Source organism: Conger conger, chromosome 7 (genome assembly GCF_963514075.1).
Source record: "Conger conger chromosome 7, fConCon1.1, whole genome shotgun sequence".
NCBI lineage: Eukaryota > Metazoa > Chordata > Actinopteri > Anguilliformes > Congridae > Conger > Conger conger.
The window spans coordinates 29,233,617-29,302,832 of NC_083766.1; the positions used below are offsets into that span (position 1 = coordinate 29,233,617).

The window sequence follows — 69,216 nt, forward strand, 5'->3', positions numbered from 1 at the left end:
TCAACAGTGCTGTGCAGAAAGGCATCACTGAATGCACATGGCAAACCATGAAACAGGTGGGCTAAAGCAGCAGACCACCACACTGGGTTCCACTCTTATCAGTTAACAGGAAGGAACAGGAAGATGAGGTTACAGAGGCACGAGCACCAAAACTAGATATTTGAAGATTGAAAAACCATTACCTGGTCCGACCAATCACAATTTCTGCTGCAACATGCAAAAGGTAGGGTCTGTTTTGGTGTAAACATTCATCCATGTATCCAGCCTGCCTTGTGTCAACACTGCGGTAGGTGTAATGGTGTGGAAAATGTTGTAAAAGGTTAAGTTCATTAATTGTCTCAATTGTCATTTTATTTTTGTAACTTATACCACAATGTATGCAATTCAAAAGATAAAAAACAATTGAGTTTTCGGCCATTGTTTTCCATAATCCAGCAACGTATAATTTACGGATACGGTAGCCATAGTCAAAAAACTGACATAAAAATGAAGAGAAACAAAACAAAACAAAAACTGTATATAGCTGACGTGGTCCATTATGACAATACTTCAGATATTATTTTTAAAAAGAAATGTAATTCTCTCCTTATCTTTCGCAGTGAACACAGCTTATCAGTTACATCAAGGGAAAAAAACAACAAAAAATAACTATTTGGCGACCTCCAACATTAGAGGCTTTTCCACTTTCAGAACTGGAACCAGATGGAAGTTATGGTTCTGACTGCTTTTTCCAGTCACTCCTGTCAGGTCAAGCAAGAGCCATGCAAGTAGAACCGTGCAGCTGCAGGTCCAGATAACAGCACCAGGGCTGTGGGCGGAGTTTATTCCCACCCCAGGAACAGCCAATCAGGTGGAGGTGGGAGGAGTCAACTAGTATTGAATATTGTACATTTTAATTGTTGGATTAACCTGCTCAAGTATACTGCATGCTCATTGCTTGCTAGTATCTAAAAACAGCTGTTCATTCTAAAGTTTTATATTTTGCATTATAGATGTCATTATGACAGTCTACTTCACACTTCAGGCATTTAAACTGCCCCAGCCTCAGCCAAACCTAACAGCAAGAATGTGTTTTTTCCACTTCTAGCAGAAAACGAATAGCCATGTTGCTGCTATTCAGTTTAGGAACAATTACCAAAGTGTTCATGTTTTTGGCCGATTAGTAGTTTATGTATCCAAGCCACAGTTGTCATTATACAGACTGTTTAAAGCGCTATATTTGACAAACCAATTTCGGCATGAGGTGAATTAAAGTATATCATGTTATGTCTCTGCTTTTGACAAAAGAAAACAGCTTAAACAGTGGCAGTAGGATATAGCCAGAGGGCAGTTTATGCAATGTGGCAAAAAGGCAATTTCAAGGTTTCTACACCTAGAATGTATATTTTCTACTTCCCCAGTTGACTGTCAGTTTGTCATCTTGTTTTAGAATGTCAAAATGTATAATTCTCTCTGCAGGTTGGGCCTGGGGAAGGAAAAAGAACAGCTAAGACTGGTCACATGAAGAGATGCAAACGGATACCCTGCCAATTCTTTTTTGGTTTGTGGTTTTAGTGCTTGCCTCTAGCTCCAGTTCCTTCAGTGGAAAATTGGCTAGTGATAGTTCAGAGTTCATCATAGAACAAATGTGTCCTGTTTTGTACTTTTTCCCCTAAAGACAATGGGTAAGAGTACAGTTGGCCTCAATCAACCACAAGTTAAAAAATAAGGATTGAAAAGAATGGAGTTGGGGGAAGGGGGCAGGAAGGTATATGTATATATACGCTTTACAAAAAATAAAAAAAAAAAAATAAAAAATTGGGGAAGTGAAAGTGGTTGGATGGGTCTCCTCTCGCCCCCTTGCTTGGGTGTCCCAGTCTCACACAGACAGCTTGCAGTGACACAGTTCTTTGTACATGAGTCTCCTCAGCTTCGGCATGTCCTGCTGGCCAAAGCTGAATGGCTGTCCCAGGGCTAAACACTTGCAGTACTGGAACAAACATGGGAGCACAGTGAGATGAGAATTAGAAGAATGAGAAGAAAAAGCTTTATTTATGGAGCACTCTTCATACAAAATAACACTTCAGGTTAGTTGGAAAGAAGACCTGGTACGAAGGAGGGAGCAAGAAGAAAGCAAATGTTTGGGAGGTGAAATAAGAGTAAGCAGAAGCGGATAACTCAAAGGAGAAAAACTGAAAGAGGCAGCAAAGAAGAAATTGGAGGGAGGGTCAGAAAGTTTAGCAGTCCCTCCCATAGGGCTACAGCTCTCTTTGTACCAAGTCAATAACAGTTGGCAAACTGCACACAATAGCTCAGGAACTTGAGACTTGAAATGAGAACTAAACGCTGAAACAAATCTTCAATGTAGCTAGCTACACCAACATTCATCTTTCCTGCCGAAAACTTCCAATTCCCATGGCTGTTTTTACACCTCAGTCCTCTGAGTTTAAAGCAGTTAAAATTTCTGTTCAGGGTACTCTCTAATGCCAAAATGCAATGAACAGACATCCATACAAGTTCCTGCAAACTGCAATGCAATTTACAGCAGAAAACACTAGTTGGGACAGTGGGTATATCCAGTAACGAGGATAAGATTTCTAATAATTGGTTTCTTGTGAAATAAATATATATAATTGGTTTCAACATGAATAAATATATAAAGTGCGGCCCATAGCGTAGTGGTTAAGGTTAAGGTTTGATCCCCGGTGTAGGTCCTTAACCCTACATTGCTCCAGGGGAGGATTGTCTTTCTGACAATAGACTACCTTTTTTTTGATAACCATTGTGAAATCTGGTGAAACGTGGATGGACAAACTTGTTGTGCCTGACATTTTGGGTACAGGGTGGCACCGTTAGGAAGGCCTGAGACCCACCTGGAGAACGAAGGCCCCGCAGTCGCTGTCGTTGTTCTGCCTGGCCACATTCTGGAAGCACAGAAAACAAACATCAACGTGTAACTCAAGGACCATCTGAGTGGCACCCCAACACTGAGCCCACACGCACCATTTTGAAGAAGCCATTCCACCCAGTTAGAAAGTCCTTCTGTTCTTTTTTGACAGCCTCTGCCTGCAGGTACTTTGCAATATGCTGGAAAAAAAAGAAAGAACAGGACAGAGAGTCAGAACTGGAAGAGATGCAGTGGCATCCAAATGCAGTGGAAATTAAACTGAAAAAAAAAAAGGGGGGGGGTGGAAAAAGGTTACAAGAACAATACAAAGAAGGACTGATGGAGAGGCAGCAAACAATATATAATGAGCATGGCCCAGACACACCTATCCCTGGCCCAGACGAAGGATAAAAAAATTTATATAATGTAGTCATAAGCTAATGTAGTCATGAGATCACCTAACGTGGCAGAAAATGGAGGAATAGACAACCAAGAGACAACCAAGAGAACAATGCCAACGGTGCATACTTTCTAGCTGCTACCTGGTAATTCCCAGAGATGACAGAGCAGCCAGAAACCATCCACCAATCACCATATGCACTGCTGTCTCCTCCTGATTGGTGGAGCTCCTCTCTGGCGTACAGCAGTAAGGTTATGCCGTGACTGTCATAGTCCTCTATTACCCTGCTCCTCTCTCCTAGGAGGAGGAGGAGGAGGAGGAGGCCCTCACCTTGGGGCAACGACGGTTTAGAGTGCGCTGGGAGTCAAAGTAAGTAATGGAGCGACGTGGGACATCCACACACACCAGTGACCAGTGGACCTCCAGGTGAATGGGTATCAACAGGAGCTCTTTCTGAAAGATGTCCACCTAGAACAGGGAGAAACGGGACGGAGAGAGCGACAGGCAGACGGAGAGAACGTGATTGCCAAAGAGAGGGCGCATGAGAGCACATGAGAGGAGTGGAGAGTGAGAGGAAGCCATGGTGTGTAAATGAAAGCATGAGAGAAAGCAAGAGTTACAATGAGAGCAAGAGCGAGAGAGAGCAGTTGAGAGAAAGAGGTTTGTGAGATGTAGATTGAAGCACTCCAAACACTTTAATTCATTTAATGTCCAACCGGATGTGGAGACACAAAAAGGTCACATACAAAAAAAACAACAGTAAAAAAACATAATAAAAAAAGAAAAGAAAAAAAGGAACCCTTACATTTTTTGTCCATCGCTTGACACCATCATAACCTTTTGTCCTCAATTTGTCATAAAAAAAGCTATTAAAAAAATGAACCTGAGAAAAGGGAGATAAACACACATTAATACGTACAAGACAGAGGGTAATGAGACCAAGAATAACAGCACTATACTATAGGCATGTGATGGATAAACTAGCATTTGGTGTCCAATGTGGTCACCCAGACTGACACACACTACGTAGCAAATCTGGAGGACTGGGGTCATTTCCCACCAGGTTTATTTGTTTTTTATTTGTTTTATTGGGACACCACGGGATCAAACCATTCACTGTGGATACAAGCATCAGAGCATTTATCTGGTCATCCCACAGTGCCAACTAGCATTCCTACATATGCACTATGTAAAGGTTTTTAGCGGATTAATAAACTAAAGCTGTTAACTTACTTTTCTCAAAACACTCGGGACATGTTTTTGTCACTTAATTTCAGTCACAATTTAAATAACTGAATAAACAATATAGTCAAATGCCAATTACTTAAGCCATTAAAAGTCTGCTGACAGCTATCATCCACAGCCTCTCTCGATTTAAATGTAAATGCTTAATCAATTAATTTCATGACTTTATCAACCAATACATGCATGTGCATGACTGAAGGAGTTCACTCACCTTCTCAGGCACAGAATCCATCACTAAATCTCCATACATATTCATGACCTGAGGGGATTTGTCAGATCATGTCAGTTACAGCACACATCAATTAACCAGACAATTCAGTCCATTACAAGGGCATATGGACTAACCACTCATGAAATTAAAAGCTTTTCATCTAAAATTTAAATGATCAAACTAAAACAGACCCACACAAGCAACTGACAAGCATTTCACTCATTATTGTCACTTGAAAAGAACAAAGCCACTGCTGTAGGTATTTTGCGTTTTGAATGAATTGATTTTGTGTTTTGAATGAGAGTTTTTCAGTGAGCAATAGTGTCATTCAATGTTTTGAATGATAAACATTGACAACAGGAGTAGTGCAGTTTCGTCTATTGTTTTGGGGTATATCGTTTAACAGAGGCTGCATTGCAAGTTAACTGCTCGTGGTGTATGGACCATTTGTATATAGCCAAGACAATGAAGACAATCTGCAGTAGGCAAGACCCAGTCAGACAAAGAAAAGGGAGTCTATCTGCAGGAGCCAGGACTGTTAAATCACTCAAATGGATACACTTATGTTCTCTCAAATTGTAATTTGATCTGGGTAAGAGTGGTAGCTAGATTTAGGCAATAAAAGGTAGAAGGATTGATTGTATGGATGTACCTGGTCATTGAGCCAGTTTTGTCCATACAATGTGCTGAGGTCGTCCATGGTCAGGACATGACGCTTGTAGTTTACACGGAACCCTCGCACCATGGCAGTTCCAGACAGCCGCTGGTGGGACTGAATTTGCTGTTGCACCGCCATCTTCCTTTGGGGAGAGTAGAAGAAAGCAATGCTTAAGATATCTGATCTTTCAATCAAGTCAATTTTCCCTTGATAATACTTTTTCAGATTTTTATTTATTCTTTTTTTGCCATACTTTTGACACCATGGTCAAGTCATCACACAAACTTACAGATGGACCAATGCAATATAGTGGATACACTTCTGATGCACTCACATAAACCACAGACTACTCAACACTACAAACCAAGTGCTGAGCCCAGTTAAAATGGCCTAATGAGAAATCTAAAACTCTAAGGCTGCACCAGCCACTCTAAAACCCTTTTAACAAATAATGTGAGCACTAAGCACAGGAAAGCTGAATCATTCATTAAACACTTGCATTCACCAAAAATGGCCAAAATGAACCAATCCTTTTGCAAAGATTGTCTCAAAATATTTAGACAAGAAGTATAAATATACCAGGTAGCAGCTATAAATACTCTGAAATACTGCAGAAATGGTGTGGCCCACGGAATATTGTACCGATGAGAATATATTATGTACCATGTTGCCAAGTGAAACTTTTAACAAGCTGGCCCATTCTTAGCATTTGTAAGGTGGTGAAGGTGGTGCACGTGGCAGGGTGAGTCAGGCAAACCTGTTGGGCTGAGAGAAGCTCTCGCTGAAGATGTCCTCCAACTTCTCCACCACCTCATCTGAGTGGATGGGGATCAAACTGCCATACTGCTGCAGGAACTCCTCCAGAATACCTGGCACAGAGTACAGAGACTCATGGTACCACTAACCACCAATCCAGGGCTGTAGATGCACATGCCCATATTTACACTATGCAACAATGTATAACTTAACTCTGGCTCAACTCCCATACTTCATTTGAACTTTCCCCCCAAAAGTTTCTAATAACAAAGACACTTTTTCAAGGCACTGTGACCTACAAAATTAAGTGGGGGAAAAAAGGCTAGATACAGTAAACAATATAGATAATGAGCTATACCGTATGTTCAAAAAAGGAAAAATTCTATTATTTTATACCAAGACTACTGTTTAAACTATGATATTTTCCCCCCAAAAAAGATTGATGACAGTCCTGTTTTTGACACACCCTGCCAAGGATACACAGAATCCTCAGCTCTAAATTTTTATGCAATCGAGGGTGTTTATGAACAGACTGTGGGATTCTTTGATCTTCGTTCCATATAGATTCTTGAATGATAATTTTTGTCTGTATTTTGGCTATCCTTTCCAGATCAAAGCACAAATTTCCAGGTTAAAGTCCGAGTTCATGATGGCAATTGTGGCAAAATGGGTAATTGTTTGGTCAGTTATCTAATTCATGGAGTATGTTTTGGATTACTGACTGTAAGATCAATTAGCAACAAAGTTTAAGTCCATGATTTCATTGACCTTATCAAGAGCCTCAGGACCAGCAGATCCATACTTTTTAAAGGCGTAAACAAAACATTATTTCTCAAGACAAAATCAACAGTAAGGGTCATACGATTTAAAGTGTATTAGTCTTACTTTGTCAAGCTTCCAGTGCACATACAGACTCACACTTACACAGAAAGACAGAGGTTGACACATATACGGTACACAAGAGCAACACATCCTCAAACATTTCCAACATTAAGTGTCAGTGACAACATGACAAACACATTCAAATCTGTGCCTGCTACCATGTTCAAGCACACAAATGTGTGTACACACAGGAACAAGTCAAATCCCCTGGCACAGTCCTAATTACCTTGGATGCAAGTAATGTGTTCATCAGCAAGTGCGTTCTGGGGAGGAGCTTTGTCCCGGGAAGGAAGCAGACCGTTGTTCGGAGATTCGGGGGATGAGCTCTGGCCTCCCATTCCTGCCAGGCTGACCACGCGGCCAATCTGAATCTCGCCAGGAAAACCATTCAACCTGCGTCCTAAGGGGAAACAGGAAACACAGGGGGTGCACTCATGACCTTTATCAAAGACATAAGGCATTTCAGTAATTCAACGGTCAGCTCCCCTTACACTTAACATAAGATAACACAGAAATTGTGAAAATGTACACGAATGGTAGTTTTCAAATACAGCATTTGAAAATCCAGATACTGCACACAGCATATTCCAAACTAAAAGGCACACATGAACACAAATAAATTGAGACTTTAAGTACATAAACACATCTACCCATTTCATTCTATAACAACTTCAGATATCTGCCAGGAGCTGTCCATTCAGCATTCAGTAACAATTCAGTCAGCCATGATCAACTGACCCAAATGGAACCAAAACCAGGATGTTTTGGCTGACCAAGATCAGGACTGAGAAACATTCTACAGAGCATTAGTATACTCTGCCAACAGAACAGACTGTTTAAAATTTTATAAATCATTGACACAAAAACATAAATTGGACCTGCAAAAGTAATATAGCAGAGTGGCCTACCTGCTAATAGAAATTTTACCAATAAAACTCAGTAAGAGTTTGTTATTATAAAAAAACGTGTAGCATTATGCCCGTTTATGAGTAATGGCACATTGAGCTCTAATGTGGTGTATTATATTACAGCCACTAAATCAAAAATTTTGTTTGACAAACATAAATCAGTTGGCCATTACAATTTGGAGAAAATTGAATACATTATAATAACACATCTGTCCAGGATCAGGGAAATCAATAATCCAAAAAAATTTATAATGGGCACAGTGGGGATACACCAGAGCAGAGGCCAACCCCACTATAACCCATCTACCTATGACGTGATACAACGGATTAGGAAAGAGGATTCCCTCCCATGAACATGAGACACTCACCCATGAATCCTGACTCCCCAAAGAGCCCTGCAGTCTCCCCATTCTGCAGCGGTCCCCGGGCGGGCCGGGTCTTGTTCTGCCAGCGCCTGTACAGCCCAAAAAGCCGACGTCGCCTCTGCACCCACCCAAGCCCGCTGGCAGTGGTGGTGGAACACTGGGCCCACTGACGCCAGGACCTCCAGTGCTGGGCCAGGCGGGAACGCATGCCACTGTAGCGGCCCAGCCTCCGCCGGCGCAGCTGCAGCCTCCGCCCCCGGAGCCCGTTCAGCCGCATGTGGGCGGGGCTGCCGCCAGAGTCCAAGGCATTGTGTTCGGGGTGCATCTGCAGCTGCTGCTGATGCAGTTCCCGTGGCAACGGCAGTAATGCCCAGTCCCCATCTCCTTCCTCCCAGCTGACTTCATCGTCATACTCGTCCTCTTCACCTTCATCATTGTCATCCTCCTCCTCCTCCTCCTCCTCTTCCTCCTCCCCCTGCTGCTCTTGTCCCTCTTCCTCTCCCCCCTCCTCATCAACATCATCATCACAGTCCTCCTCATCCTCCTCCGGTTCTTCTTCCCCCTCCTCCTGGTCTATATACTCTGCATCCCAAACCCTCTCCTTCTCTCGCTGACCTAGTTTGAGGTGTATGGGGCTGGGGACATGGTGGGTGGTAGCCGGGTCCATAAGATGGGTCCCTCCCATCCCCCCACCGCCACTGCCCTCCTGACCCCCAGGAAGAGTCAGCTCATTGGCCCAGAGGTTCTGTGTCAGACTGCCTCCACTGTCTCTCATTGTCCACGGACACCCCACAACCTGCGCCAGCTCGCCGCCTACCTGTGCCAGGGAACACAGTGAAAAGATTTAAAAACAGGGTTACATTTGTGGATCAGCACCTCCCGTTCTTGAGCATTGGTCATCTAATCCACTGCATCACATGCATTAGTCTTCGTGCTGGGGCACTACGATCAAAGTATTTAAAATACCTGATTTACCATTTAGATTAATTAAACACTACTGGAATCCAAGAGGGCTAAAAACATTAGCAGGAAGTACTAATTTCCACACGAAGCAGTATGTGGACTAATGGTTTACACAATGGACTATTTTCATATAGTAGCTACCTTCAGGAAATAGCTACCTCTTTTGTATCAATTGTTTCACACATTACATTAAAATAATTACCTACTATGTTAGCTAGCGAACGTGTTAACGGGCTTGCGATAATGCAACTGAATGCAAACAGTCGTACCTTCAAGTCATTTCCCCTACATCTAGCTACCAGGCACAGCACGTTAGCTACAGTATCAACAGCTAGCTTGCTAGAAACATTTAACGTTACCGGTTATCAATGAAATATTGAACCAACACAAAATGGACCACTATCAAATTGGCAGAGCAATGTGGCAACGTGCAACTAGCTAGCTAGCTAACGATAGCTACAAGGGCTTGATAAATAACAGTTCAATTCCGCTTGTGTTATTGTTGGATTGGAACAAATTAGACGGCGTGGCTAGCTATAGCTAACACGTAACTAGCCAATAAATGTGTGCTTTTGTATTTCAACTGAACTGGCTAGGTAGAACACTGTTTTCTGCGAAACATTCGGTTCATATTCCACCGTGTCGTCGTAGCTAGGCTAGTTAGCTAGCTAACGTCGGCTAGCTTGTATTGATCAGCGCTTTCATTCCAGCTAATGAATGTTAGCTAGCCAGCGACCGTACGTTACTAGTTAGCATTAGCTAGTTGCTACGGGTAAGCCAACTAGCTAGCTCTACTATGATAATAGCGTGCTCAATCAAATGTAATCACACTGGACCAAGCGTTCATTTAAAAAGCTAGCAAGTAAGATAGAGCATAATCTCAATAGCTAGCTATAGCTCCAGAAAACTAACTGCATATTACCGAAGCTAGTCTGTCATATAATGAAAACACCGCTCGGCCTCCTCGACTCAACTGTTGGTGATATTAAATAGCCACCAAGCTGTAGCTACGTTTGTCGCAGGGCTTCAACTCACCGTTGAACCGTAGCTTTCTTGCAAATGTAAGTTCTTCAAACTATACGTTTCGGTGTATTAAAAACGATTTCTAAAAACAAAACACTGCTTTAAATTCTGCCTCATTCAATGAAAGCCGGCGCGTCTTTAAAACGAAATCAACCGCTTCCGCCGCGTCTCACTGCCGTCATCAGTAAATAGATTTGGGTTTGAGCATATAGTAACAATTAAAACATACTAACTAACAAATAGAATCGTTTAGTGAAGTATAATAAACAAAATATTTGTTCTGTTCAAATTGGATCATATATAAATGCAAACATATTGATAATGAATCTTAGTTAGTATTAGTCTCATAGAGTGTTTTTTCATCTACGCCTATTGACTTCCTTCCCTTGAACTAGTAACGTTGTTGATGCTGCTGAAGCAAACCCCTCCACAAAAGCTGGACTTGCATCATGGTGCAATGTAACACGACAAACCAGTTGCAATTACTGTATAAACCTTGCAGCAGGTAACCTCTCACGGACTCAGCCAACAGGGTTTTAATAATAATAACAAAAACAAAAAATAAGTTGTCATGCTGTTATTGTAATATAAATGCAATTATTAGAATGGTTTGTTTTAAATAAGTAGCAATACAGAATGAAACCTGGTCAGTGTACTGCACCTATTCATAACTACAAATTGCTAACAAACAACAAAAGGTCAAGTTAACAAGGCAAGTTAAACACTGTGGCATTACGGGCCCTAACACTTTTATGATGCACAACGCCTTAACACCCCCCCCTAATATAAAAAGGATGGGCCTTGTACCCATGAGAACCTGGCACATCCAATACACACACACACACACACACACACACACACACACACACACACACAAACGATTTACAAATTGAAAAAAGATAGTCGTCTCACAAGAAAAAATTGAAAAGGAGAAATTATTTGCTGTCTTAAAAGTTAAGTGCAAAAGCCAGTGATAGTAAGATTGCAATGCAATATAATATATATTATGTAAAGAAGAAATCAAAAGTGTAATAACATGTTAAATGTAGTACTTGGTTTTTTAATTTATTGAATAAAATTGCATTTTGGATGGTTGTATAGTAAACATACAGTACTGTGCAAAGGTTTTGGGCAGGTGTGAAAAAGTGCTGTAAAGTAAGAATGCTTTCAAAAATAGAAATGTTAATAGTTCATTTTTATCAATCAATTTTTATCAACAAGATGCAAAGTGAGTGAACAGAAGAAATCTAAATCAAAGGCAAAGGGTTTTGTGTTTTGAAGGCAAAGGGTGGTCACACCAAATATTGATTTGATTTAGATTTTTCTTCTGTTCATTCACTTCTTCTGTTCATGCATTTTGTTAATTGATAAAAAAAATTAACAATTAACATTTCTATTTTTGAAAGCATTCTTATTTTACAGCATTTTTTCACACCTGCCTAAACCTTTTGCACAGTACTGTATAAAAATGGCAATATGCACTGTGAGCACTTTATTAGATATTTATTAAACTTATATTGTAGACTTAATAAGTATTCTGCTGCTGTAGCCTATCCAGTTAGAGGTTTTACACATTGTGTGTTCAGAGATGTTCTTCTGCATACCACTGTAGTAATGTGTGGTAATTTGCATTACTGTCACCTTCCTGTCAGCTTCGACCAGTCTGGCCCTTCCCTCTGACCTCTCTGGTTAATAGCACATTTCTGCCTGCAGAACTGCTGCTCACTGGATGTTTTTTGTTTTTCACACCATTCTCTGCAAACTCTAGAGACTGCGTGAAAATCCAAGGAGATCAGCAGTTCAGTAGTAAAACCTCAGTAGTAGTAGTAGTACAGGTCTACCTAATAAAGTGATCACTGACTGTATAGCATATACAACAAATAATAATATTCCATGAACATGAAGGAGATGCAACAGTGATTGGAAAATGCTTTATTCAAGTTGTTAAAAAAAATGTTGTTTCATCAAATAAAAGTTAAGTAAACTGCGTAAGCTTTAATGAAAGGTACAATAGGTACGATTTTTGTGTTTCTTTATTTTGCAATAATTTTGCGTTTATTAAAATTTGACCCCAAACAAATTATACTATATATTTCAGTAATTAAATATCAATTCATGTTTCTAGTGAAATTGAATGAGTCTTTTCTTGGACAATCATTAAATGAAATTGCAGTTATACATTATACAAAAAGATTATATTGACATGTTTGATTGTCATAATTAACCAATTGCTCTTGGCCATGGTGACACACATGGTGCTAAACTGAAATGATGGCATATGTGCTTACTGAGAGAAACAGAAAATAGATTGGGAAGGAGGGGAAATATTAATGCAATTAAAATGAAATAGTAGATTTTTAGGTTTCTGTATATATACAGAGAGGGAAACCATTTAGTTACCACTTGTGTAAATCTTTCACACATCCATCTTTCTCTCTGTCATGAAAAGACAGAGAACCGCTGATGGCCATCTCCAACCCTCTCAAAGAACATGAAATCCTGGAGGAAAAAGAAAAAACAATGACTATTGAATAGAAACAATTGAAAGTAGACTGGTGAGGAGAAATGCAGAAGTAGACAGTCAGGGTGACGCAAACCACATTGTGACTGTGACATTGTGGTCTAGAGTTCCTGTTATAGTATTGTTAAAGTGAATTAGCAATGTGCACAGAAAAATAACCAGCATACCACATTCAACTGTATGCAATTTAATTATTGGTCAATTCTTGATTGATCAATTAACGATTAGTGCCATTTTGTTATAATGTCTGGTTTATTTGCCAGTGTATTGTTTAAAATATATGATTTCACTGATCCATCAATACAATCAATTCTTTCTTTTTTAAAACAAAATGTCTCCCCTCTGCCGATTTTAAATGTTCAGTTCTATCCATAGGCATATCACTGTTCCTCAGAGTTAATTTCAAACTATTGGGGCAAAAGCATTTAGCTGAAATCAATTCTAAGCCATACCAGGGGTGCAGCTTTGCTCTTTTATATCAGATCTTAAGACTTAAGTGTTCATTCCACTTAGTTAGCTGATTCTAAAGTGTAATTTTATTTTAAAATGCACTGGGATATATGCATGAATTGTGCTATATATAAGCTTCTTGTATCTCTGTCATATCCTGTCTGGACAAGAATGCACTCTCTCCTGAGGTTGTTGCTTTCAACTCTTTCTTTCCACTATTTCAACATTGGGACAAGGACAATCAGGTCATCTGGCAAAGGGGCTGCAACAGGCATGGCAGTTGTGCCAGCTTATGGCTAATTTATGCTTTGGTGGCAAAGTGTATTGTAACAAAGTTCTGCCGGTAGAATTTCTTCCAACAATGTTTTGTATTTATAGTTCAGAGACAGTCCACTTTGTTATAAGACCCAGCTTCTCTTCACATCCATCCATTTTGCTAGCTAGTTATGGAAACACAACATCTTCATTCATAAAACCAAGTAGACAAGTAGCAAACTAGTATCCTTGTCATGGCAACCTTTTGTCATTTGTTTCTGTCTACCAATTACTGCTGCGTGACACTTCTGGCAGGCATCTGCAACCTTACAAAATTCGGCAGGTACAGGCCACCCATTGCTGATGCACATAAGCGGCAGTTTGAGGTCAAAAGTGTTGAATTTGCATCACTCTTTGTCTGCGGACGTGACAAAAACGTATGTTAACCAGGAACACAAGCCTACTCACAATGAGGAAGCAAGCGCCCATGAGCACAGCCTTCATCTTGACGTCCAGGTCCACTGGAAACTGAATTCCGAAGTTGTCTGTGTCGGTGAAGACCTCCTTCACAAGCCCGCTCCACTGCTTGCTGATTCGTCCAATCGAGTGCCCGTCCTTTCCTGTCAGCTGACCAGGGATAATAAAATGGGGATAACACGGGTGTGACATCTACTTAACAATAACAAAACTGAGCAGGCTCCACCAATCAATAACATTGAGAGGAGCTTCACCAATCACCAACACAACAACAAGTGTGTTCCTCCCTTATTAGCTATCTTCTCTCTCTCTTTTCCCTGTCTTTCAGACTCACCTTAAAGGAGACGTCACCGCAGCAATTGCAGGCAAAGCATGGTCCCTCCAGCTTTAACAGTGTTTCTCTGGATGCTCCCTGTATGGAGAATTTAGGCAGGCAAGCGTGCCAGTCCTGAACCACGTAACCTATTGTGGTTCCTGCCGGTGCTTGAACTTCCATCTGAGATAAGCACAGACACCAATTGTGGGATCAGATTGAGACATATTACACCATAGTAAGATGTTAGTTATATGTGCAGTATGCAGCTGTAGTGCATGGCTATAAAAAAAGTCACATCAATTAAATAATTCATTTAAGTAAAGGGTAACTTTAAATGACTCTTTACTGAATTTGCTGAAAATTGAATGGCATGCTTCTTAACCAAAGTCTTTGGGTATAAGTTAAGTCATTTTTCTCACATTGGATTGCACAGGCAATTTCATATAAATAATTTTTTTCTGCGTGCAGTAGTCTCAGGAACCCAGTCAAATTTGGAAAAGGCCAAGACACTTGACCCCTACTCTCTAGGAACAGAGCTTTAGCTTTGACACTCAGGTGGGCAGTTAACAGAAGTGTGACGTATTTGACACACACCTGCTTTTGCTATTCAATCACTTAAGGTGACTCATACTTAATACATGAATAACCTTAGACCTGACTTCAACATTTGCCTCAGTTGTGATGGACATGGTCCCTGTTAAATGAAATGATAATGAAAAGTACATCCTGAAAATATAGCAGGTTTATTAACTGCACCACTTCCACAACAGCATAGACATATTATAGCAGAGCTATGTTAGCCTAGCATTCAAGGCTACCATGGAGGGTGTGTGTGTGGGGGTGGGGGGTGGGAGTTACCTCTTGCAAGCAGCAGGGGAAACAGCAGTTGGCGCAGCGGAAGGGACGCACCAGGTGGATGACCTCCCTGTCGCTGTTGTCTTTGATGGTCAGGTTGAAGCGGCGCAGGGAGCCACAGCAGTTGCGTGTACAGCAGTCGTTGTGCTCTTTGGCCATGTAGATCCGCTGCCCCATATTGTTCTTAATCTCATACTGGTTGTTGGTCTCGAAGCCAGTGAAGGCTGGAAGGGAATGGGAAGAGGTGGGGACACATGGGACGAGACAGGGGCACAGATGGTGGACCGCGCAGGAAAGGAAGACAGAAGATGGAGAAAAAGGAAAGAAGCAAAGAAAAAGTAGAAAAAAGAAGGATATGGGGAGAGCAGAGGCAGGACAGATGGTGGAAAATGGGGAACCTTATTCTTTCACCACCTTGAGATTTTTATTTAAAAAAAAGATTTTATCCTGTGTTTATCATGTGAGTCCCACTGTCTTTTTCAAGGGAACCTGGCAAAAGATTGATTATGGAAGTGATAAATAAACTGTTATTTTATACTTACCTTCCAAAAGCTCAATTTTCTGGTGTATCAAGATCTGATCAATCTGCAGGCCATTGGGGAAAATAGATTACTGATACATATACTTCTCACCATAATTTAAAGACAAGTTGAAATCCAAATTAAATTTTTTCTCAATTTAGTCAATCCTTCATAATTATATGAACACATCTTAAAGTACTGTATATATTCCATAAAATTTATTCAGTTGTAATACTTGTATATTTTCACACCAAAGTCTCACACCGGTGGGGGACAGAAGAACCAGAAGCAGACACGGGGGTGTTGAAAAAATGGCTGGTTTAATGAGCAGGTGGACAAGGGGCAGACAGAGCGTAGTCCAAACAGGCAAGAGTTCAAAACCAAGTAGGCAGTCCAGAAGCGGGGCAGAGGTACAGAGCTACAGAGTCCACAAAACAAGAGAAGAGTCCAGGGAAGCAGGCAGGGGTCATACATGGGAATCCAAAAACAAAACAACAAAACAAGACAGAATGCCTCAAGGGCAAGGGCTCGGGAACAAGGACTCGGGAACAAGGGGGCCAGACCTGGGGGGAAGGAATAAAGGGCTTGGGACTAAATAAAACAGGACAAGACAAAATAGCAAGGTGCAACTGAAAATGACAGGTATAAATACACAGGAGAATGAGACAAACAGGCGGGGAATGGGAGCGAATGGGAGCGAGGGAGGTCTAACAAATAAACATCAGGTGAGACACATGAAAGGGTAATCGCACAATAACGAGGGGGAAACTAAAAAACGGACTGGATTCACAAAGACACACATGTAATACAAATGGCTCCGGACTAGGGAGTTGGCCATTGCACAGAATCAGGAGATGTAGAGATACGGAGAGATAGGTGCGAATACTTGACTGAAACTAAGCAAGTAATCAGTGATAGAATAGGGAGGCGGAGTTACAGAACAGAATTGAAACTGGAGACCGTTCGTAAGTTAGTTACGTAATTTAAATTCCAAATACCCAAAACTAGTGAGTTTGTTAGTTTGACGAACATATTAGTGTGTTAGTATAATTAGTACTGTACAAATTCTATGTTAGTTGGGATTAGTATATTAGTGCTATCTACAATCATGAAATGGAGAGAAAGCAGGAAGTAAGGAATGCAAGATTGGAAGGAAGGTGGAACCCCGGAACTACCGTAAACACCTGAATAGTGGAGCACACAGACAGGGGAGTGACTTGGGCTCAGACATCACAGGGGAAGACAAGTGCAAAGACTAAAGAATATAAACAGAACACCAGACATGAATATGAAAAATAATAAATTACAAGGATAATTATAATAAACAATGATAAACTAACATACAGATAACAGGAACATAACACAAAGCTTTTTTCCAACCACTTCCAGGAAAACCATTTTAATTGAGATTTTATGTCATTGTGTACCAGTGAGCGTGTATGTCAATCAAATGACTATCAATTTCAACATGGTCCTTTATCCAAGTGTCTGTGTTCAGCTAATGAGAAGATATCCAAAATTAAAAATTAAAATATAAGCACAAACCACTCTAACAGTCTAACACTTAAACGTTCTGGCTCTTGCCATCAGATTTGAGCTATTACGGACTGAAAGCACTCCTACATATATGGCGCTTTTTCACTGCATGAATGAAAAATGTTACCATTAGTGAGAGTGGTTCATAGATTATACGTTCTTGGTGCATACACAGTTGACAGTAGCAGGATTTTTTAAAATGGGAAATCAATGTGCGAAGAAATGGCAGGAAAGGTGTATTATAGAGTTTTACAGGTAAATTATAATATACAGTATGTGAAAGGAAAATGTATTCATGAGCATGTGTGTCAAAGACAGACTGAGTGAAAGAGAGATTAAGGGGTGAGGGGAGGTAAAGAGAAAGGAGGGATGAAAGCAGAGGGGAGTGAGAGAGAGAGGATGGAGACAGGGCTGATGGAGGGAGGGAATGAGAGAACAAGAGAGAAAATGGTGTGTCACTGTCATTGACCCACCTGTGCAAGATATTCTAAGCCAGGTGGAACCCCCATTAAATGCTGCTGTGGGGCTTCCTGCATCATCTGAGTGGGAAGAGATTAGAAATAGTCAATATAAAAACAGCTACATTTGTAATACTGTCATAAGGTCACTGCTCATTGTCTTTCTAATATTGAAAGTTATTGAAATCCACAGCAATACATTGTTTATTGTATCATAGGCATTAGATTAGAGATGGGCGGCCTGTAGCATAGCGGTTACGGTAAGTGACTGGGACCCGCAAGGATCGGTGGTTTGATCCCCTGTATAGCCATAATAAGATCCACACCGCCGCTTGGCCCTTGAGCACATAATAGAGCATAAAATAGATATATATTATATCATATAATGATGTATGTTTTACTCACACCTTGTATTATGATTCAAGATTGATTGATGCTTTTGGAGGTTATGGAGACAACCTTAAGTCCACCCACAAAAAAGCCTTCAGACAATCAGGGTTAAGTACCAGAAATCATCTAGGCCAGTGATGAAAGTGATAAATCTTAAATTGTATTTTCTCTGAACAGCCGTATATTTATTAAAATAAACTAAAACAAATAATACATTCCAAAAGTAAACTATTAATCTCTGACCTAGTTAAAAAACAACTGGAGGAAATATACAGTGGTGTGAAAAAGTGTTTGCCCCCTTCCTGATTTCTTATTTTTTTGCATGTTTGTCACAGTTAAATGTTTCAGATCATCAAACAAATTTAAATATTAGTCAAAGGCAACACAAGTAAACACAAAATGCAGTTTTTAAATGAAGGTTTTTATTATTAAGGGAGAAAAAAAATCCAAACCTACATGGCCCTGTGTGAAAAAATGATTGCCCCCCCCTGTTAAAACATAGCTTAACTGTGGTTTATCAAACCTGAGTTCAATTTCTCTAGCCACACCCAGGCCCAGATTACTGCCACACCTGTTCTTAAATAGGACCTGCCTGACAAATTGAAGTAGACCAAATGATCCTCAAAAGCTAGACATCATGCCAAGATCTAAAGAAATTCAGGAACAGATGAGAAAGAAAGTAATTGAGATCTATCAGTCATGGAACAGTGGTGAACCTTCCCAGGAGTGGCCGGCCGACCAAAATTACCCCAAGAGCGCAGCGACGACTCATCCAAGAGGTCACAAAAGACCCCACAACAACATCCAAAGAACTGCAGGCCTCACTTGCCTCACTTAAGGCCTCACCTCACTTAAGGTCAGTGTTCATGACTCCACCATAAGAAAGAGACTGGGCAAAAATGGCCTGCATGGCAGAGTTCCAAGACAAAAACCACCGCTGAGCAAAAAGAACATTAAGGCTCGTCTCAATTTTGCCAGAAAACATCTTGATGATCCCCACGACTTTTGGGAAAATACTCTGTGGTCTGACGAGACAAAAGTTTAACTTTTTGGGAGGTGTGTGTCCCATTACATCTGGCGTAAAAGTAACACTGCATTTCAGAAAAAGAACATCATACCAACAGTAAAATATAGTGGTAGTGTGATGGTCTGGGGCTGTTTTGCTGCTTCAGGACCTGGAAGACTTGCAGTGATAAATGGAACCATGAATTCTGCTGTCTACCAAAAAATCCTGAATGAGAATGTCCGGCCATCTGTTTGTGACCTCAAGCTGAAACGAACTTGGGTTCTGCAGCAGGACAATGATCCAAAACACACCAGCAAGTCCACCTCTGAATGGTTGAAGAAAAACAAAATGGACACTTTGGAGTGGCCTAGTCAAAGTCCTCACCTGAATCCTATTTAGATGCTGTGGCATGACCTTAAAAAGGCAGTTCATGATCAAACCCTCCAATGTGGCTGAATTACAACAATTCTGCAAAGATGAATGGGCAAAAATTCCTCCACAGCGCTGTGAGAGACTCATTGCAAGTTATCGCAAATGCTTGATTGCAGTTGTTGCTGCTAAGGGTGGCCCAACCAGTTATTAGGTTTAGGGGGCAATCACTTTTTCACACAGGGCCATGTAGGTTTGGATTTTTTTTCTCCCTTAATAATAAAAACCTTCATTTAAAAACTGCATTTTGTGTTTACTTGAGTCGTCTTTGACTAATATTTAAATTAGTTTGATCTGAAACATTTAAGTGTGACAAACATGCAAAAAATAAGAAATCAGGAAGGGGGCAAACACTTTTTCACACCACTGTACATACACCAGTTTGAACAAAAATCCTGGTTTGGTAGGCCTATACACCTCTATTTTGACTTCATGTTTTGGTAAACAGCAGGAAAAAAAAACTGAAATGTCAAACTGCTTTTCATTTATTATGGAATTGTAATCAGTGGCTAACTGGCCATAATTTACAGAAGCCAGGTCTTTCCACTGATTGCGAGTAGGTAAGCAGCGGCAACATGCAGGTGACAAGGGCTATTTTCATTGCACAATGGCGCAAGTGAAGCAACAGTGCCACAATACCACTGTTACGTTCTTTAGAGAGAACCATGTAGCAGCCATTACGCTTTCCACTGTAGCACAGCACATGTTGGTATTGTACATGTCAATATAATCTCTGCTATGATAAAATAGTTGTATTGTAAGGGGCATAATATTTGTTCAACTGCCATGTAATGATATTCACAAACGTTTGTGGAAGACTTTTTTATTTAATTTATTTTTTTAAAGCTACTCATGTCAATAGTTGTTATTGGTCATTTCTCCCCAAGCCACAAAGATACAGTAAAGTGGGTAAGAGATGGACAAGAAGAGAAAATGTGTGCAATAGTGAGGGGAACGAGAGGCAGAGCTTAGAACAACATATTTTATGGCTGTTCTTACATGACTTCAAAGATTGCCGGCTCAATCCACTGGACTTTGACTTACCCTATCTTTATTATGCCTTTATTATGACTTAAAAGAGGAAATGTGGTGGAAAACTGTATCACCATATTGGATTAAAGCCACACAATTGTAGCATAGGCTATTTATCTAATATGAATACAAATGTTTTTATGAATAAATACTTATTTATGTCAGATAGCTCCTTCGGTTTTTAGGACGAATATCAAATTGCATGTATACAGCTTCTAAGAATTAGTAGGCCTACCTCTTAAATAATAGGATATTATAGCCTACAAATTGTAATAGAGTTCTATTGTGTAGACGGGGACGTTGTGTTATAAATATAACGTTTGTAGCCTAATGGTAAATAATTACACGTTTATGCATCCAACTAATCGGCAGACCCGACATTAGCCGACATTACATTAAATTATAGACAATTAATGCCATATTTAGAGAAATCGAAATAAAATATAATCCAATTTATGGTGTCAAAAACAGATTAGGCTACGTGTGCCGAAAGTCAGGAGGAAAACCTAATGCAGCTTTACGAAACAAAACAAACTAAAACAACTTACCTTTTCAATCTTCAATTTACGTGCCTTGTGTCCTGAAATGCAGTGACCTGTGAATAGCCACCCTATTTCCACCGGAGAAAACGGCACGACTGAACTTTGAATACAGACTGGAAAGTATTCGGCTTTAGCCTATTCTTCACCCTATCTGGCGGCTTCTCGTTGGTCCTTCTACGTAGTGTTGGAATTTGACCTCGCAATTTAATCTCAGACCCGAGATGTTAACTACACGTTGATGCAAACCACCAACGAACATGCGACAAATCTTCGGCATGACCGTCTCGTTTCCTGTGAGATCAGGTTAAATGGCTTAAGTAGGGCTAAAGCCGAATTAAAAGTTATTTGTCGCATTCTATTTTTGTGTGTTATCTTTCTCAGTGTTGACATAGCCTACATGAACAAAACGCTTGAATTGAGAAATAACTGAAAAAAATAAGAACAAGAAAATTATGGTAATATTGAACATTATCCGATTTATTATCTGTGAAACGCAAACTCAATGGGCCTTTTACAGTATATATATATGGGCCTTTTACAGTATATATATAAATATATATATATATATATATAGGCCTTTTACAGTATATATATAAATATATATATATGGGCCTTTTACAGTATATATATAAATATATATATATGGGCCTTTTACAGTATATATATATATATATATATATATATATATATATATATATATATACTGTAAAAGGCCCATTGAGTTTGCGTTTCACAGATAATAAATCGGATAATGTTCAATATTACCATAATTTTTTTTCTTATTTTTGTTCAGTTATTTCTCAATTCAAGCGTTTTGTTCATGTAGGCTATGCTTAATTTTCTTGAATTAAATCAAAGATTTTGTCCACCATTACAGTATGCTATGCTGGCTAGCTATTTAAGACCCCTTTTCGGCAGTGGCATGACAGCGGGGCCGTTCTCTTTCTCTATACTGGTGGGGAAACAACTGCAGAAGAACAAGTATCAATACACTTCCTACTACTCAATTGTCATTTTATTAGTTCAATGTGGTAAAGCATAACATGTCCACCTTGTCAGGCTAAAATATTTGTGAAGTTAATTAAAATTATTAAGTTGAAAAGATGTTTGTCTAAGACAGGGGTGTCCAATCTTATCCAGAAAGGGCCGGTGTGTGTGCAGGTTGTTGTTTTAGCACAGGACTAAGACAGCTGACTCTACTCATTAAGGTCTTGATTAAAGACCACGATTAGTTCATTAGTATAATCAGGTGTGTTACTGCTGGGTTAAAAACAAAAACCTGCACCCACGCCGGCCCTTTTAGTATAAGATTGGACACCTCTGGTCTAAGAGGACAAAATCCACTTGATATATTCCCCTCTACGGTCCTGTCATTGTCACGTGTATGTGATTGACATGGTGAACATACATCTGACCAGATGAACACGTGGATCATAAGCATGCGTGTGTGAGATAAAATGCCATGTCGATAATAGTACTTTCAGGGGACGGGACCCCATCTGGAGCTAAAACAGCACAGCTTTACAGAGCAGGCCATGATGCACACATGGAAAGAAGAGAGTACCTCAAGGAGGGGAGAACTGGAGGGAGGCAGAGTCAGAGCATTGCTGCCGACACGCCTCCCACTGCTCCTTGACAGGCAGCCTGAGCCAGGGCCATTAGGGTTAGAAACTTGGTTCAGCCATTTAGACCAAATTGTGACCAAACTTATTAACTAATTTGCTCAAAAACTTCAAAAGTAAGGAGTCTTTTGAAGGAAATACGGATACAACACCAAAACAGTGAGCAGAGCAATGCAGAGAAGAAGAGTAGGCAGGATTCTTCCTGTGAGAGTCCGGAAACTAATACCGACTGCCAGTGCAGACTGTGACCAACGGACTGTCCTGTCACCCAGGGACAGAGGGGCCTGGCCAGCTGTTAGCCTACTCTGGCACCCCATCAAAAATATAAATCTCTACCTGTAGCCCAACCGTGCCAGCAGCAGGAGCAGGAGTTTTCGATCACATGCAGTAGACTTTAGAATAAAAGAAGAACCTACAGTATGTGTAGCAATGTTAATCTGTGCAAACGACAAATTAACAGAAGATACAGCAGCAATGAAACATATTTACATAGTATATTTACTATCAGAGAAAAATAAGCGGAAAGGTGTGTGTGTATATGTACGTCTTAAAATGTTGGATCACCAAGAGCCAGAACAGCTTCAGTGCTGGTAACAGCTGGACCATAGCATAGGTTTAATGTCTTCATGCTCATCAGACACACAGACACAGACACAGACACAGACACAGACACAGACACAGACACAGACACAGACACAGACACAGACACAGACACAGACACAGACACACACACAGACACACACACAGACACACACACACACACAAATTGTTCCATTGAGCTGGCAGCATTTTGGAATATTTTTTTTCATTGAAAACATAGTGATTGTATATTAGCTTATTTCTGTTAAATCATATTTTTGACAAAGGGTACTAATACATTGGAAGCCACTGTATACATTGTTAGCATATATGGTTTGCCAAATACTAAAATGAAAAATAAAACCCAACACACAAAAACTAAGTATCGTCAGCACACAAAGATAAATGTACAAACATTTTACAATTCTTCTGGGGGAAAATTATTTTGGAAAGGGGGGTATAATTATAGTGTTGTACTTAAAGTGATTTGAGAGAAGTAAAAAAAATGAAAATAAAGGTAAAAAAATAAATAAATTACAACCAACGTGGACAGAAATAAGCTTACAGCCTAGTTTCCTCTTTCTTCATACTTCCCACCCGACAGCAGACTTGCATCCTGCCAATAACTAATTCTAAAAAAATATTTTCACATATGATTCTTAACCGCATCTTATACGTTTCTATTGTTAAGTGACGCAACTTAAGAAAAGGCTCCCCTTACAGAATGCTGAAGACTGCGAGAGGAAAATTGGGGTCATAATTTTTTCTTAAAATAAGAAAACGTTTAAAATATCATCTTACACATCCTTGTTTTGAGACAATGTAATAAGAAATTGTAGTGCAAAGTTGGCCAAACTGCAGCCATTAGTACTTGTACTTGTATTAAAGTCAAGTTATGCAACACCAGTTAAGACTTGTAGTTGCTCTGGCATTCTATAAACCTATAACATAACATGAAATTACTGGAAGGCAAGGAATGGTCACAAAAATATTAATCATACCGAGAGCCAAATATATATTCTAATTTCTGAAGTTAATTTGAATTCCGTTCTTAAAATGACTTAGTTATTAGAAGCTGTTCTAATACTGTCAACTTGAATAGAGCCTTGGCATGTGCAGAAATACATAAAATTTGAGGGGTATTTCAGACCAGCAACCAATTTCCTTCAACACATCTCAACAGCAGCAATTCAAACAATCCCCCCCAAAAAGAAAAAAACCCCACAACCATTCAAATGAGCCACTCTGTGCCTTCACTTAACACACATTTAAGTTATGCTTCCGTTGTTTCAGCTTGAGATGACCTTGGGGTTAGTAGCCAGATAATAGGAATGGAAGTGGCAGAACTGGACAGCCCCTTTTTACAGTCAGATTCTTCAGAATGGTGGCAACATTTGTGTGCAATGACAGGGTTCTCACACCATGGAAATGAGAGATTCTGCTGGTTCACACAAACGGCAATATAACCCAGTACTATATGTTACAGGTTTAATTGAAGCTCGATTTCCACTTTAAGTGCCATAAGTTAGTGACAGGGCCCTAACAATGCATCATTATGCACACACAGAAAAAGGCACAAAAACAATCTCATAGAAACATCAGTGGTAGTCTGTTGGAGCTGCTCAGTACAACGCAGGCTAAACTGTTTAACCCTGTGTTGAAGGTACAAAAGGTCATGGTCCTACTGCTTAGCTTTTTTCCCCCAGTTTAGAGATGACACTGCCCATAATGCTAATTCCTATCTATAAAGACTGTCAATTCCGGACTAAATACAAATAAAGCTGCAAAATATGGCATGCCAGTTGGTCATGGGTGTATTTATGGACCGTTTTACTTATATAATCATGGTGAACCAAATGGAGAAGACCCTTTGAATAGTGAGCCAATCAGAGAGCAGGAATGGGTTAAATTTGAGGATGACTTGAGCTTCCATGTGAAGTAATCACTGCAGTGGAAAAGTTAAAGATGGCACTTTCACCATTCAATACAGAAACAAATGTAAGCAGTTATATTAAAACAAAAACAAAATAAATCAATGGAATTTAACATGCAGGGCTGACAGCATAACACATTCAAATGACAATGCAAGTCAGTTAGCCTCACATTTCAAACAAGGTTCTTTTGGAAAATAACTCATTTAAATCATACCATTAGTCCAAATAAATGGGCAAAGCACAATTTTGCCTTCCATGCAGCCATTGCAGATGTTACTGTGTTTGAAGAGGAGGGAGGTTTGAGAAAAAACATTAATAAAAACTGGGCTGCAAAATGGCTGCTTAGTTTGTTCTCCCTGTGTAAATTGATTGCATTCAGTCAAGGACTGGTTGGACCATGGTGTCTTGGTGTCAACTTGTTTAGAAATGGCAGTGGTGGCTTGTCATCCATCCAAGATGTGTAGAGGGCATTGGACAAACAGAAGCGGGAGTATACATAGTCATTGTGTATCTCCGAAGTAATCTTTGCCTGACTGAGAAAGGTTTTTCAGAAACATAGCTCTCTCAGAACACAGAGAAAGGATGTCTAGAGTGAGCAATGCAGGAAGACAGCCTTTATCCCGCACAGTTTTAGGGGTCCTTCTTCGGCCCAGACCGCCGGTCCTGGCGACAGTCCCTGCACTTGTGGCAGAAGAAGATATCAGGTACATTCGACTTCTTTATCTTGGCACAGGAGAGGTGCACCCAAATCCCACACTGATTGCATTCAATCATCGGCCGTCCCGCAAAGGGTTTCCCACAGTAACACGTGATCAAGTCCCACGAGTCATCACCTGGTGAAAGTAAAGACGAAGGTGAATGAGTAGGAAAAATTTGGGGTAAAAATACATTTTGAGGTTTTCAGTCTTAAGCTGGATGAAATTATCAGTGATACATCTTATTATTCTCTCACTCTAAGCACTAGTTCCCACAGCATAACTGCCAACACAACTTAACCCTGCCAGTCAACGGCAGGCTGCAGCAATCCAACAGGCAACACATCGATCTTGGTTCACTCCAATATCAGAGCAGAGTGAAACACTTTCAGCAAAGAAGAACAACCAAATAAGTAATTAAAGTGCCAAGGTATGAAACATAGCCAAGCCTTTGATGAACAACTATAGCAATGGACAAGGGTCTGTCTAGTCATTTTGCTTTCCCCGTTTGATTTAAGAGCCCAACATTTCCCATTATTCTGGGTTATGTTAATTCCCACCTTTGGCAATTGCCCATTTCCCTAAATGCAAACTATACCCCTGGCATTGGATTGACCGTTGTGAAAATGGCCTCTTACAATTTCTTGCACCCAACATGGAGCATTGCATATCAACGTATCCTTGGAGTCCCCAGCATAAAGGCCACTCACCAGACTCTACCATAATGTCCTCATCCGCAATCCAGGTCTCAGCCTCACTGGAGCTCATCTCTGCCTCTCTGGTGGATTCCTCCCTCAGTGCCTCCACAAGCCGCACGTTCCGCACACCCTCCTCTTCCTCCTCCTTCAGTCCCTCTCCCAGAACACGCTCCCCCGTTTGGGTGGGGCCCGTCTCAGAGTACGCCTGGAGCTTGTCCGAGTGTTTCAGTTTCTTCACAGATTTTGCCCCCTTGGGAATTTTGCTGTGCTTCATTGTTGCCCTTTTCTCACCGGCATGACGCCCCTCGTGCACACCTCCTCCCGTGCCCAGCGAGAGCTTTTTTAGCTTCCTCTCCTTCTTGCGCTCTGCCTTGGTCCTCGTCTGACCCTCGAACAGTGAGTCTTTCAGACGCATCTTCTCCAGGAGGAAGCCGTTGGAGTGCAGGCGGCTGAGACCTTTCCCCTTGTTAGCACGGGCCTTTTGGACAAACGTCCGGATGGTTCGGAGGTTGGAGCTGCCGCCCTCCTCCCAATTGCCCCCCATGGAGCTGGCGCCCCCATCCCCTGAAGCACCAGAGCCAAGTGGAGAACTGGAGGAAGATGGCGACCACTGGCTTTCCTACAAAAAACAGAAAAGTTTACATTTAAAAAGCAATTCTTAGCCATTTGGAATATTAGTGATGACTCATTTGAACAAATTAGAAGGTTTTTGAACAATGATTGGCTTAAATCAATGAATCTGATACATTTTCAGACCACCGCATTACTAATAACGGCTGGTTACAGGTCTGCCAAAGCATTTGTATTGGATTCAAGACAGGGCCTAAATGCAAAGAAAATAATAGTTATGGTTTTTCCACGTAAAAGCACACCTTATTCTTCTTTAGAAAATATGAGCTTCTTATACAAATGAGCTACCAATCTAAAAGAGAAAGAGGTTCCCACACCCCTTACCTCTTCAGGAGAAGGAATGTAGCCAGCATAGGCTAGGACAAAGCTGCAGAACTTGTTGAAGTCTTCCACCGTCCTCTTCCTCTTTTCCAGAGGCTGAAAGACAGCCAACATCAACAGTAAGCATCTAATGCACGTCTACATGGTACACTTTAAGTTGTGTACATTTGGTACATTTACAAGTTGGAACATTACCAGGATTCGGTTAGGAGAAACATGACAATCCATTATCATTTTTAAAAAGTATTGAAACAAAAATATTATTAATTTACAATACATATTCACGACCAAGAAAAGGTTTATACATTCTATACACTGCCATTAACTTCGAATAATAACGTCGCTACATTGGTGCATTATTGTTTGCGGGACCATTCACTGCAACTGCGGTTTCGTGTGGGACTGAATAAAGCGCTACACTACTACTGCTTCCTGGGCAAGCGATCTGAATATGAACAAGCACTTATTTCACTCTCTGTGTTTATGCTAGTTATACAGTGTAATTCGAAGCGGTGCAAACGTATGATGTGACGATGATACAGTGAGTGCAAAACAGCGAAAACCGTGTGTAATTTATAATGTTACACAACAGGATGGAGTGACATTTTCTATTGGAGCTAACCACCCAAAATAGTGTTTATTTTTAGACCCGGCAAATCGTTGATACAAAATTGCTTCGCAATAATTTGCGATGCGTTTCCTTGTTGAAGAGAAGCTAGGCTCGATCAGATGGATAACTTTGCATTCACTAGCAAACATGCATTACAAGCACAGAACTGTCTATCAGAATATTTAGAGCTAAATAAGTGCACTTACCAAAGGCTCCGTTTTGCATTTCCGTATTGGATCTGTTTATAAACGAGAAAATGATGCAGTTATTAGCAGCTGTGTTAACTGAGCCAACGAGAACGATTTAATGCAATAGCGCACGCAGGCAAACCCCCAAGTCGGAACATTACTATTGCCACTGCGGTGTCACTTTGCTAGCCGCATTTTGCTGCAACCAAACCAACCAAGCTCTAAATCTATGTTTAGCTCGTGAGTAACGTTAACTATAGTGTGGTTAGACCATCTATTATTTTAACAGCGCTTGTTTTGTTATCCTTTAACGAAATATCCACAATCGTCTGATTATCGAGTAACGCTAGCTAATTACTAGCTAGCTAGTTAGCTAAAGGTAACGTTAGATAATTTAGCGCCAGCACCAAATAACTCGGGAGTACATTGCACCCATAGGATTGCAACCAGCGCAACCAAGCCAAGTTAGTCATCCGAGTCAAACGGTTACTGAAAAGGCATGCATGTGCTAACGTTAAATGTTGTCTGGCGTAGAGCTAGCTACATAATAAAACATAGCAAGAGCTAACGTTAGCAGCTAGCTAGACTAGTTAAGATAGGATTAGACCAAGTTATAAATAGCTAGACTAACTTTAAACGAAGCTATATTAAGCATATTATTCAAACTGTACCTTAGTCCTCCCTCCTGATTTCCCCGCCCCCCTTTCTGATATCCCTATCCCTCTTGTCTAACCCCCAAAAACAAAATAATAATAATTGCACTTATGATGACTATATGTTTAGAATAACACTTCATGTGTATTTTACTAGTTATGGATGTGATGCTTTAACTTGTGGAAGAACCTATGCACTTGTAAATCGCTTTGTATTAAAAGTGTCTGCCAAATGACAAAAATGTAAAAAATGTAAATGTAAGCAGTCGTTTTGTTGGCCTGGTAACATGACGTTAAACAGCGAAATTATATGATGTACAGCTGGCAAACTAACGTTACTTCAAACGATATAAATTGACCGACACACATTAGTGTAGGAGACGTTGACCCCAAGCTAGTCTAACTAAAAGTTAACGTTCCAGCACAATTTACAGAAATCTGTTCGCCAACTAACTAACTAGTTAGCTAGCTACACCTGTGTGTCTCGCTAGCAACATGGCTAATAATATTGAACCTCTATAAGCAACAATCTATATGGCTAATAGTTAGCTTGTGTTAGGTAGCTAACTTAATCGATAACGTCAACTCGCCAGTGCTAACATACGAACTAGACTAAGCAAACCCCCAGTTCGTTTTTTGACCTTGTAAAGTTACTATAAGATTAACTGTTCGACGTTTAGCTAGTTGACATTAGCTAGTTAGCTACACGGCTGAAGGGACAATGTAACAAGCAATCTAATGTTACTAAAAAGGAATGTTCAGCGTTTGGCTCGCTAAGGACAATTAGCCAGCTAACTTAGCAAAAGTCAATCTGTCAAACAGTACGAGCTAACGTCAGCCAACTAGCCCAACTATAACATACCTAGCTAGCTAACGTTACCCGTCTTAGTTATATGTAGCTAACATTAGCTAGTAGTCGGTAATTTAGCCAAAGAGATAGTGGTGGCAAACGTTTTGCTAAATGACTAACAAATTAATAAGGATATCATTTTCCAAATTTTACCTTGATGCTCGTCCATAATTTCAAGCATTATCGCCCAAGAGGCGGCGTTAGTGGTGCGTTTTCCCCGGCTCTCCGGAGCTGCAGCCCCGGTCGGGGGAAGAGACAGCAACGGCGACGTGTAACTAGGATCACCGTTATGCTTTGAGTTCTCCGCTTTCTAGCTAAGTTAGAGTAACGTTACCTAACGAATCTTCAGCTTGGGCAGTGTCTGTTAATCCAAAAATTGAGAACATACGTCTGCTGACTTGCTAAGTAACGTTGGCAAGTGTCTTCATCCAATATTTTAGCAGACTAGCTCCTAGCTCGTCAGCAACGTATCCTCGAACCCCTCTGCAGATCAAAACAATCTATGAGGGCACTTATCGATCAACCGGTAGCCAGTCACTTCTGTGATGTAGCAGTGACAAAAGCGAAAAAAAGCATGTATTTTAAGTGCGATTCCCTTCTTTCACAGGAGATAACATTAGCTAGCTAGCGAACTAGCGAAAGTTCTGCGCGTGTCTGTCAGCGTCACAATCTTCCATCTGCTTCAAGGGTGGCCCCTTGTGGTGGGTTCGCTGAAGTGCCAACTTACATCTCTGTTAAACGGCATAGTTCTGGAGTGTTGTTGAATGTGGCCATACGCTTTCACGGCTACAGTGCAGTCCGAAAGTATTTGGACAGTGGTACAATTTCTGTACTTTTAGCTCAGTACTCCAGCACATTTGATGTGAAATGAAACCATAATAATGGGGTTAAAGCGTACACTGTAAGCTTTACTTTGAGGGTATTTACATCCGTATTGGGTGATCAGTGTAGGAATTACATCCCTTTCTGTACATAACCCCCCCCCCCCATCCCTATGTTCGGGTCACACTGGCAAGCTGTGAATGGAACTGCCTCAGCCTATCGTCAGACAACGATTACTCATATAATTTCCCACCATACACTCCAATCCGACCTCTTGGCTTTCTGTCCCCATGGCACCTGGCAGCTGCTTATTGAGGCTCTTCTCTTCATCTGTCAGTTTTTGAACCTTCCCCAATCATTCAGGAAGGCAGATTTTTGCCTTATCCAAAATCTAAATTTATTTTGCACAATTGAAGCATGCACCTTCAAGGAGGCACATATTTAAGGGTAATCATATCTCAAGTTCTTGTGTTTTCTTACCAAAAACAGCTTAAAATAGAATGAGGGATCTTTTTGTTTCATTACATCCATGACAAGGAAAGTTAATATTCCACAGAGTTGTATTCTTGGGCCTTTATTGCTCACACATTATATGCTGCCACTTGGAAATATCATTCATAGTAATGGCATGTCTTTCCATAGCTGTGCTGATGATAGAAAACTGTGTGCAAGTCATATTCTTACTAAATGCTTGCCTGGTCTAAAAATGGATGGCACAAAATGTCTCCAAATTAAATTATGAAACCACATGTTCAAAACATTTATCATTCAGTATCTTAAGAATATAGCAGAGGATTTTAAAAATGATTATTGCTGCCAGATTCCAAGAAAATCACCCATGCTTTTATTTTAACTTGACTGGACTACTTGTGTTGAAGCCATTTCTATGGAAGTCATAATATTTTGAGTTTATTTGCTAAGACCTGAGAAAACCTGTGTTACATATGGAGTTCGAAATTGGAATGTAAACAGTTGACCAGTGATATCTAGAATAATGTAATTTGATTGGCTGTTAGAGTTAGTATAAAATAATCGAAACCCAACAGCCAGTCCAACAGCCAGAAGCCGCTGGACCTTGGAGCAACAGTCTTTTGACCTACGCAAAACTACGCAAAACTACGCAGAACTACACAGTTGGTGTATAAGAAAAGTAAAGATCCTAAGTTTTTATACTGTATGATTTGTAATTCATAAGTAAACAGACAAACGAAGAACTTCGGATTCAAGACTTTTATTTTCTGACGTTTTGTGTCGAGTAAAAAAGAACTTTGAGGTCCTAAGCTAGTGAGTCAGCTTGCTGCACTCACAACTTGTATCTTATGGTTTAAAAAAATAAGAAATAAACAAAATTGCGATTCTGTAGGTGTACTGGAATAAATATAAATACTGCATCCAGTTCCATACATGAATAGAACTATAAACAAACACGAGACAAATGTTTCCCAGTTTAACTTGATAAATTCATTTTAATTGTGTGCGCATGAGTACAATACAGCCACCTACTAACAACCCTGATGTTTTCATATGGTATTGGGTTGTAGAAATTCAAAGAGGTAGTCAGCTGAAACTTCTGAGACCATGTACAGAGAAATTTAAAAAAAGCAAGACCTTTTTCCAGAACTGTGCAGACTCTTTTCAGCACTACTTGGCAAAATGTAACCTGCCCATCTTGTTTTTGCTGCATAACGTCTGTAGATGTGTTTGTAAAGTCTTCCACAGGGAATAGTCATTGCCATATCCACACCTGCTTCCTGAAAAGTGTTTCTGATCTGTCGGACAGGTGTTTGGGGCTTTTTCTTCATTATGGTGAGAATTTGTCGGTCATCATCTGTCAAGTTCCTCCTTGGTCTACCAGCCCCTCATCAATGACAGCTCACCAGTGCTCTCTTTCTTCTGAATGATGTTCCAAACAAATTATTTTGGTAAGGCTATTGTGTGGTCCATGTTTCTGATCATATTTCCTGTCTCAGCCTCATAATGGCTGCCTTGACACAACTCTGGTCCTCGTGTTGACAAACACCAGTAACAGGCTCCGTAGGCAATCAAAAGCCTAGAAACTGAAAGCTTTCTTATACCTACACTAAGACAGTGATTGGATACACCTGTCTAATCAACATAATTAGGAGCATGTTTTTCCCTTCAGTGCTGATTTTGATCTGTTGAAAAAAATGTTACCTCTTTTCATGCAGTTGCTTGCAATCACAATTAAGCAGTGTGAACATAATACTTATATTCGTCATGGCATACATGGCTATTTCTGACATAATGTGTTTTAAAACGGTAAATAATTCCACTAAACATCAAAATAGAAAATAGAAAATAACAAGATTGGGATTGCATTTGTGGTTAGAACGAAAACCAGCATAACACAACGTTGCAGCCATAATCCCTGAACAAGCGCTGTGATTTCTCTACACGGAAGTGACGTCAACGCGGCGATGGCGGCTTGCAGTTCGGTTCCGGATTCGCTATGAGATGAGAAGCGGTGTTGATGGCGACTACTTGTATTTTTGTGTCCATTTTTGTGAAGAACAGAGATATAATAGCAGTTTAAATACAGGAGCCAGAAGGAAGTTGTTGTAGTTTATTGACAGCTACTTGGTTAAAACCCAGGTAGTTTGCATGCTAGCCAACTTGCTAGATAGCAACCTTAGTGGCTAGCTAGCTACTTTGTAGCTTACTCTTTTCTTCTTTTATTTTTGTTATTAAAATTATTATTATTTCCCGTAGTTGAACGCGGTTTCTGAGTGGCCATAACATAAGCCACTCTCGAATTTGCTTTGTCCCCTGCTCGGACGTATTCGACACGTCAGTTAATACTTTTAGCTAGCTAGCTACCCCTTGAGGTTCTGGAGGGGGTGAGGGGTCCCGGCTTTTTGGTCGGTGTCGCTGGCCTGACTGTTGAGAGAGCTGTGCCCCCTCTTCGCGCCCGGTTCCTGTGTCGTTTTCTGCGTTGCTGACGACATGCTGAAGACCCGACAGTGTTTATTTGGGATTCGTACTTTTCTCGGAGTGACGTCCAGAATATGGGGCTTCATTTTGTACATTCTCAGGAAGCACCTACGAACGGTGAGCAAATAAGTTCATTGCTAACTAAGTGCGTATTTCTTCACTTGTATATCTATAATTGGTTAATCAGATTACATTAGATGGCTAATACAAGCACAGTTGCCTAGAGCCTCGTCTATTTTCTTGGCTTGCTAAATGCAACGTTAGTTTCTCTATTTGAAACTGCCACCGAAACTAATGCTAGCTAACCTTAGCCACATGCCAGGTTGTTGTAGATGTCTGCACGTCTATGCAACGTGTCATAGACAGCTACATGGAGGCAAAATGAGCAAATCATGTTAAAAGTAAACCTTGACACGAATGACGTTTGATAGCTAGTTGTTGGTACCACATAAGCGAACCTTGCTGATCGAGACCACTGTTTTAACAATCCCAGTACACGGGATGTTGCAGCTAGCTCAGTTCGGCTTTTTTTTTGAGGGCTAACGATAATTTAGTTGGCTAGATTGCGAGCTAATAACAACTTCCACAATATAGCTAACCATTGACAAATTTGCTCAAATGTTTCTAACTCGCTAGGTACTCGAAACGTTGTTGACGAGACTACAAAAGTCTGGCTAGCATATTAGCACCAACAAAACTTGCTAGCCTTGCTATTTAATGGAAGTCTTACCTACTGTTGTCAGGTGCCACGATTGTTTGTTCATGCTTTATTATGATGAGCAAACAACATCACGTGGTCTTGATTTAGCATTGTTATTCAATGTTCCACTAGATTTTTTTTAAAATGTCCAGTCACGGCTAGCCTCTCCATATCTTCTGTGAGAGTTGTACAACGGCGTTTTGAAGCATATTATGAGATATGTCGGTAATGTTTATGGAGGACCGTTTGTTCAGATACCATGACACATGTGCGTTGTTAAAGAGATGCGGAGTTTCCCAATCAGCCTACGCTACAGGACAGTGCAGGACAGTGCAAACCTGTCCTGTTTTGTAGATCTAAAACAAAATAGGCAAATGCATTGTTTCAATATGTGGAAAAAAGTATCTACTATTCTGATGCTTTAGTGCATACGGGGGATGTAGTAGTTTATATCACAGGGTGGGAGGGCACTGAACTGGAAGTTGTGGATTAAAACAATGGGTGAAACATGGCAGCTGTAGCCTTGAACATGGCTCCTGTATTTATCACAAAATTACGTAAGATTAATATTGGTTAGCCTTGAAAGTCACAACAGATATGGGTGTCTTTCAAACACAATCTAGTTAAACCCAAGCAGTCATTTTAAGAACAAATGTGCCAAAAAACTCAGTCACTCACTCTGTCATTCGCTCAGGGATGCCGTTTCATAGGTTGTTTCCACCCATGTGACACTTCTCACAAGCGTCTGTTACGTGAGGACAGCACCATATACTGGTGAGGAAAATGAAGACCTTATCGGAAAAAATACTAGCCTGGAAATTTGAACTTGCTGCAACAGCGACCAACAGAAATGTCAAGTGAAAACAACATGCTAAAAAGAATTGTATTGCTTCTGGCAGGCAAATCATTAGTATGCTCTATGCATAAACATCAGCATGTCTCATTGTTCATCCGAGATTACCAAATTGAAGGGATTTAGAGATCTCTTAAAGAACTGAGTAACGTTAGCTCTACGGACAGAGGAATGACCTGAAATAAATGTATTGTTAGCTTATCTTAACCATCTTCCTATCAAAAATGCTTGGTTGCGTTAGATGGCTAGCTGGCTATCACTCGATATCACTCGATATTCTTGCCGTTTGCACACCTGACTTGGGTGGCTAGTTGCATAGCTACATTGCTGAAGTCAGATGTTATTTAGCTAGCCACCCCTACGTTACATCAGCTGTATATGTCCGAGTGAATATATAAAGCTAGCTCATTAATCATCTAAAGAGATAGACATAGATAAATGCTCTTCTGCTAACCACTGTTGTAATGCCTGGTTATCTGTGTTACTGTCATCTTCCTGTCAGCTTTGACCAGTCTGCCCATTCTCCTCTGACCTCTCTCATTAACAGCGTGTTTTTGCCAGCAGAACTGCTATTCACTGGATGTTTTTTTGTTTTTCGCACCATTCTCTTTAAACACTAACAACTGTTATGTGTGAAAATCCAAGAAGATTAGCAGTTTCTGGGATACTCAAACCACCCTGTCTGGCACCAACAATCATTCCACGGTCAAAGTTACTTGGATCACATTTCTTCCCAATTCTGACATTTGGGCTGAAAAGCAGCTGAGCCTCTTGACCACATCTGCATGCTTTTATGCATTTAGTTGCTGCCACAAGAAACCAAAATCACCCAGCCAATCTCCCAGGGTCCTTCAGCCACCCACCCTTCAGTCCTGGGCCTTTGACATTCCTGAACAGCTGGGTCTCCAAAAATAGCCGTGAAGAAGGTGAATGGTCGGAGTGAGAGCCAGAAGTGTGCTCACTCTGGTGGTGTCCATTAATTATGGTACAGTGTGGTGAGGTTGTTGGAGAGGGATGAGCTTGGAAAGAGGATTGCATGAGTCATCATTATATGCTCCAAATGAGAGGGGCGTTAATTTTACAAGGGCACACATTAGGGGAAAACATGCCTACCAGAAAATTACTTGGTTGTATTCTTTATGCATTAGTCCCTCCTCACAGGGTTCATATGTCTGATCAGCTTCTTGTACATGTGACATGTCAATGAATTGAACTTGAATGAAAAAATATGTATTGTATAAATATCTTTGAACCAAATTCCCCCCTTTTTTGCTGCAGATAATCCAGTACCAAACAGTGCGTTATGACACGCTACCTCTCTCGCCAATCTCCAGAAACAGACTCGGTGAGCACCTCTTCCTGTAAACCCATCTTTTTTTGTCCAGGTCAGCAGAGCAGGCTGATCACAGAGCTTCTGCTATTCAGACAGTGGCGGAAAAACCAAACAGAGGGCCTGAAGTAGGTGACAGTAAAGGTCCAGACCTGCTTCCCAGGCTCTGTGTGTCTGTGTGTGAATGTGTATGTATATGTGTGTGTCTGTCTGTGAATGTGTACTGTATGTGTTGGTATGTATGCATGTGTGTGTGTGTCTGTCTGTGAATGTGTATGTGTATATATGTGTGTGTGTGCGCGAGTGCTGGAATGAATTAATGAATGAATTGGAGAGTGAGTGGTTAAGTGAAGTAACTGGGCTCTGATTCTTGCTCTGCAAGGTACGGTGAAGAGGAAAATTCTGGTTCTGGATCTGGATGAGACCCTGATCCACTCTCACCACGACGGGGTCCTGAGGCCCACGGTACGGCCCGGGACACCTCCTGACTTCATTCTGAAGGTGAACCGCGCTGGCCACTGGCCTCTGAGTAGACGCATGCACACATCTGAAGCCCCTTCTCTCACACCGACTCTCATTCACATGCAGACACGCATTACATTCATGCACTGACACACACATTTCAAAGCTGTTTGTTTACGCCATCTCTCTTTGACATGCACACACACACACACACACACTCTATCACATATGACATTGCATACAGACCAGACCAGTCTCTGTCCTATGCACAGGACTTTGGTACAAACTTATCTGCAAGGTAAACACACCTTACACACCTTGCCTAAAATAGATCAGAGTGTACAGTATCTTGTGCTGCTCATGTTCACATTCTTTCACACAGCTAATTCACCCTAGGTGAACACGATCACTGGCAGGTATTGTGATCGTTCAGTAATTCATAAGTAATCAATATGCTCTTTCTTTCTTTCTTTCTTTCTTAGGTGGTAATAGATAAACACCCAGTCAGGTTTTTTGTACATAAAAGGCCTCATGTTGACTTTTTCCTAGAAGTGGTAAGTGAGCCCCTCTGCTGTCTCTGACACAGCTTTCTCAGTGAGATTATTATGTTAATCTATTATGTTAATCTATTTGTGTACCATGCAACTAGTTTTGTGTGTGTGAGAGCGAGACTTGAGAAAAAGAAGAAAGGGACGATGGATGTGTGCTCATCACTGTTTATCTGTTTATTGTTTTTCTTTGCATGTCACTGAAGTTTTTGGATTATGGTTTCCCCACAAGAATAAAGTTTCCTATGAATTAATGCAGTTACTGCCCCAATCAAGACTTTGCATTGACATGTGACATTTGTTATTTAATCATGATGGTTGCAAGTTTATATTGGGTAGACATGCAAAGCCCAAGTTGTGATTGTGAATGGATCCATCTAACCACCTTCTGAGATGGACGGAGACTCATTACTCAGTGTACATACTATCTAGCTGCCAGAAATTGCATACAGTGGACTCTTATGGGTAATTCCAGTCGAATCGACACACTTTTGGACTGCATTGTCACAAGTTTGAATGAGATTTGGCATGCTGATTTTGCCTTTTAAGAAACCCCTGGAACCAAAATGACACTTGTCTCAAATTGTTCATTTGCGAAATATGAGCTAACAAAGTTCGCTCTAATTTGCATGACTTTGACTTGCCCTATATCCATTACTGTAGGTTGTAGAGAAATGCCTCTTATCATGTTATTGGTAGTCTCCAGTTCTATCTCTTTCATGTATATTATGTTCACCCTAAAATGAGTTCTAGTGATTATAATCTTGAAATCTGATAAGCAAAAAAACCTAGATTTTAGAATTGATTACATTTTAATCAACAGTGAAAACAATATGGAAAACCAAATGACAACAGAAATGGCGAAACGGTAATTAAAGATGTTGAAATACAATTTAAGAGAAAGAACTAGATTTTCAGTCATCCCACCTCCCCTGGAAAGTCCAAGAGTGTCCTGGAATTTGCAAAATTGCGAAATGTCTCCTGCAAATCAGAAATGCAGGGGAATTCCCCTGGTCACATAAATGCAGAGAACCCCCACCTTCCCAGTTGCATACAGGGCTCCGGTTTAAAAAAAAATAAAGGATGTCTGTAAAGTCAAAAATGAATAATAAAAAAACACAACAAGACTAATTTGTATTTCTATGCTGTGTAATATATCTTATGTGTAAAGATGTTGTGTAGATTGCATATACTTGCACATTTCTAACTCTGGCCCTTGAGTCCACATCCAGCCATGGTTTTCTTTTCTCCTGGGTAATAAGTGTTACTGGTTGACCAGACTGTCTTCACACATGACTCCCAGGTAAGGGGTGGGTGGAAAACTAGGGATGAGTGATCCAAAACCACATGATGCTGCTTCAGATAGGTATTGATATCTTGGCAGTGATTCAAATATCCAAGACCAAATATTCTGGAGATGTTGACATTATAACCAAACTTTGGTTAAAATTTTATCCATTTTAAAATATATGTTTTTCACAAATAAGATTTCAAGATTATAATCACTCATAACCTAGTTACATTTCATTTTGGGGTGAACATATGTAAAAGATAGAGCTGGTGAAGACCTATACAGTGAAAATCATTTTTCTACAACCTAGAGTAACGGAAATGGGGAAAATCAAAGTCACGCAAATTAGTCCCAAGTTAATACCAAGTCTAGATTGGGTCATTGACTGTTAAATGTTTTAAAATTGTAAATGACTGTTTCTGTCTTAACAATGACCTCGATGCCATCCCTGCCAGGTGAGTCAGTGGTATGAGTTAGTGGTGTTCACTGCCAGCATGGAGATCTATGGCTCTGCTGTGGCCGATAAACTGGACAACAACAGGGGAATACTGAAACGTAGATACTACAGACAGGTAATAGGCTGTTCTGTTCCTTCCATGTCTCCCTCTCTCTCTCCTTCTTGCCCTCCTCTTTACCCTTATTACTCTGTCCTCTTTCTCTATCCCCTGTCAGTCTCTTTCTCTGTGTATATCCTTTTCTTCCACTGCTGGCCCTGCCCCCTGCTAAAGGTTGCAGGAAAGTTGTTAGCGGCAGGTGTGGTGCAGTTTCTGACCGCTGCTTTTACTCACTGCTGGCAGGTTAATTGGGTAAGTGTAGCCGAGGATTCAAAAGTCATCACAAACTGCTCAAACGCTTGGCCTGAAGTACACATACAACTCCCCCTTCAGAGGGTTTCTGTTCTGTTATTTCAGCATAAATCTATTATCTGGGGTAGTACAGAATTACGGGGGGAAATGTTGTTTCACTTTTACTTGGACAATGAAAAGAAAGATACGGTCCTCTCACTACGGAAATAAGACACTGAAGTCAAAGAGAAATAATTGATCAACTCATGTACAGACAATGCTCAAGTGAAATAAACATCTAAGTAGTTCTATGTAGGCTTGTTGGCAAAATGAATGGCAGATAAGTAGACTAGTTATATATAATGGTATAGCATTTGTGCAGACACACACAGTATTATCCAGTGCAAGACACCTGCATTCACTTAAATTATAAAGGGAGGACTGTGGCATCATCACTTAATATAGTGGTGCAGACACAGTTTAAGATTTTGGTTTTGACGCATGAAATGCAGGGCAAGATGAAACATACTTTCCAGATTTCCAGTTTACTACTTCCTCCCTCTTTCTCTCTCTCTCTCTCCATCCATCCCTCTCCCTTGTCCTCTTACTCGTTCCCTCTTTCCCTGCAGCACTGCACACTGGACCTGGGTAGTTATATAAAAGATCTGTCTGTAGTACACAATGACCTGTCCAGTGTAGTCATCTTGGACAACTCGCCCGGAGCCTACCGTAGCCACCCAGGTGAGTGCATTTGAATACACATCTTGTGTCAGGTGGCCCTACATGCACCTCTGGTTCGAAATGTATCATCTATGTTAGAGTGAAGGGGACCAGGCTTTAGATTGTGTGCCACCATTCTGTAATCCAGGCTCAGAGAGTTGAATGTGTAGACCTCTTGAAAATGAATGGCACGGTTCAGAAATTAGGCGAGAAGGCCAGAATGGTCCAACATAACACACCTTACAGAGATGCAGGAGGAGTAGCCAAAAAGTAATGAAAGTTTCACTTACTAGAAAACAGACCCATTTCAACCACGCAGGGTGTTCATCAGCGTATGATGTCAGACCCTGTATGGTCCTCGCCGGTCAGTTTTTTAAACTTGCATATATCAGTAGATATGCCGTTACAAGAAAGTGCCCTGAAGCTTCCAGTAAGACAAACTTTTATTAATCTTCAGCTACTCCGCCTGCAATGCCTCTTCCCATCAAGAGCACCTTGTTTTAGCTACCAGGAGTTTACCCATATTTATTTTTGAGCACTGCACCTTTTCTCTTATTGATAATACACCTTACCTTATTATAATTTAAACCTTGGAACCTTCACTTCTTAACTGCAGTTTATGTATAGTTAAGTAGTTAAGAATAACATCTGAGGTGGAATATTGACCAGTTAAAAGACGCTCAGCACCAAAGTTTCTTTACCCCTGTGATTGTGCCAAGAATGTTTGTGGACTTGCAGGTTTGTATTCTGATTATGTACTTTGGTGTGCTCCACTAAATTTCCATCTGTTCCTTTTCTCCTCACCATTTATTAAGTCATTGTATTTGCCTTACAGACAATGCAATACCTATAAAGTCATGGTTCAGTGACCCTAGTGACACAGCGCTACTTAACTTGTTGCCCATGCTTGATGCCCTAAGGTGAGTTTACAATAAAATACAAAAAAAAACTTGGACCTCATTTCCCTGTCCTAAAATTTGACACGTTTCTCAGTATCTCCATTCTTTCACACATCTCACCCTCTTCCATCTAATTGTCTCATTCTGGTCCTTTCTCACCTCTGCCTCTTCTCAGGTTCACTGCAGATGTCCGGTCCGTCCTCAGCCGAAACCTCCACCAGCATCGGCTCTGGTGATTGGCCTGTTGGACCTCCACCAGCATCAGCTCTGGTGATTGGCCTGTTGGTGCTCACTCTAGCATCGGCTCTGGTGATTGGCCCTTTGGTGCTCTCCAGCATTGGCTCTGGTGATTGGCCCATTGGTGCTCTCTCCAGCATCAGCTCTGGTGATTGGCCTGCTGGACCTCCATCAGTATCGACTCTGGTAATTGTCCTGCTGGGGCTCTCTCCAATATCGACTCTAGCGATTGGCCTGATGGGGATCTCTCCTGGCACAGCTCGTTTTTTAAAAACACCCTCCCTGCTGGCTGCTGTTCCTCCTTCCCAGCACTGTTGACAACCCCATCTCTGTTAGCAAGGAGCGAGGAGATGGGGAAGAGACAAATCAGAAGATGGGATGAGAGTGATTGGGGGAAACTGAAAATGAGTGGAGAGGCCAGCTTTAATAGCATTGGGGTTTTTTTTTTTTTTGGTTTTTTTTTAAAATATAAATGGAGTCTGCCTTATGCTTCTCTGATTCAGTGTGCAAGCTTGATATGTCCGTACATGGATTGGGAGTATGCCGACATTTGCTTTTTGTTTTCAGTTAATCTTTTCTTAACTGTCAACAGAGCAAGAAAAGACAAACCACAAGGCCCCCCTCCTTTACCCTTATTTCTCCCTCCAGAAACAAACCCTTTCTGTTCTCTCTCTTTCACTTGCTCTCTCCCTCTTAGTTCAAAGGTATTTTATTATTGCCGTTTGCTCCCTCCCTAGCTCTAAACAACACTTGCGATCTTTGTCTCATTGCGGAAGGTCTCTGACTGACCTCTCTCAGTCCTCAGCTAGGTTGTTGTGTCAGTATCAGTTGTACTTTGATTCAATACTAAGAGTCATAGAGTAGCTGGACACAGCAAGGTAAATCGGAAGTAGAGTTGGGGGTGAGGAGATGAATACCTGTCAGGTTTTGGAATAGCTCTTATTTGGGGAGGTGGTGAGTTGAATTAATTTGAGTAATGATCTCATTTCATGACTTAATTAGGAAAAACTATTTTGCCCCACTAGGTAGCAGGATGGGTAAAAATGTAGTCATTTTTGTTGTTGAAGAATCGTGGACCTCTTTTCTGGCCGTCCTCAAGCCTCCGTAACCAAGGAAATACAGTTTTGAAAACAAGCAAACTTGTCGCCCACAACTGGGATGCTCAATTTTCAGTTCAATTTAGAAAGAAAAAACTTGCACTTCATTACTTTGAACTCAGCTTTTGTTTTGTTTGTCATGATTTTAAATTGACTGACCCCCCCATCCCTCTCCCACCCCTCCCTCATTTTGCTTCCCATCCAAACCCCCCCCCCCCCTTTGCCCCAACACACAACCTCAGATGCCTATTGAACAATCTGTCAAGGTTCCAGATGGCTTCCTCTCTGGGTCAGTCGCCAGGTCTGTGCGTGTTGTTACCAATAAAGCACTTGTCACGATCACTTTCTCAGGCTGCTTTCTCCATTGCTGTTCACGCACTTCTTCTTTTGGAAGTGGAAGGGGATGCAGAGGAGGACACATTTTGTACATTGTGTATTTCCGGACAGAATATGCCTATGAATGACTGGTGAACGGTCTGCCCTCTGCTATACACTTGCCTCCTTCTCTGCAGAGTACTAACCCCAATCGCTGGTAGACACTGGCACAGTGATTCGAGTAAACGGCACTAATGTAATTGGAGATATAGCAAGGCAGATCAAACTGAGATCTCCCTGCACACCAAGCCACATTCCTAAAAAGTATGTTGGCACATTCAGCTCAAAGCACATGCTTCAAGCCTCAGGGAGTGATGTCACTTGTGACCGCTGTCACACAACTGTGAAACGCAACTGCTTTCCACTACACCTGGAGCCACCACAGTTCATTGATCCCACAAATAGGAAGCAGTCAAACTGCAGTGCAATGTCTTCTACCTGGAGCAGCAGAAGGCAATGCATTTTGCTTGTACAATACATGCAACTACCTCAACCCTAGGCTGAATTGCTTATCAATTAAGTAATTTTCAGGTTTCATTTTAACACAATTCTGAAGACATCAGTTATTTCATTTTTACATTATAGAGCTACCTCGAAAGAAGTAGAAAATAAATTCATTTCAATATAGTTTAATCTGACTTAAATAATGGAGTGTGAATACTGTCGTGTGTTTGTGTGCGCGCTCTTCATTGCTTCATTGAGGTTCTTGTATTCTACAGATTCATTCAGTACAAAGTTTGAAGTTGGGAAAGACCTGTTGTGTACAAGCCTGGTTGGTGGCACATGTTGCTCAGATGAAGCATTGTTTTCGTATTATTGCATATTATTTTGTGGAAAAACAAAATAGCATCTTGCTCAAGAACATTGTATCTCAGGACATGTTTTAACTCGTTAATTATTGACCATGGCAAATACTGGAACTGTAGCCTTTCAGTTCATTGATTTGACCAATAACAAACGTTTAATAGGTTCATGGTGACTGGTGGTATTAGGATATTGGCTATTACAATGTAAATGACACTTAAACGGTGTATTAAAAGCGTATTAAAATAATAGGCCTAAAAGTTATGCAAATAGCACCTCAGTCCCGGCCCACATCACGTGATGAAGTCCGCTCTAGTTAGAATTTCCGCATGGGATCACGAGGCCAACTGCCCCATCACCACTTTCTTTATATTATGTCCTTGCGCTTCTTCAGCTCCGCTTCAACCACAGAACTGTCTCTTCACTTTCCGTGAAATAGATAAGGACGAAGTTAGGAGAGGACTATTTTTGATATTGTTCAACGTAATAATTGCCAATTAGACCTATTCATACAGCAGGAAGGAAATCTTCCAAAAGGGCTTTATGCTTATGTTTAGAATCGCATAAAGGATTGTGATGTAGTAATGTGCACTCTACATCCTTCCATCAACTACTAAATTTGGCAGGCTCATTTAGTTTACTCATAAAGCTAAAGGTTTCGACAACGGTTGAGCAGATACTGAATTTCCACAACTTTTAGTTATGTAGAGTTGTCCACATGTTTAACACCCCCGGCACCCTACGTGCGTTATGATCTTGTTACATTACGGTAAATTGCGACTGTCCGTTGGTACTGCTGCTGGACACAATCTAACCAGACTGCTTTGACTAAATTCACAAATTGACCAGCTTGCCAACATGACTGCTAAATTGATCTAATTCGAAGCAATCGAGAAACGCCTATATGCTAATCATGTTGCTAGCTTGAATTGCCACTTAAGTAGCTTACCAAGTGAGCAAGACCATTCTATTTTTATCTAATTTCCGAACTGCGTCAGATTCGGTTTCCGACTGAAGGTAGACTTGCCAAGCATTGTGAATAGGCATTTTCACGTAACGTGCTCTTGTAGCGTTACAGTGTTGTTATTGTATTCGTCCGCCGTAGCTGCAGCGATCAGGGGAACAGTAACATCAGTCAGTCACCACCTAGACATTGTTATTGAACCGACTGTGAGAACAGTTCCGAACAGAGATCCAGACCCTGGTTCTGGAGTCCCCTCATTCCCGGAAAATGAAGTTTCTGTACAAAGAAGAGCATCCGTTTGAGAAGAGACGGTCAGAGGGAGAAAAAATAAGGAAGAAGTACCCAGACAGGGTGCCAGTGAGTATGCATCTGCTTTCAGGAGAAAGCTAGCTCGCAGTCAATAGATTTTTAATATTAACCTAATCGTTAACAAGCAAATGTTATACGGATGCCTATTTGTTAGCTAGCTTGTGAATGGAGATGGCTAGCTGACGTTACTTGGTCTGTCAGCTTTAGCACAGCTAACTTGGCTTCATTTTTATCTATAGCTATAGCCCGTTGTTAGCCACCTTGCTAGCAAGCTGGTGCATGCTGGGCCCTGCTATAATATTAGCCAACTCGGTTGTTTAATGTCAAAGCTGTTTATTTATGACCTGTTCCCCCTAATTACAATAATTACTCTTACAATTGGCTAGTTTGTTAACCATAATCAAGACGACATATTGAGTTAAATAGGCCGACTGGCATTGTAAGGAAATTGGGCTGATTGTGCAGTTGTTTACGTCAGACTGGAAGTGTTTAGCCACATACCCCATACCCCATACCCCCCGTGAAAGGTGATATTGATGAAGCAATACCAATTCACTGACTGGTGTTTTTGATCTGCAAATGGCCACAAGTGTACACGTCACATCTGGGACACATGATAAAGCAGAAGTGGTTACTCTTCGCACAGCATTTTACCTTGACATTCAATGCCCTTTTCCGCGTATGTACCGTATTCGGAGTTCCAAATGGTTATGGCCTGATTTGTATTGGTAGAACAATAGTTATTCGACCTTATGAGTCCATCTGATCTAACCATTTCTTTTGTTTTCAGGTAATTGTGGAAAAAGCTCCTAAAGCTAGGATAGGAGATCTGGACAAGAAAAAGTACCTGGTCCCCTCTGACCTTACAGGTGAAACGCGTTTGGCAGTCTGGCCATTTAACTCGGTTCTGAAGCCGATACAGCACCGTTGCCCACCTTTGGTTGAGAAATACTACCTCTGAGTTTAGAGATATTTTGTTTAGAGATAAAATCCCTTTGGATTATCTTCATCCGGCAAAGCCTTGTATGTTTGAAGATTCGCAAAACAAAACTATTCCGCCCAATGCGGTATTTCAGTTGACTTTGGACTACTAAATATCAATGTTAAATGAATACTTAATTTAATGTACAATTATTTTGAAGCCAAGCAATCTGCACTTTGATTTTTCATTGAATAATATTACGTGTGTGTGTGTGTGTGTGGGGTGGGGTGTATGTGTATGTGTGTGTGTGTGTGTGTGTGTATATATATATATATATATATATATATATATATATATATATATATATATAGCAGAAATATTACAGGTAATCAGATCCTGGCCAGGTACTTATTACATGTTTTATTTCTCTATGAAAGTGGGCCAGTTCTACTTCCTCATCCGGAAACGAATTCACCTGCGTGCTGAGGATGCTCTCTTCTTCTTTGTCAACAATGTCATTCCTCCCACATCAGCCACCATGGGGCTGCTCTATCAGGTGATGCTCTTCTTCTCTCTCCCCTGCATTTTTTGCATTTTGCTTATTCTGGATTTTGAAGTTGGAGCATCGATTGTGGTCTGAAGGAGGATGGTAATTAAGCCACCAGCGCAATCTCTATAACCGCTGCATAGACGAGATTAGTTTCTGCACTCAAAAGAACAGATTCAGCTTTCAGTATCTAACTGCTTCTTGCTTTCCTTTTCAGGAGCACCATGAGGAAGACTTCTTCCTGTACATTGCATACAGTGATGAAAGTGTCTACGGAGGTGGGGACATGAGGGAAATGTGACCCCTTTACCTCCACTCCACGAATGACTAGACTCCACCAACCCAGACTAGTCCACCAACCCAGAGACATCAAATGCAATTCCACATCCTTATTTCTGTCTCCTTCCCTGCTGTGCTGTTCCTCCATACCTGTTCTCTCCCTCCCTAGCTCACTGGTCAGACAGTCTGAATTGTATTTCTCTCCTTTTTTTCTTATATTACTCCTTCAGCCTTAATGTTAACTGCTGAAGAGTTTCATGGTCTTGAAAGTTCCTGAGCTGCTATCACAGACCAATTTCCAGTTACTCGTCTTTCATAGGGATAAGTTTAAAGTGAAACAAAACCCAGAGGTGCTTTCGACCTCTTCAATTCAGTGTAGTGAACTACTGTGCTTACGTATGTAGGCTACATATGAGACGACTTAGAATAAGATTGCTTTAGTTTGAAACTGACTGAAGCGTAAATTTAGACAGATTGAACAGCCATGTTTCTGCTTTTTGTTATGGTTCTGCTTTAATGGTATAATTACTCTTATTATTGGGTAATATCCTTTTTATTGTTTTGCAAATTCAGTTCTTTCCTTCTGATTATATTATCTTGACTCTGTATGCAGCTGTATTGCTGGAGCCATCCACTCAAAACCATTTATAAACTTGAGAAAGACAAATCGGTGGCTTCTTGTATCATTGTGATTACTACACACATGGAATTGAAGAGAATGTACAACAAACAACCCGCAGTATTCAGTTGCTGGTAGCCTTTCATGTAGTTCATTTATAAACATTTAATCTATTCAAAGCTCAGTGTTAAAGGGGGCTACATTATAAATGAGTTTTTCTAACAAAAGGTGGGATACAATTGTCTGAAACAATACTCATCGTTTGAGCAATGAAAACAATACTGGAATACATAACAGTCAAGAGTTAAATGAAATATAATTGAAAAAGAGCTCAAATAAAATACTCAATAACACATGATTATTTTAAATAGTGCTTGACAAGAACAGCAGAATTGCACCATTCTAAAGTGACCTTGAGTTTTTGCACGCATTAAGAGACACATGAATACAGCAGTGTACACAGATAAATACTTGGACATGATTGCACATAAGTGATCCAGGCTATGATGTTGTGGTCTACCTGCATCGCCGAGAGCTTCTCTGCCAGCCGGAGGGGCTGGATGGTGTCGAAGGCGCTGGAGAAGTCAAAGAACATGATTCTCACAGTGCTTGCCACCCTCTCCAGGTGGGAGTATGCCCTGTGAAGCATCTAGATAATGGCATCACCCACTCCTAACAATGCAGGATGTTTTCCATAATGTTGGGACTCTCTTCAAACCTACTGAAAGGTTGAAGGGGTACTGGAAAATCCCTGCTATCTATTCGGCACATCCTTTGAGCAGTCTGGGGCTGATACCATGGGGCCACAGCCTTGCCTGGTCAGCTCTTTTGGATGGCGGACAGGGGGACAAGAGGGGAGAGGTGGTACAGGGGGGCTGGGGGAAGCAGCAGGATGATGAGGTTATGTTTGAGGACAATAGACGTGAATGTGTGGCAGGAGGGAGGTGGTTGAGGGCTTGAGTTGGTGAGAGGGGGCTGGCGTAGAGTTCCTGAGTCAAACCTGTTAAAAAACTGGTTCAAGTCGTTGGCTCTCTCCTGGCTCCCCTCTGGCCCCCCCCACCCCAGGTCCTGATTGTTTGAGGCCAGTGATGGTATTTATTCCACTCCACACCTCCTTGGTGCTGTTTGCTAGAGTTTGTCCTACACCTTTTCCCTGTATGGATCCTTAGCGTCTTTAATCCTCCTTCTCTGGACACACAGCCTATTCTCTGTTCACAGCCAAGGCCCTATTCTTCTTGTTGAGAAGGAATTGAATATCTCTGGCAATCCAAGGCCTATTGTTGGGAAAACAACGTACAGTTTTGGTGGGGACTGTATTGTCTGTAGAAAAATGTTTGTAGTCAGTGACACAGTCTGTGAGCCCATCAATGTCCTCGCCATGTGAGCTTTAGACTGTCCCAGTCTGTGAGGTCAAAACAATCCTGTAAAGACCCCACAGCTTTCTGGGACTATACTAGGACAGACCTGGTGATGGTTGGCTGCTGCTGGACAACAGGCTTGTAATAGGCCACTAGGTGAACCAGGTTGTGGTCTGATCTATTACAGTGGGGCAATATGCATTATTGACATTTGCATTTGCATTTGCAGACAGCAGGTCCAGTGTTTTATTGTCCCTTGTTTCACACCTCACAATATACTGTTTAAATTTGGTCAGAGTGTGCGTGAGGGGGTCGTAATTAAAATCTCCAGAGATGAGGGCTTTGGAGTGCTGGGTCTGCAGTTCCACAACAGTTGAGTAAATGAGATTTTTTTCCTGTATTTCAGCAATTTAAAGATCAGTTCATGGGTAAATGTAAAGGGTAAACAACTTCTCTTGAATAAGATTAGTACCAGTCACATAAGTAGATGTGTTAGATAACCATACATGAACACACTGTGGAGTACAGACATAATTTACTGAAGGAAAATTTCACAGAAGAATTTGAGTGCCTTTATGTACAACATTCGTTTTACTTGCCTTTACAGTACATGCTCTTAGACATTCCATTTTAAGTGTAATTAACACAAAATTAATGTGTGACTGTTTATATTAGTTCAAATAAATTGTAAATTAAATGATATGGGAAATTAATCATAGTAATTCAAGTATTTATATTAATTCATGTCCATGTGTAACTGGTACCCAAATCATTCATAACTTACAATTGCTAAAAGCCAGACTACAGCTCTAGGGGGATTTTCTGAGTAATGTAATATAAAGTGAATATGGGAATAAAGTCGCCGTATAAAGAGGCCACGTTTAAAAAACTACCCAACAGATGTGTTAATTTTGGCATTGCTGCTTAATATTAGCTTGCTGACATTTACTGACATTAGCTGACATTAGCTTTAAAGTGGGCTCCATCAGTATGACCATACAAGATACAAAATTAATACACCAATCCTAGTCAATCGTGTGCCAACGTTGCTAGGATCTGACACTGAGCTAAATTATTCCATACGAAAAGCAGGAAGTGACTCTCACTGACACCGGAAGTGCAACGTACTTTTACGTCTCAAAACATTTTTGTTTTCTAACCATGTCCACTTGAGAAAATGGATATAATGCTAACTTGCTTAAATAAATGATAGTTTCATACGAAGAAAACGACACCAAACGTAACAAAACAAAAAATCTGTGAAGACAGATCCGCAGAAATATTTCTGAAAATATTCTAGCTATAATTTTTTGGTGCAACTTAGTCTGGTAAGCGATACAAAACGGACTCGCTAGCCTTTTAGCTAGCTAGGTAACGTTAAAACGACTGCTTATTTTTCTGTGCTCAGCTTGCTTGTTTAGGCAACGTTAGTTTAGTTTTTTAGACAATTGGGGCTGTGGGGTTAAAACAATATGCTAACTACTGCTAGTTGGTGCAATCACGATGACTGCTGTTGAACCATCTGTTTGCCTTGGTACAGATATGCTAAGACCTAGCCAGCAGCCAATTTTACTGTCAATTATTTAACTTTTAGTTAAGTGTTAAATGTATAAATGGGTTTAACGTTGTTAGGAAATTAAATCTCAAGTCACAATGATATATGTGTTCTAGTCATGTAGCACACGTAAGTTAGATTTAACATTTTTTGCAAGTATTTGAAAACGTAGTCCTCGTTATTCGGTATTCTGTTTTGAAGTGTGTACACGTGAATATCCATGGATATTGGTGTGCAAGTATATGTTTAGATACTGAACACTTGCACAAAGCGAGATCCTAGATCATATGGCGGGTAATACATAAAAGTATACATTAGTCCTGTGAACAATAAAAAAATAATGGCGTGTGATGAGATGAAATAGCATAACCACCTGTTTTGTTTGCCTAATGTTTCCTCCACAAGCTGGCCGAACCAATCTCACCATCATGCCGGCACTTCTTGAGAGACCCAAGTTATCCAACGCCATGGCACGGGCACTTCACAAGCATATCATGAGAGAGAGGGAGCGGAAAAGACAAGGTGAGTACCCCAATCCTACCTTCAATGGCCCGTTTTTAAAAAGCAGAATGTTCCCATGCCTCATCAACGACATTATTCTGGATGTATTTTGGGGAACAATGTATTATCATGAACAGGAGTATAACTTGCAACCCTGTATGTCTTGAGAAAACGTTGAATGGGGAAACGCTTTAATCCCCCAATGTTGTTATCCATTACTGACCTTCCCGGGACATTATTCTGGTTCAGGAAACCAGCTCTGCTGTTACTGCAGCTCATTTTATTTCCCCAATTCATCTTATTTTGAGCATTAACAGTGGTCTTTAACTGCACTCATGGTCCCCGCCAGTGACCTTTTCATTCTGTTCGCTTCACAGAGGAGGAAGAAGTGGACAAAATGATGGAGCAGAAAATGAAAGAAGAGGAAGAAAGGAAAAGGAAAAAAGAGATGGAGGAGAGGATGTCCCTGGAGGAGACGAAGGAACAGGTGAGAGAGGAGAAAAGAGGTGAAAGAAAAGTGAATGGAGAGGGGGCCTTTAGATGAGAGAAAGCAGTGGGATGGGCTGGGAGGGGTTGGGATGAACGGAATGATTTTGAAGAAAGGCAATGAAGGAACAAATCTCATAAGGAGTAAAGGAGTTGGTGAAACACCATGTACTAATGAGCAGGCAGCAGAAAGATTTTCCTGTATTATATGAATTGTTCTTTAGCCACTCGTACACCCTCATCTGTCTCTGTCTCCTTCCTCTCTGCATTCATCGCCCACTGGCTCCTTGGCCTCTCTCCCTTTCCCTCTGTATTTCACCCACTCCCTCACTCTCCCTTCCCCTCTCCCCCTCCCCCCCCCCCTCCCCCTCCCCCTCCCCCCCCCCCCCCTCCCCCTCCCCCCCCCCCCTCCCCCTCCCCCTCCCCCTCCCCCTCCCCCTCTCTCTGTCTCTCACCCCGCCTCCCTCTCTCTGTCTCTCACCCCGCCTCCCTCTCTCTGTCTCTCACCCCGCCTCCCTCTCCCTGTCTCTCACCCCCTCCCTCTCCCTGTCTCTCACCCCCTCCCTTTCCCTTTCTCTCACCCCCTCCCTCTCCCTGTCTCTCACCCCGCCCCCCTCTCTCTGTCTCTCACCCCGCCCCCCTCTCTCTGTCTCTCACCTCGCCCCCCTCTCTCTCTCTCACCCCGCCTCCCTCTCTCTCTCTCACCCCGCCTCCCTCTCTCTGTCTCTCACCCCGCCTCCCTCCCTCTCCCTGTCTCTCACCCCACCCCCCCTCCCTCTCCCTGTCTCTCACCCCCTCCCCCTCTCTGTCTCTCACCCCCTCCCCCTCTCTGTCTCTCACCCCCTCCCCCTCTCTGTCTCTCACCCCACCCCCCTCTCTCTGTCTCTCACCCCGCCTCCCTCTCTCTGTCTCTCACCCCGCCTCCCTCTCCCTGTCTCTCACCCCCTCCCTCTCCCTGTTTCTCACCCCCTCCCTTTCCCTTTCTCTCACCCCGCCCCCCTCTCTCTGTCTCTCACCCCGCCCCCCTCTCTCTGTCTCTCACCCCGCCCCCCTCTCTCTGTCTCTCACCCCGCCCCCCTCTCTCTGTCTCTCACCCCGCCCCCCTCTCTCTGTCTCTCACTCCACCCTCTCTCTGTCTCTCACCCCACCCCTCCCTCTCTGTCTCTCACCCCGCCTCCCTCTCTCTGTCTCTCACCCCGTCCCCCTCTCTGTCTCTCAGATCATGAAAATGGGAGAGAAGCTCCAGGGGCTGCAGGAGGAGAAACACCAGCTCTTCCTCCAGCTGAAGAAAGTCCTCCATGAGGAGGAGAAGAGACGGAGAAAAGAGCAGAGGTAAAGAGAGAGATAAATGAAAGGGGTAAAGAGAGTGAAACATGAACAGAGGTAAAAATAAAAAAATAAAAAATAGAGAATTTAAGAGGAGAAATTGATAAGAAAACAGAAATAAAAATCGAGAAAATAACCGATTAAAGTAGCGATGGAAGAGAACTGTTTCAGAGGATGGATAAGGAAAAGAACAGGTTAAAGAAGAGAAATGAAAAAACACTAGTGGTAAAGAGTAGAGGGGAAAAAACTTAATTGGCAAGAGAAAAGAAGAGCAACAGAGTAAAGTGGTAAATTACAGAAAAGAACAGGTAAAGAGGAGTTTTCTTAATCATTATTTGCCCGGTGTTATGCATAGTGTGGTAGGTTGTGCAAAATCCAAGCTGCAATTCATGTCTATGTCTGAGGAAGCCTTTTTAGCCAGTATGCAGTCTGTCCTTCATAAATACACATGTATGATGTTATAACCACTAACATCACTCGTTAATAGTGTCTCTCCCTGACTGTGTTTCAGTGACATGACAACTCTGACCTCTGCTACCTACCAGCCGAGCATGGCCATTCACTCAGGACAGCACCTGCTGAGCATGCAAGGTGAGACACACACACCGGCAATTTCCTTCAGTCATTCACAAGCTTTGAGCTGTTCAATAACTGTTTTATTCACGTGTCCCATTAGCCAGCCAAATGGCAGAAATTTGATTATTTTATCACTACTCATTATGATCAAGTTGGGATTTGTGGGAGGTGAATTATCCCTGATAACAGGTAGTGTTACCTGAGGGCTAATAGGTGTATTGGGAGCAGACTGTCGAAGATTGGTTTCCATAAGAGTATATAGGAAAAGGCTTCCCTTAACTAGCAACCATTTTACATTACATTATTGGCATTTGGCAGACGCTCTTATCCAGAGCGACGTACAGTTGATTAAATTAAGCAGGAGACAATCCTCCCCTGGAGCAACGCAGGGTTAAGGGTCTTGCTCAAGGGCCCAACGGCTGTGCGGATCTTATTGTGGCTACACTGGGATGTACCAACCTTGCCTGTCCCAGTCATGTACCTTAACCACTACGCTACAGGCTGCCTTAAGAAAAGACAAGCCCAAAGCTGGCTGTTGTAATGTGGAGTGACTTCAGTCAGGTGAAAATTGGCAATGCAAAGTTGTAGAGAATCTGCAAATGTCTGTTCTTCCCTGATGCCTCTCTTTCTTTCCCTCTCATTTCCCTCTCTCCCTCCTTTTCACTAGGCAGTCCAGTGAGTCACGGTCGACCTGGCGCTCTGTTGGGGGAACGCAATAAACAGCTGTTTCAGTCCCCTGTTGTTCCAGTGAGTTCAGAGCACAATATAGACTGCTGCATGCATATCCTTAAAAAGGCTTCTTTATGACTCTAGTATAGAAAGGAAATGGTGTGTGACAGGTTATTGGTGGGTTATTAATGTCACCTGATAGCTGATTGGTTTGAAATGTCACCTGACAGGGACGCCACTTCCAGACCCAGCCTGGCTTCAATGCTGGGAACTCTGAACATGGGCAGTATTCAGGCAGCCAGGCTGGACATGGGCCCTACGGAGTCTCCCAGCCTCAGCACTCCCCCTATGCCCCCAGCCAGCCTGTCCCAGTCAGCTACGCCAGCAGCTCCCAGCTTAGAGGTACACCTAAATGGAGAATATTATTATTATTATTATTATTATTATTACCTTTTTTCTAACTTGTGCATGGCTCTATACACACATGCTCTGAAGTTGACTTGAAGTTGACTTTTGATCTCTAGCCCAGATCTCTCACCTTCTTCTCCTCTGTCCTCTCCTGCTATCCCCAGGTGCATCAGCCTTCCAGGCGATGCAGTACCTCCCACACCAGCAGCAGGGCTATACTGTACACAGCCACTTTACCTCTCAGCCAGGTAAGGGTGTGTCTGCTTGTATGCGCACAACTCTTGTGTAGGGAAGCATGTCTTAACATGCCATGCTCTCAAAAACGTGGGGAGAAAACCGTGAACACCACGGTTAAGCTTGCGAAGAACAGCCGTTTGTATGAGGCTTTAGCGTGCAGTCCATGGGTGCCCGATCGACCAGCGGGGGTCACCAGAAGGCGATGAAGTGCAGACCCTAACCATTGCGGCCTCATATTGATCACCTTCTTTCTGTCTCCACAGGTTTTATCCCCAGTGCTGGCATCCCCCTCCAGAAGCAGTTGGAGCATGCCAACCAACAGTCTGGCTTTACTGACTCGGTTAGTCCACTATCCCCTAACTTTAAATATAGGAGGTGCAGTGGTTTAGGAGTATTGTTTCTGTATCTCTCTCAGCTTTTAATAATAATAATGTCTGTGTATCAGCTTTCATACATTTGCAGCAGAAAGTTTGTCACACTTTACAGAGACCAATATCACGTTGTATAAAAAGCAAAGTAATAAAACTGTGTATTAAAACAGAACAAGGATAGAAATATGCCATGAATAAGAGCAATTAAATAAAAGTGCATTTAAAAAAATGAAGGCAGTGAAAAGAAAAGCTGCAGAATGAAATGAGATGATTTGAGTGACAGACGCGCGTGGTGAGCGGGATGCCTTTGTGTTGCAGAGCACTCTGAGGCCCATGCACCCCCAAGCTGTGCACGCCAGTGCTGCAGGCCTCCTCCCCAGCTCCTCTATCGCCGTGCACATCCCCTCAGCCAAGGTAGAGCATCTCCACATCTACATACACACACACGCACTGATACACACACACACACGCGCGCGCACGCACACGCACACGCACGCACGGATACGCACACACACACGTACACACACACACACACACACACACACACACACACGCACGGATACGCACGCACGGATACGCACACACACACACACACACACTCACACACACAGGCATGGATACGCGCACACACACACACACGGATACGTACTCACACGCACACACACATGCACGGATACACACATGCACGGATATGCATGCACACACACACACACTCACACACACACACACACTCATACATGCACACATAGACACACATGCACACACGCACGGATATGCACACGCACGGATACGCACACGCACGGATACGCACTTGCACGCACGCACGCACATGCACTCATACACACACACGCACACACACACACACACACAGATATGCACGCACATGCATACATGTACACACACACACACACACACACACACACACGCACGGATACGCACGCACGGATACGCACACACACACACACACACACTCACACACACAGGCACGGATACGCACACACACACACACACACACACACACGGATACGTACTCACACGCACACACACATGCACGGATACACACATGCACGGATATGCATGCACACACACACACACTCACACACACACACACACTCATACATGCACACATAGACACACATGCACACACGCACGGATATGCACACGCACGGATACGCACACGCACGGATACGCACTTGCACGCACGCACGCACATGCACTCATACACACACACACACACACACACACACACACAGATATGCACGCACATGCATACATGTACACACACACACACACACACACATACGGACACACACACACACACACTCATACGCACACACACATGCCCCCATACGCACACACATGCACCCACACACACGCAGAAACACACCTTTTGGTCCTACAAGCCTGACCAGGCTGACAATCTGACATGGCATAAGGCTGGGCAAATGTCCGGGAATGTGCCATGCTAATACATAAATGACCAGTTTTTTTCTGGAGAATCAGTGTCTTGTGTAGGTGGGGCTCAAACTGTTGGTGATTTAAGCCTGTTCAACTCAACTGACCTACAATACAATACTGGCTGTAACTGGGTAGAACCAATCAGATCGCAAGGAATGACATTAACCTCAATTTTCAGTTGGACCTCTTATCTCCTGTTTATGAATTCTGATATGTAGATCTTAGTTGTTGTAATGCACTTTACATATATATTGTCTTGAATTATGCAGTGTTATCGACATATATCCTAATTGTGTGGTGAGTCAAATCTCTACAGCAATGGACAATAAAGTCTGATTGAATCTAGTCTTTCTATATAAGGGGGGTCCAATCTTATCGGAAGAGGGCTGGTGTGGGTGTGGGTGCAGGTTCCAGTGTCAGCCCAGCACCCACATCGGCCCTTTTCGGTTAAGACCGGAGACCCTTGCTCTAGATGTCCTAGAGCTAGCGACTGGAGGGATGCCCGTACACACACAGCTCTGCTCCTCCTCATTTCATATTGGATTTAAGCCCCCCTTTTGTGTGTGTTTTGGGACAGTCCGGTTTGTCGTACAGCCACCCTCCCCGCCCAGCTTCTCCTGGGAGCTTCCCCCACGGCACACCCCCACAGCAGGCCCATTCGGTGAGTCATCTGAGCCGCCCTCAGCTCACCTTATAATCTCACATGCTCAGTGCTAACATATCTGAATTGGTATGACGCACACACAAACACACCTCTATCAGGGGGGTGAAAAGTATTGTTTTGTTGTTCCACCAGCTTTTAACAAATGTATTTATAAGTTACAATAAATTAGCCTGCCGCCTTATGGGTCTGGTTTTTGTGACTCTCCGTAGGCAACCTTTCAGAGCTCTCCACAGCAGACTCCCCGCCACACCTACCTTTCTCACAGCCAGTCAGGTCAGAGATTCTATCACCACAGCAAGTGAACCTCTTCGCCCCTGGCCCAAGTGGAGTGGAGAGAATAAATCTCATGGTCTGTTGCTTTTCTTCTGAACTCGAGAACTTTGTTTACCTATCAGTCAGGTAATACAGGCCCCAGGTTTCTGTGGGGGCCACTAGTATTTGGCTTCATTGCTAAGCATCATCTCACCATTGTCTCTGAAGAGTGCAGAACTTCTCTGTGTATGTCGCTTATGTTTAAGATGTTTAGGGTTAGTGTAATCAGTATTTCCTGATTAATCTCTGCTGATGCATACATCAAGATTTGCTTGACATGATTTATATTGTACAGTATGTCTATGTCATTGTTTTAGTCCTTTGCTCACAAGGACACTGGACATTTAAGTTTCTGATTTCAGTCACAAGTAGCAGGTGAAAGATGCAAATCTATATAGGCCTGTATAAAATGAGAACTTTTTATACAGTCAATTTCTTAATTTGTGGATGTACAGGTAATGTACATTTGTGACATGCAGCTGTGATATGCAGCTCTGTGAATTTAAGAGTTGATCTACCCATAGACTACATCATTCTCTCCCCTGCTACACACACAAAGTAGTGAGTGCCATCTTTAATATCAAACATCAGTGACAATTTGCATTTTACAAATTATTCTGTAATGATTGTGCTATAAACAGGATAGACAGCAAATTTACATTTATTTTTGGTCTGTGATAAACTAATGTATCTACTATTAAATAAATGATTGTGAAAAAAACCTGTTTAGTTTTATCTTTTGCTTGTTTTTATAACCAAATACAATTGTTGGCAAATATGTCAAATAAAGCATAAGGCCTAACATTGCACCTTGTTCCACACAGGAAATCCAAGTAAATTTCTAATAAAAATAGTTTCAATGGCAGATTAACCAGGACTTAAGGTGTCAGAAGTTCTTTTAAAGTAGGATGCTGAATACATTGCTGTTGTTCTTTCCCAAAAAAGCCTATTGCACTGTGGGATCCAATGATTCGCTCAACTTTTTAAAGTAATTGCTGCCAAAACAAAAAAGTGTGTAATAGTGTGTACATGGTTATGTTCTTGTTGCATCAGATATAATGTTAATTGTTTTGGGTTCTGCTGAGATGATCCAAATATATTTATTGATCTCATTTTTTAACAACAGGATTATCACAGGATGGGAATGTTAATGTGCTTTTATTTCATAACACAACCACTTTAATCTGCTTGTTACCAGTTTTATTCAATTTATTTGAAGATGACATCGGAAGAACTTGTTCAAAAAAAAACCTCTAGATTACAGGGATTTGGAGAAAGAGGGGGAAAGCTGAGCTTAATTGATAATAGACAGTACCCAGACCCAAATATGAAAAGCATTAATAACTGAAGCGGGTCAATAAAATAACTGCACACAGCTCTTGTTGGGCCCTTGTCTGTACATCCTGACATTTTGTTCTCTTGATTACTACCAGTCTCATTTATATCCTTCCCACTGAATATTTCATTAATATAAATATTAACAGGAACACACATTCTTTTATTTAATTCAATGTTGCCATCGCACATTTTCAGTAAATGGGAGCTGAGGGATTTCTAAAAAAGTGAGGTGCCCCAGAACAGTGCAACACAGAAATGTGTCCCTCATTGGCAATTCATATGAATAAATATATGTATAAACATTAATACATACATAAATTTTGGTGCCATATGGATAATTGAGCACATTAAGCATTTGCAATGTGTCCTGGTAAAAGCAGTAACCCATAAAACATTCTAGAAAAAGAAAACTACGAAACAAAAAGTATCATGTTTACCATAGTGTTTAACGGGATCAATAATCGAAGGGAGGTCCTCTCAAAATGATTGTCGCGTGCTACTGTGCAGTCAAAAATGTAATTTAATCGCCCAAAAATCCAGGAAAACCCCTCTGTGTATAAACAGTAGTTTAGTGGTTTGCAATAGGACTCGTCAGAGTGAGCGAGGGACTGCATAGCGCAATAGCAGCAGGGTCTGCCCGCTGGGACACGGAAGTGAAAACAAACATTGGTCAGGTAAACTAAAAGAGGAAGGACCCAAGCACACTCAACATTTTTCATTTAAACAGCATTTAAGGAAAAGGCATTGATCACAATGTTACTTTTCATTCAGCTACATATTGAATGCATAATTATCTATATTTGTCTCATGGAAAAGGATTTTATTTTATGCTCTTTGACCCTAACATACTAAAAGCTGATTGGGAGGGGATAAAAAATAATTCTATAAAAAAATTCATCAAGGATTTAAGAATCCACTTGACCAAGTGGAAAACAGTTTGGCCAAATTATAGCTTAAGATACTGAATAAAAAATAAAGGAATACATTGTTGCAAAAGTAAAAAGCAAGTCCTTTCCTTAGTCCAGAGATCCAAGCTTGTGGTGGTTTCAGTGAAGTTTATGGCAGACTGTGTTACCGGTACTCTTGTTCAGGCTTTGTGGCTGAATTAGCTCTATTTGGGGAACAGTAGGTGCTTCTGGGAAATATTTACATCTGCTGTAGTGAGCTCCGATAATCACTTAAGAATGGTTACCCAATTAAGGGCTACCCAAACTGTAAGTTCAGGGTAGCCCACAAGGTCTGCTCCACAACTACAGCTGTAGGCAATGTTTGCTTTAACTGATTTGCAATGCAATTATGCAGTGTATGGTGGGGAGCACTGCAAATGTCAGGTTCTCAGGTATAGAACGTATTTGGCAAGATAGATCTGAACAGAACAAAGACAAATTTCACATGTAGAAGCCCTTAAAGATCAGTACAGAAAAGCCATTCTGCATTCACAGGAGGTCTCCTGGTCTCCTCCCTACCTACGGTGACAGGTTTAGTGTGAGAAAATAGATTCCTCCTTCCTGCCTTCATCTGCAGTGTGTGTGTGTGTGTGTGTGTGTGTGTGTGTGTGTGTGTGTGTGTGTGTGTGTGTGTGTGTATATATATATATAAAACCATAGCTACCATATATACATATACGTCTTGTCTCTGTATACTATTACTGAATATGCATTAAATTTATTGTAATTTCACCCAGGGGCGCTAGAGAGTAACGAAGATGAAAAAGATTAAGAAAGAAAGAGCGAGAGAATGGCAATACTGAGGTCTTATTCTCTCCTTTTTTTGGGTCCAATGCATCTTGTCCACCCCTGGAAAAGTAAAAAAAACAAAAAGGAGACAGAAAGGGAACGTTGGGATATTAAACTGAATGTACCAGATGAACTGGGAAAAACATAACCCAACAGTATTTATGCAACAGGAAACACACCCTGAAGTACAGCATCACTGCATTTAATACATTACATTCATGAATACTGCACATTAGGGTGACTTAACTAGTGGCCTAGAGTTCCTCCATCCAGCACAGAGAAATAGGCAAAAATGACATGCATAAAACATTTCAGTATCTGGGTGTTCATAAAACGCATTACTGTTGCGAAATAAATAGTCAAAATATATTTAATTTCACTTGAATTTATTTTAATGTGAGCTGAAATTTTTTTTTCTGTAATGATTTGTTAGAGTAACTAGTTCTGAACAGACAGTTTACCCACAAGTAAACTAGTATTTTAAAAAAAAATGAGTTAAGGCTACAAACCATCATCCAGTACTAACACTGAATAAAGTCATAGATAGAATCTCACATAACTCATAATCATTACACATTCACAGTGACTGAATGATACATTCTGCAGTGACTACTGGCATGCTTGTCATGGCTGTGGATGGCAGGAGGTAAGGAATGAGGTGTTTACCTGCAGCGTTTTACTTTGTAGTAGCTTTAACGGCCACCGCGCACTCTTCGTTCATTGCACACAGAACAGTGACCTGATATGGAGAGACAAGAGTCGTTGATGTAGAGGCCCAGAGCTCTTCAATTAACAACCTTCTTCACACCGATATCTCTTACAGTAGCCTTACACCCCTTCACTGCAAACCTGCCAAGCGGAGGAGACGAGCCATAAACCCACTCATTTTCTGAGACTACACTCTGACATTTTCTAAGCAATCATACTCTGTGAAGGCAGGTCTAATGCTATCTAAAACTATGAAACACAGGGAAGTGTTTGAACAGGGTGGAGGCAAGTGTCAAATACCTCACGTTACCGCAAAACCACCCTTAGTTAATCAGCTCTGTGTCTAAGTGAGCGTGTCCCTGTCATGGCCCATGAGAGCTACAATAACCACTAAAGGGAGAGGTGAGAATCTCAACCACGTTTGCATTCACTCACCGAGAGATCTTCTCCCTTTTCAAACCTGGAATTAATCTCACAGCCCAATTCTCCTTCTGGCAACTTCAGGTCCTCCCTCACCTGACCATCAGGCATGTACAGAGCCAGGTACCCGTCGTTGATGTTAAGCAGCTGGTAGAGATCACAGTATAGGGGGTAGAGAAACAGGGAGATGGATGGACAGTACAGGAGAGGGATGGACACACAATACATAGAAGAGAATGTGAGTAATTAATTAGACATTTGGCAAACTACCCCTCCATCCCCACCTATCTCAGCTCCTCCCCATCCCTCCCTTCACCCTGCCTTCTATAGGCCACTCAGAGGGGTCAGAGGGATAATGCATTCAAGATGCTATCACGACAAAGTACCTTTGTAACAACTAGAGTAGAGGTGCTTGATGGCTACTTTCTGGCTATGCTTCTAAGATCTGTGGGAATGACCAAGAAGCAGCAAGAAAATGTCCACCACTCACTGTCAACGTTTTTCTGTTGGTTGGTACCAAGATACTTTGTGGTTGGTGAGTCTGTTTTCTATAAGATGACATCAGTTTTATTCTCTATTGTCTCTGATCCGTACATTGTAATCATTCCGTTTGATATTGGGGACGTCCATGTTGTGAGTGGAGGGACAGATATCCTCATATTTCTTCCCGGTGAAGATGTCTATTCCGATCATGTGGACCTGTAAATGTAAGCAAACAAAAACTTTCACACAAATGAAGACAGAGATGAAATAACAGACCATTCCATTATTCCCACACAGATGACTAGATGTCTCTCTCTGGGGTCTGCAATTCAATCAAATGCTTTAATTGATTGATTAAAGCTATCCAGGACCAGGCTGGATGATCCCTGCACTAGAGTCCACACATATTTCCATTTCTATTGAATTCACAAAATCTCTCTGAACATTATGGGCATTTCATTCCCTGAACTGATGGAACAGGCCCTGAACATTGACACTGACTGGTGCACACATATTTTAACTCCTGCTTCACTCTACTGTACTTCCTGTTTGAGTTTCCATGGACACACGGAGATGCATTTCAGGTTATTAAGTCTTACCCACTGGATCAAGATTGTTTTAGGTACTTAAAACCACACAAATATCTTATGGATATCATGACTAAAATAAAACACTGGAAAGGTTTACTGTATGGCACAGCAGCTAATAAAAGGAGATCAGATTTTTTCCTACATAGAAAAATTGTTGCAAAAATGTGCCAAAGCAGAAAAGAAAAGAAGTTAGAAACTAGTTAGACTATAGATTATGTTTTTGATGGCACAATGCAGCCCTCTGATAATCTGAGAAAAGCAAAGCGACAGAGCTGCAATCAGAACTGCAAATGGATGTCATGGGCAAAGGCAAGGCCTGTTGTGTTCTTTAATCAATGATGCCAGCATTTATAATATTTCAATCCTCATCATTAGGAAATATATTCTTGCTTTTGAGTTGAAGGTCGCAACGGCTTGTTTGTACAGAAATGCAGACACAAACAGTTGTACTATGGAGCCTTTTTTCCTCATAAACATTTGGTGGTGACAGTTATGATGCTCAGGGATATTGTAGTCTAAAACAGCTCTTTTTACTTCAGTCCAGATTTTTATGGTTCACTCAGTGCAGTTATCCAGCCAACTCAGTAATCCTGTTTTGTGATGCAGGCCCCTTGTAGCAAGTCTCACAAGTTCAGATGACTCAGAACATCCAAGATATCCTGTGCTTGGTTCATGCTTGGTGAATGGGCTGTGCCCGTCTATGCTACTTAACATTTACATTACATATACAGTATATTTAGGCATTAGGAGGCACTATTAACCAGAGCAATTTCCACAGCTTACCGTATTGTTTAAATACACAATTAATGTTTTACTAAAGAAACTCAGACACCTTGTTCAAGGGTACAGGTGCGACCACAGTTCCGGAAATTAGACCTGCAACCTCTACCAGCCTGATTCCCCAACATTATGCAACACAGTTATGTGTGAGGAAGACCTGATGAGAAATGTGGCAGAACTGGTCCAGGAAATTTTTGGCATGATGATCATTTAATGTTAGAGGCAAGTGCATTTTCTCCAAAGAACTGCATAGCCCAAGAGCTATCAATCAACACTGACTGTGGTCTATAGCAGTTTAGCAGTACTGTTCTGTGGGAAATGCCATTCCTTTATCTACAAATGCATTCACGTGTACAACCCATTTCAGTACATTCTACACCCATGGCAGCTCCAGAAGAGATTGAACCGCAGCTGATTTCTGAATGAAACATCACGCCGATTTGTATTTGTAATGTTTCCACAGAATTATTCTGGTCATTCAGCTCCTTAAACTGAAAAAGAAGGTATAACTCAGGCTTCAGTTCAATCAGATCTGTGATTAAACAGCTTGATAAAAACACTACGGTAGTAGAATTAACTTCTGTCATTCATCACCAAACTGAAACAATTTCAAAATTTTCAGATACTGGTAAAAATGTGAAAACACTCCTGAAGAATTTTAAAACTTGTTACTAACTGCACAGTATCTCAAAGATATAATAATATGAAAGAATTTGGTTCAGAATATAGGTAAAAATGTGATGTTTCCTTTCAGTTTGTCAGCAATCTGGTGAAGGATTAATGTGTTCAGCAGGCTTGGAGCTGCAGTGCTGTCTGCAGCAGTTTGGGTTGCTGGAAGAGGCCTGTACTCTCCATTCCTCAATCAGATGTAATAAGGCTGTGAGTTTGATTCTCAGCTATAGTACTGCCGTTGTAGCCTTGAGCAAAATACTACCCCATAACTTCTTTAGGGAAATATCCAGGATAGTATGCAAAATAACCATTTGTTTTTAGGCAAATAAAATGTCTCTCATTCGTTGTAGAAGTCAAGCATTAATTGTCCTGGTAACATTATCAGTAGCATCCAAAAGAATTACTGAAACGGGCTCAGAGAGGGGTCTGTATTTCAAGAGGTATGAGGGGATTAGGGGATCAATGATGAACTCACCCAAGAGTACAGTGTTGGGCCGTGACTGGTATTACAGTCACTTAATCTACTTTTCGCATACATTTTGGCAAATTTATTTGCTATTGAATGCTCACTTAAAAAAGATTTTTTATGGGAATCTGGTAAAATGTAATGAATTTGCTTTTGAGTGTAGTATGAATTTCAAATGATGCTATTATAACAGGTGAAGAAGTTCCTTTCACAACTACACACCAGAAACGTGACTGACACTGTGCTACCTCACAGGAGGACTGTGACAGCTCCAAACATGGCTGCTTTCGCTAGCCTCAACTGCGCTCGGTCAAAAACTGAAGTGTTTGCTGTAGAAACACAGGACGACTGATCTATCTGAGACAAGCAAATGGAAATGTTGGCTTGTTATAAACAACTACGCAAATGCCCCAAAAACGACACACACTAACAAAAAAAAACAAAAAAACAAAAAATCATTACTAACCTTAGCATGACCATGTTTGCCAGTCTTAGAGGTGGACATTTCCACAATCTTGCAGGCCCGGCCCTTCAGGACAACGTGTCCGTTCTTGCGCAGGCCAGAGCACTGCGTGGGGTAGGTAGAAGATGCCCCTGCATCAGCTGTCTGGAAGTCCAAATCTATGTCCGCCATAACAGCACTGTAGAAGTAAGAAGTGAAGCACTACTGGTCATTAATGGGCCTAGTAACGTCGCACATAGGCGCTATCCCTTAAGCAACCGCCTAAGTGATAGTTTGTGGCACACGCCTAGAAAAGTAAACTTTGGTAAGGTATACCTTTCGAGGCTTCGTAAAACGCTAAGAGACAGCGTTATCGGTTATCTGTTTGTTATCGACCCTTTGCCTGTAACTTCAACTTCATTTTGGATTATCCCTGTTATCTCTGTTTGCTGCCTATTCCCTGCTGATTCTGTTTGTTGGCAATCGACCTTCGTAAATAAAGACGCTGAACTCACTTCTGCGGTCTTGCTACTGGGTCTAATTGTTCTGAACCCTGAAATTAGTCAGATTTCTTATGCATTTTAACAAGCAATGCTGGCACGGATGACTACTACGTCCGTTTTATGGACTAGAACTAAGCAGGTCATGGGTTCTGAGTCATTCCTACAAAATGTATTACCAATATTCATTGTTCGTAATTTATATAATGGGCCTGCAAGCTGCTTGCCAAAGACATACACATTTTAATGTTTTGGGGAAACTTCTGAAGCCCTTTAAAAAGAAAAAAGTATTTTTACAGTGAATTAATTTGAATAAAGTACACCAAGGAGGGGACTGGTTCAAGAGGTTTAATCTGGGGCTGCTGGAGGCAGGAGGCCATCCTGTTAAGATGGATGGATGGGCTCCACGGTCTGGTATCGAATTTGAACTCTGCCAGTGCTGACTGTGGCTGGTAGCACAAGGTGACAGTCAGGGATGGGTTTCAGTTGGCCTGAATGACAGTCTCACCTCAATGCTTTTACTCATAGGTCTACCTAATAAAGTGATGTGAGTGTATGTGTAACAGGGTGTTTCAGGTTAACACCCAAATTCAGGCATCTGACCCAGCCACTGCAACAACAAAATTTCATCTAATCTGTCTTGTAGACTAGCACATAGAATAAAGTGGAACAAAAATAGTTATCGGCCTATGTTTGGGGTTTCTGAATGTGGACAGTTGGGGCTAGCTAGCTGACTGGGCAATCTGGTAGGCTAGCTAGCTTTACTGAGCTAGCTAGCAATATGACTCGGCTATTTACATTAATCAATCACAGTTTTGATAGTGATCTCAAGGAAATCCAAGTTTAGTTGACATTCCTTGCTGTCTAGCTTTATTTGGGGGCGCCATTAGCTCAGGAGATAAGAGCAGTCAGAGGGCTGCCGGTTTTCTGATGAGCTGGTTGGTGCATTGCATGGCAAACAATTGCCATTGGTGTGTGTGTGAGTGGGTGAATGAGAGGCATCAATTGTACAGCGCTTTGGATAAAGGTGCTATATAAGGGCCAACCATTTACCATTACTAAATCTCCTGACTCAGCCATTTCCCTCAGTGCTCAAAAGAGACTTTCTGACTTTGACTTTTAAAAAGTGGAAGGGTGTCAAAAGTGGAGGAGCCACTGGACCCTGTTTTTTTTCTACCCTGACCTCAAATCCCTCAATATCATGAATCTCTGGTGGATGACATCACAGCAAGTGATGGTAACTTCGGAATGCAGCTGTACAGGGATGTCGTTTAGAGTTCTATTCTCAAGCTCCCCATCTCACATAACTGTCCTGGCTCTCAATTTAATTATTAAAAGACACAATTACCAAAATAATTACAATAGCTTAACTTTAAATTATGCAGCATTGACAACATGCTCATGCTAACTTATTTAAATATTAAGTGGGTGGGATACGGTGGATGAGTGAATGCATATAGATAGGCTAATGGCTCTATCAGGAAGAGAGGGAGAAAATCTAAATTAAGCAACAGAAACCTGGGTGGCACCTGTTAACCGGTGACTGCATGAAACGTAGTTTGGCTGCTGAACGTGTCCAGCCATCAATCTGCAACATATGTGATCTCAGGTAAGATTGGGGGCTCCATTTTAAAGACTCATATAACGAGCAAATAACCTAAGGTTAAGTTTTAAATTAGGGAAGATTAAGCGTACCTATGTCTTCTTATAAACCACCACGCGCCTGAACGGGAAGGCCAGGGCCAATCGTTCACCGGTTGGCCACACAGCTACGAAACCATGACGTTGTAAAAAGAAAAGTCCACTAATTCGCACAAGTTATTCCTTTATGTAGAATATAATTATCACTGATACAAACAGATTGTGTGACCCATGATTCAAATCCAGGCATCTAGGCTAGTACAGCGCATAGGCTAATGTACATGCCACGGAATATACGTTGCTCTACTAATCGAAGCAGAGCTAACTTAATCCACAAGCAGCATTTGATGTCTTTTCAGACACGATTAAGTATTATAAACGTTCGTATAGGCTAATACCACTCCAGCTATCCCAGTGGATAACGTTTGTGTTTTTCTTGCGGCCTGCCTGGTAATGAACAGGCAATCCGTACCGCAACTTGACTGAGCGTTGATCAGGGTAGAACTACTGAGGCCCACGAAGAGGGGAACTTTAACCGAGGTTATCAGTTTTAGTGCTGGAGTTTACAGAATTGATGCGCGAATTGCCATGGCATGTGTCACACGAGCATTATAGACCATTGACAATAGGGGTGCGCCAAGCGTGGATATAAACTGCCGCACTGTGCCGTGTATAGCCTAACGTTAATCTAAAACCCCATACCACAATTAGGCTAGGCTAACTCGCGGATGGATGTGACATTTTAATATCTATAATTGTATTATTAAAACTATCCGCTGGAATTACGCCTTTCAGAAATAATAGTCTAATAATAATAAACTACATATTCTGCTCGGGGTTTTCTGTGGGAGGTAATCTAACCTACGGGAAGATATTTAGTTGAAAATGTAGTTGGGCTAACTACCATTGGAGCCTACATTGCATTATACTTATTTTAAACTGTTTCACTGAACGATTGATCATAAATCAAACAAAACTCGGCAATTGAACAATCATAACAAATATAAAAATGGGAAATGGTAATTAGACTTAGTTATTGAAAATAGCTTGCTAACAAGTAGCCAAATTAGCTAACTTAGTTTTATCATTATGCAATGACAGTAGGTTAGGCTCCAGAAACCACGGAGAAAGCAGCTGGTGAGAGGAAGGGGTCCACGCATTGCAAATATTCTTTACTAAGTTACTCACCCGGCTTGACAAACGTTTCCAATATTAATGTGTTTTTTGGATGTCTATGTTTCTACTCCCACTTCCTGTTTCTGCGGTGCCCCTCGTGTTTGCTTTTGCCGTCGTCCCGTCTTTTTCCCAGTCGCCTCCTCTTTTCTCTTCTTCCTCGTATCTCACTCGTTATCTTTTATTGTAACACTCACGCATCGGTCGCAACAAACCTGACAGCATGGACCCAAAACTCTCGCTGACCATTAGTCACTCACACGTCCAAGGTCTACCACTCGCACACTCAACCAGTCAACCACAGAACCGAAGCAGGATGAGAAATCCACCGTGATGGCCTCTCCCAACTGCGCAGTCGCGTAAATCCTCATAAACTGATGTAGGGGCGGGTAGTCTGTGGCTCCATTTAGGTGTGCCTGCTTGCCGCGTCGACCTACCTGTGCGTAACGGCAAGGCTGGAGTCCTTGCCCGCCCGGTGCAACCGGTTCGTTAGCCGATGGGGTTTTGGAGCCGAGCCAGACAATATTTATAAAAAATACTTATGAATGTGAATATATGAATGATGTTGTAGCAATGCAATTTATAGTGACAAAGCAATACCCGCTAACATATAACCCGTGCTTTCCCCCATTAATTGCAGTATCAGCCGCAGTCCGCAGGTATGAGGAGGTGAGGCCTTATCCATTCCTTCTTGGCTGACTGCAGACAGCCTTCCAAGTGACTTTGCGTACAACACCTACGCACTGGGAAGGGCGGCTTCAGATATGACGGTTATTTGAAGTAGACGATAAGAGACTAATTTGTAGTAGGCCAGTTAAAAAACTAGGATACGTTATAGGTACTCAATGGCCGTATTCTATGGGGTGCCGCCAAGAAGTCAAGACAAAGTAATAAAACATTTTAAAAAATAAATAATTGGGAGAACGTTATTAAAGTACCCTTTTTTCTCATTAATATATCTAACTCGAGTTACAAGAGGTTTTAAA

General features: G+C 41.5%; 7 protein-coding genes across 13 annotated transcripts; 3 read left to right on the forward strand and 4 right to left on the reverse strand.

The window, feature by feature from the left end:
• Positions 1–329: 329 nt before the first annotated feature.
• Positions 330–10,428, reverse strand: senp3a (SUMO specific peptidase 3a). Of its 2 annotated transcripts, none has more exons than XM_061248694.1 (11): positions 10,290–10,428; positions 8,295–9,104; positions 7,245–7,418; positions 6,138–6,249; positions 5,375–5,522; positions 4,723–4,770; positions 4,072–4,149; positions 3,597–3,734; positions 2,983–3,066; positions 2,853–2,903; positions 330–1,969 (listed from the first exon to the last, which is right to left on the reverse strand). In XM_061248694.1, exons 2-11 carry the CDS (start codon positions 9,064–9,066, stop codon positions 1,859–1,861), a joined length of 1,716 nt encoding a protein of 571 aa, XP_061104678.1. In that variant the 5' UTR covers positions 9,067–9,104; positions 10,290–10,428; the 3' UTR covers positions 330–1,858. The 2 variants fall into 2 exon arrangements, with proteins under 2 accessions (XP_061104678.1, XP_061104677.1); XM_061248693.1 differs by having other exon boundaries at positions 8,295–9,108.
• Positions 10,429–12,297: 1,869 nt separating this feature from the next.
• On the reverse strand, positions 12,298–21,188 carry plscr3a (phospholipid scramblase 3a). 2 transcript variants are annotated; one of them, XM_061249283.1, is made up of 7 exons: positions 21,072–21,188; positions 17,682–17,747; positions 15,694–15,736; positions 15,155–15,375; positions 14,315–14,476; positions 13,972–14,130; positions 12,298–12,776 (listed from the first exon to the last, which is right to left on the reverse strand). In XM_061249283.1, the coding sequence occupies exons 2-7, from the start codon at positions 17,745–17,747 to the stop codon at positions 12,717–12,719; spliced, it is 711 nt and encodes a 236-aa protein (XP_061105267.1). In that variant the 5' UTR covers positions 21,072–21,188; the 3' UTR covers positions 12,298–12,716. The 2 variants fall into 2 exon arrangements, with proteins under 2 accessions (XP_061105267.1, XP_061105266.1); XM_061249282.1 differs by lacking the exon at positions 12,298–12,776 and having other exon boundaries at positions 13,852–14,130.
• Positions 21,189–23,285: 2,097 nt separating this feature from the next.
• Positions 23,286–30,527, reverse strand: LOC133132888 (PHD finger protein 23B-like). Its single transcript, XM_061248684.1, has 5 exons — positions 29,999–30,527; positions 28,361–28,392; positions 27,548–27,640; positions 26,606–27,212; positions 23,286–26,033 (listed from the first exon to the last, which is right to left on the reverse strand). The coding sequence occupies exons 1-5, from the start codon at positions 30,024–30,026 to the stop codon at positions 25,831–25,833; spliced, it is 963 nt and encodes a 320-aa protein (XP_061104668.1). The 5' UTR covers positions 30,027–30,527; the 3' UTR covers positions 23,286–25,830.
• A 2,395-nt stretch (positions 30,528–32,922) lies between these two features.
• LOC133133978 (CTD nuclear envelope phosphatase 1A-like) lies at positions 32,923–43,006 on the forward strand. Of its 2 annotated transcripts, XR_009709230.1 has the most exons (9): positions 32,923–33,736; positions 36,451–36,517; positions 36,885–37,003; positions 37,447–37,518; positions 39,259–39,375; positions 40,218–40,329; positions 41,144–41,228; positions 41,383–41,630; positions 42,784–43,006. XR_009709230.1 is itself a non-coding variant. In XM_061250309.1 (8 exons), the coding sequence occupies exons 1-8, from the start codon at positions 33,632–33,634 to the stop codon at positions 41,441–41,443; spliced, it is 738 nt and encodes a 245-aa protein (XP_061106293.1). In that variant the 5' UTR covers positions 32,923–33,631; the 3' UTR covers positions 41,444–42,769. The 2 variants fall into 2 exon arrangements, 1 of the variants encoding a protein (XP_061106293.1); XM_061250309.1 differs by lacking the exon at positions 42,784–43,006 and having other exon boundaries at positions 41,383–42,769.
• A 1,581-nt stretch (positions 43,007–44,587) lies between these two features.
• Positions 44,588–47,408, forward strand: LOC133132588 (gamma-aminobutyric acid receptor-associated protein). 2 transcript variants are annotated; one of them, XM_061248099.1, is made up of 4 exons: positions 44,588–45,041; positions 45,784–45,862; positions 46,353–46,471; positions 46,680–47,408. In XM_061248099.1, the coding sequence occupies exons 1-4, from the start codon at positions 44,952–44,954 to the stop codon at positions 46,761–46,763; spliced, it is 372 nt and encodes a 123-aa protein (XP_061104083.1). In that variant the 5' UTR covers positions 44,588–44,951; the 3' UTR covers positions 46,764–47,408. The 2 variants fall into 2 exon arrangements, with proteins under 2 accessions (XP_061104083.1, XP_061104084.1); XM_061248100.1 differs by lacking the exon at positions 44,588–45,041 and adding an exon at positions 45,179–45,672.
• Positions 47,409–49,812: 2,404 nt separating this feature from the next.
• LOC133132393 (G protein pathway suppressor 2-like) lies at positions 49,813–58,152 on the forward strand. Of its 3 annotated transcripts, none has more exons than XM_061247818.1 (12): positions 49,813–50,046; positions 50,679–50,795; positions 51,152–51,261; positions 52,480–52,592; positions 53,098–53,177; positions 53,830–53,909; positions 54,062–54,233; positions 54,404–54,487; positions 54,740–54,816; positions 55,166–55,261; positions 56,883–56,966; positions 57,179–58,152. In XM_061247818.1, exons 2-12 carry the CDS (start codon positions 50,702–50,704, stop codon positions 57,269–57,271), a joined length of 1,083 nt encoding a protein of 360 aa, XP_061103802.1. In that variant the 5' UTR covers positions 49,813–50,046; positions 50,679–50,701; the 3' UTR covers positions 57,272–58,152. The 3 variants fall into 3 exon arrangements, with proteins under 3 accessions (XP_061103802.1, XP_061103801.1, XP_061103803.1); XM_061247817.1 differs by lacking the exon at positions 49,813–50,046 and adding an exon at positions 50,083–50,252; XM_061247819.1 differs by lacking the exon at positions 49,813–50,046 and adding an exon at positions 50,263–50,402.
• Positions 58,153–58,459: 307 nt separating this feature from the next.
• Positions 58,460–68,598, reverse strand: LOC133132395 (eukaryotic translation initiation factor 5A-1-like). The gene is made up of 6 exons (XM_061247820.1): positions 68,246–68,598; positions 64,941–65,115; positions 62,078–62,182; positions 61,499–61,630; positions 61,022–61,094; positions 58,460–60,415 (listed from the first exon to the last, which is right to left on the reverse strand). Exons 2-5 carry the CDS (start codon positions 65,106–65,108, stop codon positions 61,032–61,034), a joined length of 468 nt encoding a protein of 155 aa, XP_061103804.1. The 5' UTR covers positions 65,109–65,115; positions 68,246–68,598; the 3' UTR covers positions 58,460–60,415; positions 61,022–61,031.
• Positions 68,599–69,216: the final 618 nt, after the last annotated feature.

What these genes read in the sequence shown, in the direction of transcription:
- senp3a (XM_061248694.1), bottom strand. Translation starts at nt 9,066, where the DNA reads ATGAGAGACAGTGGAGGCAGTCTGACACAGAACCTCTGGGCCAATGAG. An exon ending in ACACATTACTTGCATCCAAG is followed by an intron (nt 6,250 to 7,244) that starts GTAATTAGGACT and finishes ACTCTGTGCCAG; the next exon opens with GTATTCTGGAGGAGTTCCTG. An exon ending in TGGATTCTGTGCCTGAGAAG is followed by an intron (nt 4,150 to 4,722) that starts GTGAGTGAACTC and finishes CCCTTTTCTCAG; the next exon opens with GTTCATTTTTTTAATAGCTT.
- plscr3a (XM_061249282.1), bottom strand. Translation starts at nt 17,747, where the DNA reads ATGATGCAGGAAGCCCCACAGCAGCATTTAATGGGGGTTCCACCTGGC. An exon ending in GAAAATTGAGCTTTTGGAAG is followed by an intron (nt 15,376 to 15,693) that starts GTAAGTATAAAA and finishes ATTCCCTTCCAG; the next exon opens with CCTTCACTGGCTTCGAGACC. An exon ending in GCGGTGACGTCTCCTTTAAG is followed by an intron (nt 14,131 to 14,314) that starts GTGAGTCTGAAA and finishes ATCCCTGGTCAG; the next exon opens with CTGACAGGAAAGGACGGGCA.
- LOC133132888 (XM_061248684.1), bottom strand. Translation starts at nt 30,026, where the DNA reads ATGCTTGAAATTATGGACGAGCATCAAG. An exon ending in AATGCAAAACGGAGCCTTTG is followed by an intron (nt 27,641 to 28,360) that starts GTAAGTGCACTT and finishes GCTGTCTTTCAG; the next exon opens with CCTCTGGAAAAGAGGAAGAG. An exon ending in GGACATTATGGTAGAGTCTG is followed by an intron (nt 26,034 to 26,605) that starts GTGAGTGGCCTT and finishes TACTTTCACCAG; the next exon opens with GTGATGACTCGTGGGACTTG.
- LOC133133978 (XM_061250309.1), top strand. Translation starts at nt 33,632, where the DNA reads ATGCTGAAGACCCGACAGTGTTTATTTGGGATTCGTACTTTTCTCGGA. An exon ending in AACGTAGATACTACAGACAG is followed by an intron (nt 39,376 to 40,217) that starts GTAATAGGCTGT and finishes CTTTCCCTGCAG; the next exon opens with CACTGCACACTGGACCTGGG. An exon ending in CCCATGCTTGATGCCCTAAG is followed by an intron (nt 41,229 to 41,382) that starts GTGAGTTTACAA and finishes GCCTCTTCTCAG; the next exon opens with GTTCACTGCAGATGTCCGGT.
- LOC133132588 (XM_061248099.1), top strand. Translation starts at nt 44,952, where the DNA reads ATGAAGTTTCTGTACAAAGAAGAGCATCCGTTTGAGAAGAGACGGTCA. An exon ending in GGTCCCCTCTGACCTTACAG is followed by an intron (nt 45,863 to 46,352) that starts GTGAAACGCGTT and finishes TCTCTATGAAAG; the next exon opens with TGGGCCAGTTCTACTTCCTC. An exon ending in CCATGGGGCTGCTCTATCAG is followed by an intron (nt 46,472 to 46,679) that starts GTGATGCTCTTC and finishes TTTCCTTTTCAG; the next exon opens with GAGCACCATGAGGAAGACTT.
- LOC133132393 (XM_061247817.1), top strand. Translation starts at nt 50,222, where the DNA reads ATGACTGCTGTTGAACCATCTGTTTGCCTTG. An exon ending in GCACCTGCTGAGCATGCAAG is followed by an intron (nt 53,178 to 53,829) that starts GTGAGACACACA and finishes CCTTTTCACTAG; the next exon opens with GCAGTCCAGTGAGTCACGGT. An exon ending in TTCAGTCCCCTGTTGTTCCA is followed by an intron (nt 53,910 to 54,061) that starts GTGAGTTCAGAG and finishes GTCACCTGACAG; the next exon opens with GGACGCCACTTCCAGACCCA.
- LOC133132395 (XM_061247820.1), bottom strand. Translation starts at nt 65,108, where the DNA reads ATGGCGGACATAGATTTGGACTTCCAGACAGCTGATGCAGGGGCATCT. An exon ending in GCAAACATGGTCATGCTAAG is followed by an intron (nt 62,183 to 64,940) that starts GTTAGTAATGAT and finishes TTACATTTACAG; the next exon opens with GTCCACATGATCGGAATAGA. An exon ending in TCAAACGGAATGATTACAAT is followed by an intron (nt 61,631 to 62,077) that starts GTACGGATCAGA and finishes GATCTCTACCAG; the next exon opens with CTGCTTAACATCAACGACGG.